Here is a 72,089-nt window from a genome sequence, read left to right on the forward strand (position 1 = left end):
AAATAAATGAACTAATGATGGGATTTCAGGCATTAGTGTGGCAATATTGGGGGTTGAGTAGAATCCTTTATTTGGCCAGTTAGTCAACTTTATGCTTATTATTAAAGGTTGTTTCTGCCTTCTGTTAAAGCTAGTGTGTGTTTCTTTCATAAAATGGAGTAAGTGATAGAAATCAAGAAAATAAGCTTTGAATTTAAATACTAATAGATTTAAATCTTTACTATGATGACACTAACTTGTTGATTACCACTTTTAAAATTTTGGGCTCAAAACATGTGAAACAAGATTTTATAATATGACTATAGTGAAATTCAGGATAATATGACTTGACTTGCACAGTGTACTACTCCAAGGCTTTTGCAATTTAAGTAATTATTTTTGTATTAGAGGATCATAAATTCATGTATTGCTTTTAATGTGTGGTTTTAAAAATATTGGTATAAAACCAAGACATTTCAATGTTCTAATATTCTATGATTTTCTATGGCTGTCTTTATTGTATACCAATTAAGGTATAGTTTAAACAGTTTGTGTTCTTTTGTTTGTTTGTTTTTTCTTTCAGTTCTGGCATCTGGAAGTCTAAATTAGAATTGTTATAGGATTGGGTTTTAGTTTGAGCTCTGTTTGGTATGATACTTGCTGATCTTATATGTTGGAGAAAAAGAAAGCAATTACTCCCTGTTGGCTTATAGGACACTCTCTGATAAAGAGAACTCTGTTGAATCATAAAGTACCATCATGAAACTCCACCTTAATTTAGACTCTTCTAAAACTAATACCCCCCAAAATCCACTTCTAAATACCATTGCATTAACCTATAAATTAATATGAATGGTGTTTGTGTGTACAAGTGTGTATGTGTAGCCACAATTCAGGTCTAACACCAAGTAAGAAGTTGTATCATAGTGTTGATTAATATAATTTTTTTCTTTCTAGTAATGGGTGATTCTGTCTAGGATTTAGATTTGACTGACAGTTCCAAATGCATCTGTGGGCTTGTCATTTGAAATTTAAATTTTCTTCATTAATATGAGGGAAAAGCAAGAGCAGCTGATGGCATACTACTCATGTCTCATCAAGGGTTGAAAGATTCATCAAAGTCAATATATTATTCTCTTTTATGATATTTGACCAGGGCATAGAGAACAGAGGGTTGCAAATTAAATGATAGCATTTATAAGGAATATGACTATACTTAATGTTAGGATAGGGGATACATGATTAGAGAGAAATTGTAAGAAGTTAGAAAATGAAAACATGCCCCCCATCTCTAGTATTTCTGAGAATTGTGAAAGTTGTTTAAATATTATTCTTTATAAAAATCTAAAAAGTTATCTTTGGGTAACCTAGCTTTTAAGTCTATAATTATATTTTATCTTCAGTGGACCTACAGCAAGACACAGAATCTCATCAGGCCTTAGTTTTCTCATTTATAGCAGCATAATTTAAGAACCAAAATTCCCTCTACCTAGTAGGAATTTGATTAAGGTTCCTTGATTATAAGAAAAAAATTATTTACTTTTTCATCACTGAAGAGCAAGTGCTTCACAATGTTGAACACAAGAAAGATTATATGATTAACTTTGATTCTGAAAAGTTACATTACTTTATAAAAGTAAAATTAAAAAATATTCCAATATCTAAGAGCTTCAATTTTTCCTGAAACTCTTGATGATAAATATGTTTGGGAATTTTGAAATTTTCAGATGTTGTAAACGTAATGCCATATGTGTACAAATGTATATAATTTATTTAGGTAGTTAATAAATATGTAAATAATTCATTAATATTTCTTTAATGTAATGTGTGAATAGCTATACTAATTGGAATATGTAGTAACTATTAATAGCTTATATTTATTCATATTATATTTCTCTTTCCTTCCTCATTTAAATTTGATAGGTCAAATTTTGCTGTCTAATAACTTATAAAAAAGGTAAAAGTTGAAGAATTTTGCTCAAAGGACTTATTATCTATTAGTTTAATATAATTTATATTTCCTTTATGATGTATTATTGACTTTTAAGCGTTAAAGTTATAATTTGGACATAGGCTTTAGATGATGAAAATAAATTTAGGACCCTGGCATCTCACTGAAAAGTACAAGTCCCAGGACAGTTAGACACTAGGAAATCATAGTTTTCTGGATTTTTGACTCTCAGTTGAATAGTATTCAGTTAAAAACTTAATTGAATCTACAAATTATGCCCTGCCTGAAATGTGTAATTTGTTGCTATGTGGGTGAGAGAAGATTTCACAGCAGAGCTTTTGCCAGATAGTGCTAACATTAAGGAAAAACAGTTTGAAAATGAATAATTTAATTTTTGTTTATTCTTTGCAAAATCATACCCAGATTATCAAAGAAGTTCATTTGACCCTATGCAACCCTCTCCACATGGGAAACATTCTGTTCACCTACAATGTTCATGCTTAGAAATTTGATAAGGTGACTTCTTCTAAAAGCAGGCCAAGCATTGACTATCTGTGATAACTACAATAAAGATGTGAAAATCTTTGGTTTATTTTTCCTCTGAGAACCTTCCTACTTCAGTGATGCTTGAGTTGACCAGCCTTCATCTGGAGCTATTAAATTTAACTGCTCATTAGAAACTCAGGAAAGAAAGTCAAATTTTTAGTATATCATCCTCGCAGTTTTAGTAATGGTAAAGCTCCATAAATCCCATTTTTTTTAACTGAAGTTTAGAGAAGTTTTTCAACTACCCTGCCTTTGAGGTTAAGTATCATAGTATTCTGTTTGGAAAGAGTCTTCAGTTACAAGGCATTTAGCAGAATTTTCTTGAGAAGTCATGTATTTTAAAAATTTTTGTGGAATTTTAATTATTGGTCACTATGGACTTATTGTGTCTCAAAGTACCCTCTTATTCTTATATATTTCTCTTCAAATTATAAATTGAAATCCTAGTGGAAAGTTTTCTAAAAAGTGCCTATTGAATTTTATTTTTCTGTTTCAACATGGCCTCATTGTGTTAAGTTCATCTAAGAGATATATAAGCTATCATGTCAGGGAGGCTAAAATATAGACACACTCTACACTCTCCCCAAGGTGGTTCAAACAAGAGCCACTAGATCAAGGGCCTACAGGAACTGAGTATTTAGGGGGCCAGTTGGGGAATATGTCAAATTGTTTCCAAACTGAAAAAACCCACTGAATTTCTTGTCAGTTTTTTTTGGTTGGACTGTGACTCTAATAATACAAATCTTTTAACTTTAAAGAGAAAATCTTAATCATATAGAAAATTAACAAATATTTCAATGGAGGCAACTCAGTAATTATATAAATTTGGTATTAAATATATTCCATTTTGAAGGTAATAAGAGCTATTTATGGAGCACAAATTATACAATGAAACTTAGTTCTCACCCTTCAGTTAGACAGTACACATTTGCCAAACTCTTACGTGGTCATAGTAAACTTGATTTGTTTTGGCTCAAAGAATTTGAACTGGGCCTGGAGAGATAGCACAGTGGCGTTTGTCTTGCAAGCAGCCGATTCAGGACCAAAGGTAGTTGGTTCGAATCCCGGTATCCCATATGGTCCCCTGTGCCTGCCAGGAGCTATTTCTGAGCAGACAGCCAGGAGTAACCCCTGAGCACCTCTGGGTGTGGCTCCAAAACCAAAAAAAAAAAATTTGAACCAAAATGACAGTGTGCCAGTCTGAGCCAAGACCCAAAGAAGGATGATGGCCTGGCACTTGTGCCATTTCCTTATCCTATTGCCTACTGGTTCTCACTCCTGATTTTTCTCTGTTTGAGAAAGTTTGAGGACCTAGACTTAAGGCTTAAAAGACACATGGGGACAATATGATTCCCATTTGCAATTTGCAACTGAGCCCCAAATTAACCTGATTTAGATTAGGCTACACTTGGGTAACCTTCAAATGCCTGAGTAAGAGTAAATGACAGTTGCTTGCACATTATTATTTTTTCTCTATGTCACTGCTACAGAGAGTTTAAAACTTGCTTAAGATTGCACACCAGTTATCAACTTAGTATTAGAGCCTCATCTACTAAATATAAAGTCCATAATAACTACTGTATTTTTATTTACTGGTACTTTATCTCACTGACAATATATTGCTTGATAATCATTGTTTAGATTCATGGTCCCAAGAATTTGACTTTAAGTAAATATAAATTGTCTTGAGTTTTATTCAACTGAGTTCTATGAAATTGGCAAATACCTTGTGGTTATTTTAAGACAATTTTTATTGGTAGGAACAAACTTTGAACTTGCTCTGTTGTTTTGGGGGCCACCTTAAAGTTTTACACATACATAGACATATCGTATACACATATATTATAGACACATGTAATATAATTTTTATTCTTCTCTATCTAATATAAACATTCCTCTAACTGGGCATTCACTTCACCTGGCCAAGAACATTTAGGATAACCTAGCCTTATTTCACCCCAGAACAAATAGGTGACTAGAAGCAACAGACTTTATCATCTCAGAATTCTGGAGGTTGGGAGTTGAAATTAAGTTATTGGCCTGACTACGCTCCCTCTTAAATCTTAGGGACTTTTTATTCTTCATCTCCTTCAGTTTCTGGACTTCACTGTCAATCTTTGGCTCTCCTGGACTGGCATATACATGACACCAGTCTCTTCTGAACTTTTGTATTTGTTTGTTTGCTAGGCCAAGGGTAACTCTTGGCCCTGAAGTTTAGAATCATTTAGTGCTCAGGCTATCATATGTGATGCCAGAGATAGAACCTGGTCAGCTGTGTGCAAGGCAAACAACTTACACACTGTATTATCTCTCTTGTCTTTCTGTCTTTTATTTATTTTTACTAATATGTTCCTCTCTGAGTAGTCTGCAGTCTTTTTTATAAGGAGACCAGTCAGGACACAATGGAGGCTTTTCTTGCCCCAGTATCATCAATCACATCTTTATTAATTAGATCATCCTTTTTTTAAATAAAGTTACATTATGAATTCTTAAGGGTTAGAGTTTCAATATCTTATCACTTTTTCTTTTATTTTATTTTTGTGGAGAGTGCATTGCAGCCTGCAACATTTTACCCTGGAGCAAAGACCCCCATCCTAGTAGACCATACACACTTGGGGATTGCATTTCCATAATTCTCATACAAGCATGTGTTCTTCTTCAAGAAATTCCTTATATATGGCTCCCTGGGGTGTCCTTTCTGGTCTCTGTGTAGATCCAGGAATGAATGTGTCTTTAGGAGGACGCCCTTGCTCAGGGAACTTTCGATTCTCTTTTTTCTAAGCAATATTGCCTTTTTTCCTGCTCACTGAGTAAAAAGCTTTGCCCCAGGAGGCCAGGCTTTTTCATTACCTGGAAAATCCCTCAAACTGCAAAAACTATCACAAGTTAACCATATTTCTATTTCCCTTATAGAAGTGAGAGAGTATGTGTGCACGCGCGCGCGTGTGTGTGTGTTTGTGTGTGTGTGTGTGTGTGTGTGTGTCTGTCTGTCTGTGGCACACACACACGCACTAGGGAATTAAGCAGAGATGTTATGCTATGCAAAGCAGACAGTTTTCAATACTGATTGACTTTCTGATAGAGGATATAGGGAAAGTGATGTTCCTGGGATGCTGTTTTTCTTCTTTTTGCTTCTTTTGTATATTGCTCTTCACCTTACCTCTTTGCTCTGTACTTGGCTAACTTGGCTAACTTGAGCCTTATTGTAAGTCTAAAACAAAGACTCTGAGGCCTTGAGGCTCTTTGTTAAGACAGTGGTACCTTTTTGCTTTTGACACAGAGCCAGCAATTCTGGAATCAGCAATAGCTTTTAAGAAAATGGACTCAGGGGCTAGGCATGAATCTAATTTGTTTCTAATTTGTGTTATTCAAAATTTGAGAGTACGTTTTACCCTTTACAAGCACCTTTCTGGGTGTTAACTTTTATTTGTCTTGTATACTAGGTCTTCTCTACTTATATTTCTTCCTAGTTTGCTTCTTATTTGCTCTCCTCTCTGAGAAAATAGCTTCTACTTAACCCACTGAACTCCCCATTGACTCTCACTGAATAACATGGTGGCTCCTATTTGATATTTTGCCTTAGTTTTTAAACTATTCTGTCATTCTGATCCCCAGTTCAGTATAACATGAAAAAGTCTGCTAGATTTTAATTAGAAATTAATTGTCTTAGATTGTTCCATATATAAGGAATGGGAAAGGGTCTTTTTATTTTTATATATTCACCAAATTCTTTATAGTTTATGGGTCATTCTTGGCATTATTTAGGGACAGCAAGGCCATACTAGACTGTAGTGATATCAGAGTGATTCCTGGAGATACACAAAGCTATCAATGTCACTTTGACAATGCCTGGGAATTATATGATGCTGAGGATCAAACACAAAGTCTTGAACATGAGAAGTATATACTCTGCCATACTCCTGGCCTCTGATCTAATTTTTTTTTCAGTTATTTGTTTATTTTTAGGCCTATTTTATTTTTGTTTATTTTTAGGTCTATTTTTAATCAGGTTAACTTTTGACTCTATACTCTTAGGGAGCTTAGGGGAACACATGAAGTCCAGGAATTGAATTTAGGTCAGCTGCATGCCTTACCGGCTGTACTATAGATTTCTTGTCTCTAATCAAACTCTTTTTTGTTTTGTTTTGTTTTTATTTTTTGGCCACACCTGGTGACGCTCAAGGGTTACTTGCTGCAGATGGCCTGCGTCGCTAAGCAAAACCTTTGTAGGGTTCGAGAACCTTTACGGGGAGAAAGTGGGAACATAAAGCGGACAAATATGAAATATGAAAATGAAATAAATGAGACCACACATGGGACGAGAGACAAATTTTACTGTTCAGCTGATGACATTTTTAAGCACAAACTCTGGTATGAAAGATGTTTTTAGGAAAAACAAAGAACAGAAGATCTTCCCAATGAGACCAGGCTCTAGAATCTACATATCAAATAACTATGTAGGTGAGAAAGAGCCCTTCTAGAGGTAATGTGAAACTTGAGCTGAAGATGTTTTTGGTTTAGCAAAAAGCAGGTTTTTCAAGAAACCAGGAGGAGAGGTTTTGCAATAGATGTTTATGTAGTTGCCAGAAAATAGATTTTTGAGGGGATGGAAATAATTGTTTACTATCATAGAGACAGACCGAGAAAAACAAGCTGCTGGCGCCAGATTATACTTGAAGTAAGAGTCACAAATAAACTAGCCAGCGGGGAGCTTTTGGCGAGCTTTGGTACCAAAATTTCTTTGTGCATGTAGAAAGGCTAAGGCTGAGGGATCGGACCCTCCAGCGTGCCGGCTGGAGGAGTGAGTGAGGAGGGGCTGAGGGAATTCCTGTCTCTGCGCGTGCGTTTGGGTCGGATCCTCTGGCGTGCAGGCTGGAGGAGGGGCTGAGGGAATTTCTGTCCCTTTGCGCGCGGCGTTTGGATCGGACCCTCCAGCGTGCCGGCTGGAGGAGTGAGTGAGGAGGGGCTGAGGGAATTCCTGTCTCTTTGCGCGCGCGTTTGGGTCGGATCCTCCGGCGTGCCGGCTGGAGGAGGGGCTGAGGGAATTTCTGTCTCTTTGCGCACGGCGTTTGGATCGGACCCTCCGGCGTGCCGGCTGGAGGAGGGAGTGAGGAGGGGCGGAGGAAATTTCTGTCCCTTTGCGCGCGGCGTTTGGGTCGGACCCTCTGGCATGCCGGCTGGAGGAATGAGTGAGGAGAGGCTGAGGGAATTTCTGTCCCTTTGCGCGGCTTGGGTCGGCACCTCCCCCCAGGGACCCCTGCGTGCCAGCCGGAGAGGGTTGAGTGACTCCCTTCCCCCAGGTGGGTGCCTAGAAAGGCAAGTTGAGCTTCCCGAATAGACGGGAGAGATAGGGCCAACCATCTGGACTCGCAGGTGATCTAGAGCAGTCCACCCCCCTGGACCCTGGAGTGGACCAGGGACTCCCCAAGGGTGAGGACAGAGCCTGAAGGGTTGGACTGAGGGAACCCTTCAAGGGAGGCGTGGAGGGGGCGGAGCTCCATTGACTCCCAGAGAAAGGAAGGGGGATTGAGTGCTAGGCTCAGCAGCGCCAGTAACCATTGTGGCCAGGAGTGGAACTGCACCGCTGACAGAAATAAGGAGCAGAAAAGGGAAAAGACCCACAGCAGGAAGGCTGAACTCTAGGTAGCAAAGGGGAGGAGAAAGGGCTAGGCTCAACAAACCCACCCAACAGGCCCCTCTAGAAACACCGTCAGGAAGGGGACCAAAGCAGGCCAAAATTAGAAGCCACAGCACTCCAAAATACACCATTAAATACAAAGAACAATGCGTAAATCAAGGAGATCTCTAATAACTGGAGACACCATGACAAACCCTATCAAATTTCCAAGTCCACCAAAACGCACAGATCCACGGGAAGAAGACCTAAAAGCTGTCATGAGGAAGGAAATGCAAGAATTAATAAAAGAATTGAAAGAAACCCTAGCAACCGAGTATAAGAAATCTATGGACGAACGAATCAGCCAAATTAAAGAAGAAATGTCAAAGAACATGAGAGATTCCATACAAAAAGAAGTGAAGGAATTAAAAGACAAGGTAACAAGCCTTATGAGCAGAAACACAGAGTAGGAGAAGCACATCGAAGAACTCGAAGGAAAACTGCAATCAAAAAATGATAAAGAAACCAACAAAGAAATAAAAGGCAAAGCACTGGAAGGAAAAATCCAATATCTAATGAACAAGGACAAAAGAAACAATCTAAGGATTGTGGGTATACCAGAAGGGGAGGAAATAGGGAAGGGGGAAGAACAGGTAGTCAGGGAGATAATAACAGAGAACTTTCCCACCCTCTGGAAAGACAATTCAGGACAAATCCAAGAAGTCAAGAGAGTCCCTAATAAAATAGACCCTAATAAACCCACACCAAGACACATAATAATCCAAATGGCAAAAAACAAAGAGAAAGAGGAACTCCTGAAAGCAATAAGGGAGAAAAAAACCCTCAAGTACAAAGGAAAGGACATAAGAATCAAACCGGATCTTCCATTTGAAATAATTCAAGCAAGAAGACAGTGGAATGACATATTTACACGACTGAATGAAAGAAATTTCCAACCCAGGGTCCAATACCCAGCAAAACTATCATTCATATGGGAGGGCAGACTAAAAACATTCTCAAACATGAACGAACTTGAACTATTTGTGCAAACTAAGCCGATCCTAAGCGACTTACTCAGAGATGAATTACACAATCCAAACCCCCGATTGTAACAACAACCACTCCACACAATACAACTGCACAACAGTCCTCTCTATCAATAATTTCCCTAAATGTGAACGGACTAAACTCTCCATTTAAAAGACACATAGTAGAGAACTGGGTTAGGAAAAATAAACCGGACTTCTGCTGTCTGCAAGAAACACACCTACAGTTACAGGATAAGCACAGGCTTAGAATAAAAGGATGGAAAGTAATTATTCAGGCCAATGGAAAACAAAAAAGAGCAGGGACAGCCATCCTTATATCGGACCAAATTGTATTCAACCTCAAGAAAGTGATCAGAGACAAAGAGGGACACTACTTACTAATCAGGGGAACATTAGATCAAGAAACACTAACCCTGGTCAATATCTATGCACCTAATGTAGAGTCAGCAAAATATGTGAGGCAACTACTGGCAAACCTGGAGAAACACATGAAGGGAAATGTGATAATAGTAGGGGACCTCAATACTCCACTATCACCACTGGACAGATCCACCAAACAGAAAAATAGCAAAGAAATAAGAGCTCTAAATGAAAAATTAGATGATTTAGGGCTAATAGATTTATATAGAGCCCTCCATCCCCAGAAAGCAGAATACACATTCTTCTCAAACCCACATGGAACCTTCTTCAGAATAGACCATGTATTAGGATACAAAGCCAACCTATATAAGACCACAAAGGTAAGGATCATAAGAAGTACCCTTTCAGATCACTATGCAACAGAGGTTAAAATTGATGTCAAGAAGAAGCAATGGAGAAAAACTAGTACCTGGAGATTAAACAACATGCTGCTCAACAACAGCTGGATCAAAGAACAACTCAAGGAAGAAATAAAAAGATTCCTTGAGACAAATGACAATGAAGAGACAACATGTCAAAATTTATGGGACACAGCAAAAGCAGTAATTAGGGGGAAACTCATAGCAATACAGGCCTACGTCAAGAAACAGGAAAATAACAAAACCAACAGTTTAAAAGATCACCTCAAAAAATTGGAACAACAGCAACAGAGAAATCCAACCACAACCAGAAGGCAAGAAATAATAAAAACCAGAGCAGAAATAAACAACATCGAAACCAAGAAAACAATACAAAAAAATCAATGAGACCAGGAGTTGGTTTTTCGAAAAAATAAACAAGATAGACAAACCATTGGCAAAACTCACCAAAAAAAAGAGGGAAAACACCCAAATCAGCAGGATCACAAATGAAAGGGGAGAGATTACAATAGAACCCCAAGAAATACAACATATCATGAGATCATACTATGAACAACTATACTCAACTAGGCTAGAGAACCCAGTAGAAATCGACAGATTCTTAGACAAACACCCTCTTCCAAGACTGGAAAAGGAAGATCTAGAAAGCCTAAACAGACCAATCACCTCAGAGGAAATTGAAGATGTAATTAAAAAACTCCCTAAGAACAAAAGCCGAGGCCCAGATGGATTTACAGGTGAATTCTATCAAACATTTCAAGAAGACTTACTACCACTTTTCCATAGGCTTTTCCAAACCATAGAAAAAACAGGAATCCTCCCCAACTCCTTTTATGAGGCTAATATTACACTCATTCCCAAAGAAGGCAAAGACACCACCAAAAAAGAAAACTACAGACCAATCTCACTAATGAACATAGATGCAAAGATACTTAACAAAATCTTAGCAAACCAAATCCAACACTTCATCAAAAAGATCATACATCACGACCAAGTGGGATTCATACCAGGAATGCAAGGTTGGTTCAACATACGCAAATCAATCAATTTGATTCATCACATCAACAACACGAAAGACAAAAACCACATGATCATATCAATCGATGCAGAGAAGGCGTTTGACAAAATCCAACATCCTTTCATGTTAAAGACACTCAGCAAAATACGGTTAGAAGGAACTTTCCTCAAGATAGTTACAGCTATATATGAAAAGCCAACAGCCAACATTATACTTAATGGCGAAAAACTAGAAGCATTCCCACTAAGGTCAGGAACTAGGCAAGGCTGTCCACTCTCTCCACTCTTATTCAATATAACCTTAGAAGTTCTAGCAATAGCAATCCGACAAGAGAAGGGAATCAAAGGAATTCAAATAGGGAAAGAAGAACACAAGCTATCTCTATTTGCCGACGATATGATGATATACATTAAAAACCCTAAAGAGTCCACAGTAAAACTCCTAGAAACAATCAGCCAATACAGCAAAGTGGCTGGATACAAAGTCAATACACAAAAGACAGTAGCATTTCTATATACAAAAAATGAAGTTGAGGAGAGAGAGATTAAAAATACAATTCCATTTAAGATAGTATCAAAAAATATCAGGTATCTAGGAATCAACCTTACAAGAGAAGTGAAAGACCTATACCAGGAAAACTTCAAAACACTCCAGAAAGAAATTGAAGACGATCTAAAGAAATGGAAGAACATCCCATACTCATGGATAGGTAGAATTAACATAATCAAAATGACTATCCTACCCAAACTCCTATATAGATTTAATGCAATCCCTATCCAAATCCAGACACAATTCTTTAAAGAATTAGAACAATCATTTATGAAATTCATCTGGAACCACAAAAGACCCAGGATAGCCAAACACATACTGAAAAACAAGAAGCTGGGTGGAATCTCCTTACCTAACTTGAAACTATACTATAAAGCCATAGTAATCAAAACAGCATGGTACTGGAACAGAGACAGGACCTCAGACCAGTGGGTCAGGACAGAATTCCCAGACATAAACCCCCAGATATACAGCCAACTAATATTTGATAAAAGAGGCAAGAATCTGAAATGGAACAAAGAAAGCCTATTCAACAAATGGTGTTGGCACAACTGGAAAACCACATGTACGAAAGTGAAAATCAACCCATACCTCATTCCTTATACAAAAGTCAACTCAAAATGGATCAAAGACCTTGAAATCAGACCCGAATCTATAAAGTTTATTGAGAATAAAATAGGGAGAACACTCGAAGACCTATGTATCAAAAAGGTCTTCGAGAATGGAGCACCAATGGCAAGAACCTTAGCAGCAAACATAAACAAATGGGACTACATCAAACTAAAAAGCTTCTGCATGGCGAAGGAAACATTACTTAATGCAAGAAGACAGTTAACAGAATGGGAAAAAATCTTTTCACTAGACATATCAGATAAAGGGCTGATATCTAGAACTTACAAAGCACTCAGAAAACTGAGCCCCTCAAAACCAAATAAAGCCATAAAAAATGGGGAGAAGAAATGAATAGACACTTCTCTGAGGATGACAGAAGGATGGCTAACAAACACATGAAAACATGCTCACCTTCACTCATCATCAGAGAGATCCAAATCAAGACAACAATGAGATACCACCTTACACTAGTGAGGATGGCTCACATCAAAAATACTGAGAACAATCTTTGTTGGCGTGGATGCGGTATGAAGGGAACTCTCATCCACTGCTGGTGGGAATGCCCCCTAGTCCAACATCTATGGAGAACAGTCTGGAGAGTACTCAAAGAACTCAGAATTGAGCTCCCTTTTGACCCAGCAATTGCACTCCTAGGTATATACCCCCAAATTGGAAGAACATTCATTCCAAAAATACGTGTGCACCCCACTATTTATCGCAGCACTCAGTATAATAGCCAAATCTTGGAACCAACCGCGATGTCCAACAACAGATGAATGGATCATTAAGATGTGGTACCTATACACAATGGAATATTACATGGCAGTCAGAAATGATACAATCACAGATTTTGCAGCAATGTGGATGGACTTAGATCATGTTATGTTAAACGAAGTAAGTCAGAAGACAAAAGATAAACACAGAATGGTAGCACTATTCTGAAGCACATAGAACATACATCTCAATCACAACTAATACTTAACAATCAAATAACAGGGTCTAACAGGGTAGAAACTCCAATCACTGTAATAGTCAACATATACCTGGGAACAGTGCCCAAAACACATGAAAAAGGAACAACACAAACTCTCGACTACACATTATACCACAAAGAAAACAGCAACACCAGAATAGCAGCATAGAGAGAACAGGTACGTAATCAACCTTCTACAATAATAGCCCATAATAATCCTGTAGAGATCGTATACAGGAACACAGGTAAAGAATACCGAGGCAAACCACTGACTCCAATGGAAACATCCCATAAAACTACGTATTAATGCCTCTATCTTACTATATTTAAAATAACCTCTCAGCTTTTCTGTCCACAGGCGTTCTTGGATACAAAGGGCGGACAAGCTAAGATGACAACTCGGGATACCACACGAGATACCATACCCAGTTTGCACTACGAGATGGCCCTGAGAAAACTCTTTAACATACACTTTATCTCTAGGTTTACCTTCTTTTAGGGTTTCAAGCACGTGACCAGTCAGACCACCGAAGCAGTAACAGTGATGTACAGACCCAAACTACATGCTCTATTCACTGAACACATTCAAGCAAACCAGCATTCCCTTGCTATTTTCTCCTCTCTTCTCACCACTTTCTTGGTTATTTTTTTCTTTTCTATTCTTTTCTTTACTTTCTATCCTTTCCCTTATCCCTTTCTTTCTAATGTATTTTTCTCTTTTCTCCCTCCCTACCCCTTCCATACACCTTACCCTTTCCCCCCTCTGGAAACCCAACTATCCCTCCACCCCTCAATCCCATCCAGACCTCCCTCTATATTAAAACACTTCACCCTCAGTCCTTAATCTAGTAGGCAACAAGATCGACCTCCAACCCCAACGAACCAGTACCCAGCACCCAAGAGAAGGGACACCAATCAAACCCACACCTCGTCTCGGGCAAGAAAAGACAGCCAACTCCCCTGCGGACTCATGCTGCGAGGCCCTCCCTACCAACTCCCCCTAACGTGGACTGTTTCTTGAAACCGGACCTAGGTCCAAAAGTATCCCCAATGCAAGAACTCTTCCAAGACCTCCCTGCTGCAAATTTTTACCAACCTGAAGAAGGTCAGGGGGTGTGATAGGAAGATGCCTGGGAACCCACACATCACAAGAAAAACCCAAAAGACAATGGGAAAAACTGTACTTCCAACATAGGCATAAGACCTGTAATACACCACCTCGTTACCTGCTCTCCCCCATATGTAAGGTAGTCTTTTGCACCACTTTGGTCCTTTAAAAACTTCGCTAACTCATTTTAGTTCTTTATTTTTTTCTTTTTCTCTCTTAAATGTATTTTTTTATTTTTCTTAAATGTTGGTCCTATATATACATTTGCGAGCACATACATTTTTATTTATTTTATTTTATTTTATTATTTTTTTTTATCATTTTTGGATATGTGACCTGTGTCTGTTATCCCCTCTGGCCACCCCTAATCACACCGACAATACAACATAGCTCCACCTCCCCCTGCAAAGACACACTAAATAATGGGGAAATCTTACATATAAAAAAAAAGAGCTCTTATCTACTAGAGATAGGAACTCATAGTTGTTTACAATACAGGGGTATCTCCTACCTTGAAAATATGTCATGTGGAATCACTTAGATCTCAGATGATTAGATGCCATTCATCCAGCCTTGAACCCTGGATCGCAGACATAGAATTGGCACAGCTCTTCACAACAGCTGCAGGAAACAAACTCCATCCGGGACAGCCTTAATACTGCGGGGTCAACAACAAGGGCCAGCTCTAACATGATATCCTGACAAAGAGGAAAATGTGAACAACTTGACCTTAGAGCAGATTAGCCTACCTTACCAGCTAACGTCAAGACAAAACCAGAAGACTCAGCACCCTTTGGTAGGTCCAAAAGCCAAGATCGTGACTTACAGATGACTGGCTACTACAACCATGACCACACAGTATACATCTTGGGACCAATAAAAAAGCCCTAGTTTAGGGATTGAACTATGACTTGCACAATAAGCATGATCCCCAGTCCCAAAGGTCTGACAGAGACAACTGCAACAGAATGGGCCTTCTGGAAGCACAAAGAAAGACGCTAACCTAGGTGCCATCCTAGGTTCAGTGCAAAGACCAAGGTCACCAACCACAGAAGATGGACTAAAACGACACTGAGGTAACGGAACCTCTAGAACCACAAAGGCTGACTTCACCATAAGTCCTACCTCAGGATCTGTGCAGATACTGAGACCTCTAAACACAGAGCTCTGAGTGTATCACCCTGGACAGAACAGAAGTCTTCCACACACCAAAAAACACCACCGGGAGAATAAATGATCCTGAGCAAAGTCTAGAGCTGATCCCATGACAGTATACTCCAAGGACGGAGAAACCCCATATTTCTTAGGCCATGTGAATTCCTTTTCGAATGACCCCAATATTTACTGTGCCAGGGCAGGAGGGGAAAAAACAAAAATGCAAAAAGCACAAAACCTTGGTATTTTATATATATATATATATATATATATCTTTTACCTTCATTTATTATTGTTATTATTATTTTTATTTACCTATCTATTTTGGTCGATTTCTCTGTTTGGGTGTGATTATTGAAATCGTTGTCCCCAATTATACTTATTTTTTTCTATTCTTTTCTTGTCCTTCGTTATGTGCTATGCCATGTTTCTTATTTCAAGACCATGGCGTGCTTTTGGTTTGTTTGTTTGTTTTTGTTTTGTCTTTTGTTTTTTTGTTTTGCTTTGTTTTTTGTCTGTTTTTTGTGGTGCTTATCGATATAGCTGGAGTCCTCACTGGATATTTGACACTTTTTTTGGTACTAGTGGAGTATTTCACCTTCTTTCTCTCCTTCATCTCCCAAATCGATGATGAGAGCCTCTAGAAGGATTCCACCCATTTTGGGAGTATTAGACTCCTACCCCAGTTTATTTACCTTCTCCTTTTCAGGCAAAACCACGCAACTTGAACTAGCTAGTCCTGCCTACAGTTAGAGGGGGAGATAAGGGAGGCATCAAGACCAAACAGGTGCAAGACTACTAAGTAGTGGGTTGGATACAGAGGGGACCACATATTCTAGCCGCCCTGGGGGTGAGGGAAGAGGAAATGGGAGGTAGGACAAAAACGGAGGGGTAGGGAGGGCAATTTGGGGATGGGAATCCCCCCTGATTTTATGTAAATATGTACCTAAAATGTTATTGTCAACAATATGTAAGACACTATGATCAAAATAAAAATTATATTAAAAAAAAGAAAGGCTAAGGCTGAATTTCTATAGTAGAAAAGGAGACAAAAATTAAATAAAAGGAAAAGAGAAAATGTAATGTCACAGCCATGTCAGAATTATAGCCAGTAATCCATGCAAAGGGTCAATGATTGACTTCTCTAAACAGGCCTTCTGGCAGATAATTCTTGGGAGGAAAATTAGGCACTGCACCAGGAAACCAAAAGCCATGTCTGGTGTGTGCTTCCTAAATAAATGGAGACAATACCTTTGCGGGTAGTGACAGTTACTCCTGGCTATGCACTCAAAAATCACCCTGGCTTAGGAGACCATATGGGATGCCAGGGATGGAACCGTGGTTCACTCTAGGCTAGTGTGTGCAAGGCAAATGCCTTATGGCTTGTGCCAGTGCTCCAGCCCCTCTAATCAAGCTTTGAATAAATGTTTTCCTGCACATTATGTAGATAGTTACTAGAGACAGAAATAAAAACTCTTTATACTCCCTTGTCACCACAAAAACACACATGCACTAATATACATAGTTGGTGCATCAATTTGCTCCAGCTGTTATTCTGAACCTTCTAGGGTGCCAGGGAGAAAACCTACTATGCCCTCCCCCCCCAAAAAAAAAAAGAAAGAAAAAAGAAAAGAACAGTTTCCAGGGGAAAAATCAGTCCTGTTGACTGACTCACTAGAACTTTGTCCCACATTTTCCAAACTCACACATTTGACTCTGATCCCAGCCTGTTTTACATGGCATAGTATTTGTCAATCTAAGATACTGAGATGTTATCATTATTAGTTCTGCTCTGAGGGAGGTTATCAATATTCTCTTAGACATAGAGAGAAACATCCCTAGTGGCTATTGTCAAAAGGATAGTATGGGAACTTCTGTTGCTGTAATTTCCAATTTCCAGCAATCACTGCCAATGAGGGCAGACTTGCTTGTAAATATTCTATGGGTTAAACTGCTGCATTCACCATTCTCAAATCAGTCAGCTTTTTCCATGTCCTTGTCTTTTTATATAAAACAAAAACTAAGCAGTCCCAGGTATTGGAAAAGTTTCTTATCTAAACAGATTCTTTTATAAGTTTTTTCAATGCAGGAGATTTTTGTTGCTGTTGTTGTTGTTGTTGTTGTTGTTGTTATTCAGGAGCCACCGTCTCTCCCAGAGGGCAGAAGTTGATTTCCATACTAAGTGTGTGGGTTTAGGATGCATAGTAGCAGTGGCCCCAGTTAAAGATTTCAGAAGTTAGGGTCTTGCCTTAAGGGGTATTTGTTTTCTTCAACAGGCTTTGACAGAGATGTCCCTGAAATATTTAAAGATACTCTTCACTGTTGTAACAGATTTTGCCCCTATAAACGAAGAGCTATTGCAGTCAAATAGAGTTGTAAGTGTTGCTAATCATCCCCTGGTGAGGTTCACTGATGGAGGGATGAAGGATGAGGCCTTTCTCCTCCAGCTCGGACCACGCGTCTGTTACCCTGTTCAGCCGGCAGTTATGAGGTGAATGCGGTGGGAAGAAAGCCAACAGGTAGTCAGGCTTCCGAAAAAAAACCAAAAACAAACAAAAAAAACCCCACAGCTCTTTATTCCATGAAGAGGTCGAAGCCAAAAGGCCTAAGAATAGGCCCCAGGAAAAAAGCCCCTCACCTTCCACAGACCCTTGCTTTTATGCCCCAGAATCAGATACCACCCAATGGTGGGAGCAGAATCAGGTACCACCCTAGGTTGGGAGCAGAATGCCAGGTCACACCCTAGGGTAGGGCACAATCACTGATCAGGGTAGGGTCAGTAACATAATAATCCCATAAAAATGTTTACATACACAACAGTAAGGTGCTAATTTTTTTATTTTATTTTTTTTATTTTATTTTTTTTTTGGTTTTTGGGACACACCCGGTACTGCTCAGGGGTTACTCCTGGCTACGCGCTCAGAAGTCGCTCCTGGCTTGGGGGACCATATGGGACACTGGGGGATCGAACCGCGGTCCGTCCAAGGCTAGCGCAGGCAAGGCAGACACCTTACCTCTAGCTCCACTGCTCGGCCCTATTTTTTATTTTTTAAAAATATCTTTAAGCACCATGATTACAAACATGTTTGTGGTTGGGTTTTAGTTATAAAAAAGAACATCCTCCCTTCACCAGTGTAACATTCCCATCACCAATGCCTCCCTTTTCCCAACTCCTTCCTCCTCCACCACTTGCCTGTATTCCAGACAGGCATTCTATTTCTCTCACTCACTAACTCTAGCTTTTTACCTTCAAGGATTTGTTGGCTATATCTCAACTTGTTCATTGCTCCTAGGTCAAATAAAATTACAGAGAGAATTTGGTTTGACCAAGTTTGAGGCCAATGTTGGAAACACTGGTGCTGACATCTACAAGATTTCCAGGGGCCTAGAGTAGCTAATGCAAAAGTTTTTGCATTGTCTTCTGAGAGAAGGGACAGATGAAAAGAGTGAGTACAGGATCCTCATTAATAGGGCCTTTCCTAAGATTGTGTTCAGGTAATTAGTAATTAAGGGTCCCTAATTACCTTTTCAGCCCCTCTACTCAAACTATTATCTCTCTAGCAAAGTCCTGGAGGTTTGTATATCCATCATCTGACCATTCAGTGTCTTAGTTTTCTAATATGTAGATCATGACTAGTTCAGAATCTAAGCAGTTTTGGAAATTATAGCTCAGAAAAATCCTACAAAATTTTGACTATAAAGTTAGGTGAAAAATGAATATTTATAAGATAAAAGAAATAACTTATACATTTACATTTTTTAAAGCTGACAAATGCCATCAGCATCCTGAAATCTAAAAATATTCAGCTTTTGTAACATTAATGCATGCTACGCATCTGCAAATATATTGCTATAGAAGACTTTATTTTCATATATTTTTGCTGCATACTTTTTATAATTTTTTTTGAGCTACACCTTTTGATGCTCTGGGCTTACTCCTGTCTCTGTGCTCAGGGATCACTCCTGGTAGGTAAGTGTGCAGTAAATGATCCCAGAGATGTGATTGAATTTAGGTCCACCACCAAGGCAAGTGAACATGATTTACAAAGTTGTTCATAATACTGTTTTTTGAGGGGAGTATTCTATCTTCCAACACTTGTCCCATCAACAGTATGACATTTCTTCCATTATTGTCACAGTCTCAATAACTTCTATATTAACTCCTTAAAATATAGTGACAGTTCAGAAATTTTTTTTAAAATACTCAATTCATTCCATCCATCAGATAACTTCACTTTTTTAGATAGTACTTTTTGCCTTATAGAAACTCTGGCAGTAAATATTTCATACTTCTAAGGAAATAGGATAATCTGGAAAGCTATATCCAGAAATTTGGAATTTCTTAATTTTAATATCAGAATATCATCTGTGTCTGGCTATCTAAGATAAGGGCATTGGCATTATAATGAGAGCTCTCTTGTCTGCAGACTTCTCACTGTATTTTCATATACTAGAAAGGGAACTAGTTCTTTGGTCTGTACCGATGGGACAATAAGGAAATTATTGTACTCTCATAGTGAAGGCTGGGATTAGGAACTCTGTGTGAATCTATGCAGAAAACTTTCCATTTATTGCACACCCCAACTTGCTGCTTATGATATACAATGCAACTTGGCCATAGACTCTAAGTCCTAGTGGCTCCCATCAGAAATAGAGAAATAATTTAACTTTAAAGACTAAAATGTCTATGTCTCTGTAATGAGAAGCTTTGTCTCTATAACCAGAAATCAAAGGAATTTATATATTTTTTCAGAAGGAAAGTATACATTTTCTAAGTAAAAATTTTTTAAAAATAAAGTTACCTCTAATTTGGAAAAAATTTGGTCATAATGAGTAACTGACAGGGATTTTGACTGGGGGAATTAAGAAATACATTAATATAAATTACATTTAACATAAAGCTTATTGAAAGGTAGTGAGAAAGAGTTCAATGGAAACAAAATTAGAGAAGGCAGAGATGCAATTTGGGATTGAAGATCAACTGAGACTGTGGCAGACTCATGGGCCTGTTTGACTCAAACCTGATTTCAGGTCAGGGTTTTATATCCTACATATCAGCACCTTCCTTTCCTTGCTCCTTTTTCACCACAGAGCTATTGTAGATAAAGGTTGTAGTTTTGAATTTCTGTGGCACATATTAACCTAGATTCTCCCTAACTGCCCAGAATCATGAGTTCCTTAATATGTATTTTCTGGAGGAAAAAAAAAAAAGATCTGATTGGTCTCACCTACCTCCTGGATACTGACACTTCCAAACAAGTGTCAGGGCTCTGTCTGACACTCAACTATGGCTAGAGAAAGCAAGACATATGCTGATAAATACAATTCATCTTGCTGCTGCTTCAGCAGAGACTGGACATGAACTGAAATTTTCAAAAGAGAGAATTTGAACGGGCATCTATTCTGTCTGCACTAAACACCAAATCAGAGAAAAATGGGTTAAATTCAATCTAAAAGAAGTATGAGCCTATATAATTTATATTTGTTTGTGCTTCTCTGGTTGTGGTGTTCTGCAATGTGTAGGAGGAAACTCTAAGCAACAATACATCTTTTTTTTTCCCCTGGGGCATTGGTTTAAAGAACAAATAATAGAAAATATCCTTGGGAGGAACAATATCTATCTTTCAGGTGTCTATAATATCTATACTTATCTCTCCCTGGATACGTTAGTGGCACAATTTAAACTGCATTGATTGTATATTTAGACTTATGAGATTTGAGATGGAAACAAACTATTTTCAATAATTGCATTAATAGGGCAAAAAGGTAGTCTGGGGTTATTGAGTTTGCCTTGTAAAAGGCTGACACTCTGAGACTAAGAACAAACATGTGAACACAGAAGTAAAAGACTACTGATTTAATAAAATAAGTTCTGTGAAGGTATTCAAGTACTGTGACAGGAAATGACAGTGTAGGTAGTATAGCACAAGAAGGATGTGTAAATTTGACTTGAGTGTTGGAGAGGAGAATGCAGGATTGAAAAAGCCCAGAAAGAAGCTCTCCAGACAAAAGTAATAACATGTGCTTAGTACTGATGCAGAGAAGATGGAAAGGAACTAAAATCTGAATTGTATAAAGGAATTGACGACGTGAAAGAGTGTGGAGCAAGGGAAAATGACACATTAAAACAGTGAGGTTAGATTTTATTCCAAGTCCAATGGGAAACTACCAAAAGGTTTTACATGATGTGGAAATGATTCCATTTGGTATATAACTCTTTCTTCTTTTGGAAGCTGAACCCAAAAATATTGATAGATTATTCTTAGCTCTGCACTCAGGGATCATTTCTCGTGGTACTCAGGGGCTTACATGGAGTGGTAGTTATAAAAGATAACCGGTGAAATGTGATAAATGATTCGATGTGGAAAAGAAGGAAAACTGGGAACACCATTTGGGAGGCTTTTATGCCTAATAGTGACGTGAAAAGAAAGTGTGCCTGAAAAGAAATTGTGCCATTTCATAGTGTGAGAAGGCATATTCAAGAAATAGAACCCACTGTAGAAATACATAAGTATTTTAATTTGTAAAGAGTATGCTAATCTGCTCAGATACAGGCAGAAAGGTTGTGGTAGGAGGTTTCATCATGCAAGTCAAGAATTTTCTACTTGACACAGCAGATAGGGTGTTTACCTTGATGCAGCTAACCTCGTTTCATTATCCAGCATCCCTTATTGTCCTGAAACATGCCAGGAGGAATTTCTGAGCTTTGCTGGGTGTGGTCCAACCCCACTACCCCCAAAAGAATTTTGTTTTCTAGTAGGACTGGGCAAGGGGAGCAAAAGAAGGATATCCACTGAGTTTATAAAGAGAAAATGTGAATAATAAACAAATTTTAAGCAAGAAATGACTGGTTATATTCTATCATACCAGAATCAGCAAGACAGAGGAATTTTGAAATGTTGGTATTTTGAGCAAATGCAACGGACAGGATAACATGATCAATAAAAGGCATGTTTGTATTAAAACCTGAACAATAATGCATTTTTTTGTTTTGGTTTGGTTTGGTTTGATTTTTGGGTCACAACCAGCATTTTTCAGGGGTAACTCATGGATCTGGGATCAGAAATCAATCCTGACAGGCTTGGGGGACCATATGAGATCCTGGGAATCAGTTCTGGGTCAGTCGTGTGTAAGGCAAATGCCCTACCATTGTGCTATCTCTTAGATCCTGTGGTGATGAAAGATTTGATGGATAGCTGAAAGCCCCTTTGTAACAAGAGGTGAAATAATTCAGGGAGCAGTCTTGAAGTCATTGAACTTGCTCATAGAAGGAAACACATAGTTCCAATGTTAGAGCAGTTATAGCTACTTTAGGTGGGAAACATGAGAAGAGGACAGACAATTCCAATAGTCATACCTGTCATGTCCTAACTGTTAGGACATGCCTCTAAGTAGGTTAATTCTTCTCCTTTTATAGAACTTGAAGTTATAGATCAGGCAAGTTTAAACATGTCCTTTTTAAGATGAAATTAGGTTTTTATATTTTTGTTATTATTGGACACACCTAACAGTACTCACCCAAGGCTAACTCCTGTTTCTGCACTTGAGGTTCACTTCAGGGGGAGTCTGGGGACCAAAAGTGGTGCTAGAGATTCAACCTGGGTGGACTGTGTGCAAGACGAGCATTCTACCTGCTTATTATAACTCCAGCCTTAAAATAGAAAGGGGCTTATAAACCCAGCTCTTTTTAAATCCTCAGCATGAGTTCTTTTGGACCCAAAGAAGTCCTCTTAATCTTGCTGGATGTTAAATTAGAACTCAGGGAAATATAGGAGCTTCCCAGGAGTCTGGTAAGCAAAGACCTTTCTTTGCCTGACTGTCCTCGCGATATTTTGAACTTCCTGAAGGCAGTGAAGGTTACCTCTGTGTCCCTCGCTAGTAGCATAATACTGAACATACGTAAATATCACTAGTGATATTTAAAGATTTAACAAATTAATCATATAATTTTTTATTTCCACCATTTCCCATTGATTTCTATTTTATTCATTTACTGTTTTTCTCCTTTTTTTAAATCTTCAATTGTCTGACAGTTTTCCTCACAATATGCTGCAAAATGATCACATGACCTGTCATGTCCTGTTCCCTCCCAATATTCTAATTTCCTTTATTCCACATCTCTATCAAATTTACCCAAAATTTTGCCTATTTTTATCTAGGAGCTTGGTTATCAGTTTGCTTTTATTGAGCTATTTTCAGCTACTGTCTGGTGTAACACAAAGGCCCACATCAGAAGAATTGATCAGTTATCTCATAAACAGCTTTCTGGGCCCATGTCTAGACTATGCCTCAGAGTTTTTATTGAATCATTCAATGTGGTTGAGGCATCCTTTAACAATGAAAGTACAACTCAATCTACTCTACTTTCACTCTCTGAAAAGTGATGTAATATATTCAGAATTAACAGCATATTAATTCCTAAGCCTAAAGCAGAGTGCAGTTTGTATATAGTTGTGTATGTATATACGTGGAAGAACGTATAGCATGAAGAATGTATAGCATGTTTATTGAATATAACTATCAATCTAAGTGTAGTTTGTTCATCTAAGTCAGTTTCTCTAACACACATGTTCTCTGGGGGAAGTCCTGCATACTTCTACCATTTTCTTCACACTCTGATATCCTTAAGGTGGCAGCAACTATCAGAGCAATAGTTTAAAAAAATTAACTGAAAGGATAGAGAAGTAGGGGAAAGAGAAAACTTATTTTTTTCTGCAGTTTTCTATAATCCTCCATTTTCTGCATAGCAGAATTATATTCATAGAAAGATTATTCATTATTAAGAGCTTATTTCAGTCCAGACTCTGTGCATCAGTAGATTAGGACCTGGAGGAAGATTAGTTTCTCACAGTGGGTGGCTAGAAATAAATTCCTTATCTGATCATTAAAATCAGTTGTTCATGGTTTTTTGATCATAATTATTAATTCTACCAGGCATTTTGCATGCTGATTAAATTTTGGTGCCTGATATATAATATTGGGATTTGACTGCATGTTACCTATATCAAATTAATAAGGCAGAAACGAATATTTGTGAGTATGTTGGCCTTCAAAATTTGCAATTTTTTGCAGTACCTGGTACTTATTTTAGAAAATATTTAATAACAGATGTTAGTTAAATAGCAACATTATTAATATTAGTAATATTAAAATAAAATAATGAATAAATTACTATCTACTATGTTGACTCAGGGTTCAGGCTATTTTACCTCTATTGCCTATTTAAAAATTAATAAACTTGGGGCAGGAGAGATAGCATGGAGGTAAGGCATTTGCATTGCATACAGAAGGATGGTGGTTCGAATCCCAACATCCCATATGGTCCCCCGAGCCTGCCAGGAGCGATTTCTGAGCATAGAGCCAGGAGGAACCCCTGAGCGCTGCCGGGTGTGACCCAAAAACCAAAAAATAAAAAAATAATAATAAATTAATACACTCAATTTATTTTTAGTTTTTATTTACATTTATTTAGAAAGATGTGAGGAAAAGAAAAAGAGAAGTACATATTTAAGAGAGAATACAGGCTTCTCCAGAGTGGAAATAAGCAAGCAAAGAAGTAGAGAGACAAGCAAGGAAGAAGATGGGCTTGAAGAGTAAGCTAATATAATCAAAATTTAAAAGAGCTTTACAGAGAGGCCAGAGTAATAAATAGCATAGCTGTAGAGCATTTACCTTCCTGTGGCCAACCTGGGACAACTCTCATTCAATATCCAGCATTTTATATGGTCCTGCGAGCCTGCCAGGAGCAATTTTTGAGCACAGAGCCAGGAGTAACCCCTGAGCACTACCAGGTATGGACCCCAAACAAACAAACAAACAAACAAACCAAAAAAATGAGCTTCACATAAATATTAAACAGAAAATAGTGTTCTCAACCTTGGTCTTTAGCAGTAAAATCACAGACTTTGAAGGGGTTTGATTGCTCTCACCACAACTAGAATCATATATTCCTAGAATAACTCTCCATGGTAGTTATAGCAGCTAGAAATAATAGAACCCTAAATTACAGTTGGAGGAGTGATAGGGCCAATGAAACCAAAGCCTTCTTATTAAACTAAAAGCAAGACACATTCCTTAGATATGTCCTTGGCAGGGAGACATGGTTCAAAATCAGAAAGTCTCATGCCAAGAGTAAAACAGAAGCAATGGTTAAACATCATATAACCCCACCAATTCCTTGAGTGAAGATAATAGCTTTAAAGACTTAAACAGTGTTAATAAGCTCTGTAATCACTCAGATAAGGTCATCAAAGATAACCTGCTGAGGATGTTTAGTGAGTTCAAAGAAATAATACTAAAGGTAGTCAATAAAGCTCAAGAAAATCTGAGAGCAGAAATCAGAAAACTATAGTCAAAAAGTAATAGAACTGAAGAGTTTGGCTGGTGAAATAAAAAAAAAAAACTTAATGGACCAAACTCTTCAGTTCTGTCACTTTTGAACTGAAGAATTTGGTTAGTGAAATAAAAAACTTAATGGAGGGGTCGGAGAAGTGGTGCAAGTGGTAGGGCGTCTGCCTTGCACACGCTAACCTAGGACGAATCACGGTTTGATTCCTTGGTGTCCATTTTTGTTCCCCAAGCCAGGGGCGATTTCTGAGCGCATAGCCAGGAGTAACCCCTGAGCGTCACCGGTGTGGCCCCCAAACCAATAAACAAACAAATAAATAAAATAATGGAAGTATTTGGCAACATAGTAACTCAGATGAGAATAAAATCATTGGGCTCTAAACTGGGATTCAGGAAATTGCTAAAAAACAGATGGAAATGAATCTCAAAATAAATGAATGGCATGCAAGATAATTATGGGATGAATTCAAGAGGAGTATCATACTTCCCCGAGGAAGAGGATGAGGAAGGAGACATTGATGAAGAATCATTGGTCAAAAAATAATAGCTAAGGAATTCCCAGAGATGAGGAGTACAGGCATTCATATCCAAGTAGCCTAAAAGGTTCCAGCCAAAAGAGTTCTAAGTAAAAATAAAAGTTAGAGAAAGAATATTGAAAGCAGAAAGATTAAAGTAAGAAATTACATACAAAGAGCTTCGTTAAGACTTATAGTCAAGTGAGACTATAAAGAGTCTAGAAAATAGTGGAATATTTTACTATTTAGTTTTTATTGATATAAACACCTAACCAAGATTACTCTTTCCAGATAGACTATCATTCGTATTTGAAGAATTGATATAGAGCTTCACGTATGAAAAACAGCTCAAGAACTTTATAGACTTTATAGCCTTGAAGCCAACTTGGCAAGAAGCATTGAAGGTCCGTTATAAGATAAAAAGAGAAACTACACAAACATGTGTATTTTTTACAGAATGATGACAAAAAGAACTCCTTTAAAGATCCACTCTCTCACTCAGTGTCAGTGGCCTTAATGATTTGATTCGATAGTGTTGCAAATCATGGTGATTATAAAGAAAAAAGAAAAATGAAAAAGAATAAAAGAATCAGCTATTGATGTAATCTGGGACTGGAGTGAGGTAAGGGAGCATAAATGGGGAAATTGGTGGCAGGAAATGAACACTGTGAAGAAATGGGTTTTGCAAATGTGAAAAATGTCCAATAAAGATCTTAAAAGAAATTGACTCAGAGAAAGCACAGTTTATCACTGTCCTACTGGCTTAGAGTGGAAGGTCAGCAGGAGCCCATGCCTTTACTTCTATTTTTTCTATTTTTAGATCATGCATTTAAGTAATAAACCCTGTGTCTGTCTCCCTCAATTCACTACAAATATATGTCAAGACCCAGAGTGACAGCTGAATGAATTGTTTGTGTTGTCCCTTCTTCTGTCTCTGGGTAGAGATGGTTTAAAATTATACTGCCATTAAGGGCATTTCAGGTACATGTTGGAGTGGTTGGGATAATTGTTAACGTCTTAAGCCTCTGGGGGCTTCCTGGATCTTTGGCTGGTTAATTTTTGCTCTGCAACATTCATGGTCTGCAAAAAATTTAGTGGTATTTTGTGTTTAAGTTGTTGATCACTTTCCAGCTCCTAAGGTTAATAAAAATGATTGTATATTTGCATTGAAGACTTTGTAGTAACACAAAATATCCTGTCACTAAGAGAAGAGTTTTCCCAGATGACATGACTTATTTCATTATTTTTTGGAATGAAGGATGAATGAAAAACTGGAAAAAGTGAGACATAAGGGTTTTTAATATATCATGGCACATTTTTTTTGCGCTGGTCAACTATAATTTTTGATTTTCTATAAATTGATAGATTTTCATATACAGTGAAGTTATGTGCATTTTCTTTTGTAAGTGTTCAAAACATTTATTTTTGAGACAAAAGTAGGTGAGAAAGTATCTATTTTGGTTAGATACAAAGTGTACCAAAATGTGTACTGTTTATATGAAAAACTCAATATGTTTCTTTTTTTGTCTTTCTTCTGGTCCTATTCTTGTGGTAGATAGAGATTTTTAGCTAGATTTTTAGAAGATATTTTTAGCTAAGATTTTTGCTAGAGTGTCCAGTGCTACAAGTTACCATCCAGAATGAGAGTTAGATTTCAGTACAATAACTTTCATGGTAGGAACTAAATCAACTTCCGTATTCAGATGACCCATTAAAGACCCACTATCTTCCACCACTTTAGGTAAAACATCAAATGTTGGGCGTTATGAGCTGATTTTCCATAGTATTTCCTAGAGAAGTCCCTTTACCCAATCTGAAATCATGGGGTAAACTTTGACAAGAAAAAAATCAATTGGCAGATAGATACTGTACCTTTCACATCTCTCTAGGTTGTTCCCATGTGCACTGGTTTTATATAGTGTATTTAGAGATGTCCTATAAGACTGAAAAGTAGGCACCTTACTCCTTTGCAGTAGGGTAACTGCTTTACTGCCTGAGTTCCATTTTTTAATTTATTTAATGCTCTCCCAGTAAAGCAGAAGATAACCTATAAAGATAAAGTGATAAGACAGACTCTTATTCTATCTATCAATTAAAATAGTGATAAAACTAAATGTAGAGGAAAGTGAAGAAGTAATTTATAGTAGATAAGAAGTATACCAAAAATTTAGGTTAGAGGTTGTTGTTTTGGGGAAAAATGGGTAAAATGGATTATTTTTTAAAATTTATTTATTTAAAGAAAATGCATCACATATTTGCCTCAGTTGATCATAATACATTTGTTTCTAGATAAAGAAAGAAGAGTTATTGAATAAATGTAAATAAAAATCTAAAATTGAAGAGAAGATAAAAAAGAAAAAGTACAATAGCAAGCTCATAGCTCATTTGTGAATATTATATCACCAATGAAGTCATTATACAATGGCAGAAGATTTAGTAAGCTCTTGTTATGTGTCCAGTCTATTAAATTGGGTTGTTCCTTTAGAGATGACAGCATCAAACAAATGATGTTGTCTGTCTATGTCTAGAAATTCAAAGCTATGATATTATGAACTTTAGGGGCAAATACTCAGCTGCTGGGACTTCTGGAAGATCTGGTTTGAACATGGCAATTGCATTTGTGAGAATAATTTAGCTCCTGGCATTCTAGAAGAGTGTATGGTGGCCACACTCATTCAAAAAAAAAAAAAAAAGGCCTGATGGTATCAGCTCAACAATGGGAGTAGGTGGATTGTGGTTCAATTGGTGTCTTCAAAAGGAATCATAAGAGGGCAGTGGTGAGGCAGGACCATTAGGGACACAGTGATTCTGGATAATGGAAGCAGCAAGCATGGATTCAATAGGGTGGTGGATTGGCCCATCCTCTCCTTTCAAGATGGCTGAATTTGTACTGCATGGGCCAGTGCAGCCATAATCTTTTACAGCTTGTTTTACATCTCGTTTGAGAAAATAGTGAGCCTATGGAGATGGCCTGGTTTACACATAGTGACCGCTGGTAAGATGAATTCTAACAAACAAAGATTTGTCTCATTTTTATAAGGCTATAATAAGTAGAATGTTCATTCTAGAGAGTATAATTACTGAAACAACGAAGTTATATCAAAGTAGTTTTTTAAATTCAAATTGAGGTGATTATTAATCTTATCTGTATACAGTCTGAAATTATTAGTCTCCATGGTTTCAGGGGTAAGAACTTAATTTAGTGTTGCAGGTATTAGATATAGTCATAAAGGTAGATAAAGATGGAGATGGTGGGAGAGATGAAGATGGGGATGAGATAGACAAAGATAGAGAAACATAAGAGAAATACCCTATATAAAATATTACACAAGGGCCTTGAGGAAAAGGAACTCATCTATATTGCTGCTGGGAACAGAAATTGATATAGCCTTTGAGAAAAAATCTATGGAGATTTCTGAAAATGTAAAAATGGAAAAGAAACACTACTCCTATGACATATCTAGAATACTAAAAATGAATTAATATATATAGCACTCCTATTATTGTATCCTCATTTTTTCATAATAATACAGTAAAATATGAATTCAATTTGTGTCTTTCAATGAATGACTGGGTAAATAAGTTATGATATAAAAATTCAATTTAAAGCACTCAGCTAATAAAAAGTATTATTTAAATAGTGCTTTTTTCAGTAAGATATATGGAATATGATATCTATGCTGATTAAAATGCAATCAGAGAGAAAGGCAATTATTGGGTGGTTTCATTCATAACTGGAATATAAATTATCAAAGCAAACAAATCAATAAAACACAGAGAAACAACTCTTAGACTGAAGAATGTTGTGGTTATCAGAAAGGGGATGGGGAATGGGAGGTACAGGAACTTTTTTGTTTTGTTTTTGGATTACACCCAGCAGTACTCAGGGGTTACTCCGAGCTCTATGCTCAGAAATCGCTCCTGGAAGGCTTGGGGGACCATCTGGGATACCGGGATTTGAACCACCATCCTTCAGCATGCAGGGCAAACATCCTACCTCCATGCTATCCCTCCGGCCCATAGGAACTTTTTTATTTTTTAATTTTTTTTGTTTTTTTGGGCCACACCCATTTGATGCTCAGGGGTCACTCCTGGCTAAGCGCTCAAAAATTGCCCCTGGCTTGGGGAGAACATATGGGATGCCGGGGGATCAAACCACGGTCCTTCCTTGGCTAGCGCTTGTAAGGCAGACACCTTATCTCTAGCGCCACCTCACCGGCCTCCATATGAACTTTTTTTGACAGTGTGCTGGTAATAGAAACTTAGTGTTCTGATGAGGTAAATATACTTGCAGACTTCTAAAACTTTACTTTAGAAATTTTATAATATTCTTAACCTGTGGTAAATAAATACAATTTATTGAGAGCAAAAAAGCAAGAGTAAAGAGAGAATGGGGTGTAGAGACAGAGAGAAAAGAAGAGAAAATGAATCAGCTCTTAACTGCCTTAGCTCACAAGTAACACAACTCCCTTCACATAGTTCATTGCCTTGGTCAGAACTAATTATGTTGCCAGAGCTGTTAGGGAGGTTTGGAAATCTGGAGGAACACATATATTTTTGTTAAGCATGGACTGCTTCTTGACAAGTTTCATCAAGAGAAACTAATGGAGGGGTTCAAATGGGGAAAAGCAGAAGAGATGCTTGCCTAAAAAATGCAAAGAGGATCTTTAAAAAAATGTACATGTGGATAAGAAAAGAAGGAAATACAGAACCTCAGCCAAATATTTCCTTATCAAATTTATCCTTAAGAAACTGCTTGAGAGAACATAAAGTTTTTGGGAAAGTACATTTGATAGCTAAAGAGAGAAGCCTCAGAGGACACAATTCTTCCATTTCCCTGTGAGACAGGAAAGGAAGGACACTGGATATGATGTTAGGAGAACTCACCACAAAACAAAGTGGGAGACATTATTATATAAATATTCAATAATAAAGGAAAACTGATTAATCATCTTACATATTACATCATTTTTTTCAGTATAACATAGAGAAAATTTATCAGTCTATTTTTAATATCTCTAAACACCTTGATTACAAATATGATTGTAGTAGGGTTTCAGTCATAAAAAGAACACCCATCTTCACTAGTGCAACATTCCTATCACCAGTGTCCCAAATGTCCCTCCTCCCCACAACCGTGCCTGCATTACAGACAAGTTTTCTACTTCCCTCATTAATTCACATTGTTATGATAGTTGTCAGTGTAGTTATTTTTCTAACTGCACTCACCACTCTTTTTGGTGAGCTTCATATTGTGAGCTGAACCTTCCAGTTCTCCTCTCCTTTGAATCTGAGAATTATTGCATAAATGTTTTTATATGAGTAAGACTATTCTGTTTAAATCTCTCCCTCTGACTTATTTCACTCAGCATAATAGATTCCATATACATCCATGTATAGGAAAATTTCATGACTTCATCTATCCTGAAGGCTGCATATATTTCATTGTGTATATGTACCACAGTTTCTTTAGCCATTTACCTGTTCAAGGCCATCTTGGTTGTTTCCAGAGTAAATAGCGCTGCAATGAATATAGGTGTGAGGAAGGGTTTTTTGAATTGCATTTTTGTGTTTCTAGGGTATATCCCTAAGAGTGGTACAGCTAGATCATATGGGAGCTCAATTTCCAGTTTTTGGAGGAATCTCTATATTGTTTTAAATATAGGTTGGGCAAAAAGCATTCCCACCAGCAGTAATTAAGAGTTCCTTTCTCTCCACATCCCCACCAGCACTACTTGTTCTCAGTCTATGTCATGTGAGCCAATCTCTATGGCATGAGATGGTAACACATAACTGTTTTGATTTGCATCTCCCTGATGATTAGTGATGTAGAGCATTTTCTCATGTGTCTTTTGGTCATTTGTATTTCTTCTTTGACAAATTGTTCATTTCTTCTCTCCATTTTTTGATGGAATTAGATTTTTTTTCTTGTAAAGTTCTGTCAGTGCCTTGTATATTTTGGATATTAGCCCCTTATCTGATGAGTATTGGGTGAATAATTTCTCCCATTCAGTGAGTGTCTCTTGTATCCTGGGCACTATTTTTTTTTTGAGGTGCAGAATCTTCTCAGCTGAATATATTCCCATCTATTTATCTCTGCTTTCACTTGTTTGGAGAGTGCTGTTTCGTCCTCGAAGACAACTTTAATCTTAATGTCATGGAGAATTTTATCTACATGTTGTTCTATATACCTATGGTTTCAGGTCTGATATCAAGGTCCTTAATTCATTTGGATTTTACCTTCGTACATGGTGTTAGTTGGGGGTCTGAGTTCGCCTTTTTTTTTATTTTTTTTTTACAAGTGGCTAACCAGTTGTTCTAATATAACTTGTTGAAGGCTTTTCTTGCTCCATTTAGGATTTCTTGCCCTCTTATCAAAAATTAAGTGATTTTAAGACTATACTTTCAGGGATTTCTATAGTATGTGACTAGAAAAGTTTCTCTGATCGTGTAAAGCACTTGAAGCCATGAGGAGGAGCCAGAGCGTTCTCTCCTGAGCATGAAACTGGCTTTAGGTGTCGCTTCTGTGACTGCCTTTGGTCACTGATGATCATTCTCCCTTTCCTCTGCAAAATACAGTAGAAGGAGAGGATGCAGTCTGAGTGCTAAAAAAATTAAGTGATTGTATGTCTGGAGAGCACTCTCTAAGTACTCAACCCTATTCCTCTAATCTGAGGATCTGTCTTTATTCCAATACCATGCAGTTTTAATAACTTGCTTTGTAATACAGTTGAAAATTGGGGGAAAGTAATGTCTCTCATATTCCTTTTACCAAGGATTGCTTTAGCTATTAAAGAATGTTTATTGTTCCAAATGAATTTTAAAAGTGTTTTATCCACTTGTTTTGCAGAATGTCATGTTTATCTTTAGAGGGATAACATTAAATCTATACAATGCTTTGGGGAGTAATGCCATTTTTACTGATGTTAATCCTGCCAATCCATGAGCAGGGTATGTGTTTCTAGTTTCGTGTGTCCTCTCTTATTTATTGAAGCAGGGTTTTATAGTTTTCTTTGTATAGGTTCTTCATGTCTTTCATCAAGTTGACTACAAGATATTTGAGTTTGTGTGGCACTAATATGAATGGGGTTGTTTTCTTAATTTCCATTTCTTTTCAATCATTATTGGTGTATAAAAAGGCCATTGATTTTGTGTGTTAATTTCGTAGCCTGCCATATTGACATATGAATTTATTTTTTCCAGAAGTTTTTTGATAGACTCTTTAGTTTTTTCTAAGTATAATATCATGTTATCTCCAAACAGTAAGAGCTTGACTTCTTCCTTTCCTATCCCTTGATATCTTATTGCATAATTGCTATAGCAAGTACTTCCAGTACTATGTTGAATAGGAGTGGTGAAAGAGGATAGCCTTGTCTTGTACCAGAATTTAGAGGAAAGGCTTTTAGTTTTTCTCCATTGAGAATAATATTTGCCATTGGCTTATGGTAGATAGCCTTAACTATATTGAGAAAGATTTCCTTTTATTCCCATCTTGCTGAGAGATTTTAATCAAGAGTGGGTGTTGGACCTATTCAAATGCTTTCTCTGGTCTATTGATATGATCATGTGGTTTTTATTTTTCTTGTTGGTCATGTTGTTTATTATGTTGATAAATTTACTAATGTTAAACCATCCTTGCATTCCTGGAAAAAAACCTACTTGATAGTAGTGACTGATCTTCTTGATGAGGCATTGGATCCTATTTGCCAGGATTTTGTTGAGGATCTTTACATCTGTGTTCATTAGGGATATTGGTCTGTAATTTTCTTTTTTGGCTGCATCTCTGTCTGGTTTTGAGATCAAGGTCATTTTGGCTTCATAAAAGTTATTTGGAAGTGTTCCCACTTTTTTCAATTTCATGAAAAAGCTTGACCAGGATTGGTAATAGTTCCTCTTGAAAGTTTTGAAAGAATTCATTAGTGAATCCATCTGGGCCTGGGCTTTTGTTTTGGGGCAGACATTTGATTACCATTTTAATTTCTTCAATAGTGATGGGGTTGTTACATCCTCCTTATTCAACCGTGGAATGTTATGAGTCCAAGAATTAATCCATTTCTTTCAGTTTCTCATGTTTCGTGGCACAGAGTTTCTCAAAGTAGTCTTTTATTACCCTTTGAATCTCTGCAATATCTGTAGTGATCTCCCCTTTTCATTTCTAATGTGGGCTATCAAGTGTCTCTCTTTCTTGTGATTTTTACCAATGGTTTATCAATCTTGTTTATTTTTTCACAGAATCAACTTCTGCTTTCATTAAACTTTCAGATTGTTTTTTGGGTTTCCACTTCATTGGTTTCTTCTCTATGCTTTGTTATTTTCGCTTTCTACCTATTTTTGGTGTCTTTTGTTGAGCATTTTCTAATTTCATAACCTGTGTCTTTAAGCTATTCAGGTAGGCCCCTTCTTCCTTCCTGATGTGTGCTTGTAAAGCTATAAATTTTCCTCTCACCACTGTTTTTTCTGTGTCCCATATATTCTAATAGTTTCTGTCTTCATTGTCATTTGTTTCCAGGAACGTTTTGATGTCCTCTTTGATTTTATCTCGGACCAACTGGTTGTTCAGTAGTAGGCTGTTTAATTTCCAGGTGTTAATGTTTTTCTTCTGTGTCCCTTTGTAGTTCACATATAATTTCAGAGCCTTGTGGTCAGCGAAGGTAGCCTATAGAATATTTATCCCCTTGATTATATGGAGGTATTTTTATGTGCTAGCATGTGGTCTACTCTGGAGAATGACCCATGTACAGTGAAGAAGAATGGATATTCAGGTTTCTGGGGGTGGAATGTCCTATACATATCTAACAGTCCTATTTCTTCCATTTATCTTTTCAGGGCTAGTATATTTTTGATGTGTTTCAGTCTGGTTGATCTATCAAGTGTTGACAGGGCCGTGTTTAAGTCTTCCACAATTATTGTGTTATTATTGATATCCTTTTTCAAATTTGTCAATAATTTTATTAGATATATTGCTGGTCTCTCATTGGGTACATAAACATTTATTAGTATAATTTCATCCTGCTGCACATATCCCTTGATTAGTATGAAGTGTCCATCTTTGTCCCTTAAACTTTTCTGAGTTTGTGTTATCTGATATTAATATGGCCACTCCAGCTTTTTAATGGTGGTTTTTGCTTGGATGATTTTTCTCCAGCCTTTGATTTTGAGTCTGTGTTTGTTCTGAGTATTCAGATGTGTTTCTTGTACGTAGCACAAGGTTGGATTCATCTTTTTGACCCATTTAGCCACTCTGTGTCTCTTAACTGGTGCATTTAGTCCATTCATGTTGAGAGAGATGATTGTCATGGGATTTAATGTCATCGTTGTGTATAAGTTTGGTGTGTCTGTTGATCTGTCTTGTCTTTTTTTTTAACTTTATTTTTTGGCTTGGCTTATGGGTCACACCCTGCAGTGCTCAGGGGTTACTCCTGGCTCTATGCTCAGAAATTGCTCCTGGCAGGCTTGGGGGACCATATGGGATGCTGGGATTTGATCCACTGCCCTTCTGCAGGCAAGGAAAATGCCTTACCTCCATGCTATCTCTCTGACTCCCAATCTGCTTTTTCTTAAAGTAGACCTTTCAGCTTTTCTTTTAAGGCTGGTTTTGCATCTCTAAAGTTTCTGAACTATGTATCCTTCCTTCAAACCTGAACATGATTCAGGCTGGATGCAGTATTCTATTTCAAGCATCCATTTCATTCAGTCTTGTCACAATATCCCACCATGGTCTTCTGGCTTGGAGTGTTTCTTGTGACATATCTGCTGTAAATCTTAAGGATGTAATTCCATTTTTGATCTTTGCTTTCAGTATTTTATCTCTATCTGTGGGATTAGTCATTATGACCAGGATTTGTCTTGGCATGCTTTTCTTTGGGTCTCTTTTAGCTGGTACTCTTTGGGCATGCAGGATTTAGTTGCACAATCTCTCTGGGAGTTTTTCTGTGTTCCTGGGCCTCTGGGATGCTAATGATTCTTATGTTGTTTTTGTTGAGTTTATCAACGACTTCTATTTTCATTTGTTCACAATCTTTCAGTACTTTTTCCATTGTCTGATCATTTTCCTTAAGGTTCTTTTCCAATCTCTTGCTGCATTTTATCTTCAAGTTCACTGATTCTGTCCTCAGCTGCTGTTACCCTCTTGGAGAGGCTTTCCATTGAAGTTTTCAGTTCAGCTACCATGTTTTTTTAGACCTGTTATTTCAGTTTGGAGTTTTCTGATTTCTATCTTTGTGTTTTGATCAGCTTGATCTATGCTTTCTTTGATTTCTATGAATACCCTCCATATTTCTATTCAAAATTCCTTATCTGAGAGATTAATCAAATAATTGGTATTTTTTGGGTCATCAGAACTATCATCTTCATTCTCTGTGCATGGTGTTTGCCTATGAGGCTTCCCCATTGTCATGCTTGTATTGTTGATTTTTCTACATGTTATAGATGATTCCTGACACTCAGCAGGAAGAAGCTAGTTCCACATTCTGTGGGCAGGGCGACTCACCTCTGAAGAAGGCAAGGCCTCAAGGAAGAATCCTGAAGAGAACAAATTCTCAGGCTGCAGGAAAGTAGAAAATGCCCAAGATGTCTGCTGGGCTCCTGACACTTACCAGGAATTAGCTAGTTCCAAAGTCTGTGGGTGGGGCGTCACAGCTCCAAAAAAGGCAAGGCCTCAGGGAAAAATGCTGAAGAGATCAAATTCTCAGGTGGCAGGAAAGTAGAAAGAATTTATTAGTCTTAAGCTGCTCAAAGTAGAACTAAATAACATTTAAATGAGGCCTCTCAAGTGTAGATATGAAGCATATATTCATTCATAGATTCAGGTGCCAATGTCTAAGTTTATGTGAATGTAGTGAGGCTTACTTCAGTGTATTAAACATTAGTAAGCAGCACTTGAGCCACACATATTTTTCATGGACTGTGCTAGCACTGTGTGAGGTTTACATTAAAGCTCAGTACATTTTGTGTGTGTGTGTGTGTGTGTGTGTGTGTGTGTGGTTTTGGGTCACACCCGGCAGTGCTCAGGGGTTACTCCTGGCTCCATGCTCAGAAATTGCTCCTGGCAGGCACAGGGGACCATATGGGACACCAGGATTTGAACTGATGACCTTCTGCATGAAAGGCAAATGCCTTACCTCCATGTTATCTCTCTGGCTTCAAGCTCAGTACATTCTAAGTTATCAGTACATTTACCAGTTGGTAAGAAATAGTACTTTTTATCTGATATTTGAATAAATTTTGAGGTTTCTGTTTTTAAGATTAAAAACAGGATCTGAATAAGTTCCAAAAATTTTCAATAAAATAATATATTTTAAATACGTATTTTTGTAGAGGGCTATCAGTCACGGTCAGCAGGATGATATATGTCATGAAAATTTTCATATTTAGGAGACATGAATTAAAGGAATTAGACTAGAAAAGTAAAGTATACAAGTGATAAATATGATAGGAGAATTCAAGTATAAAAATGAATATGAAATATTATTATTTCATACATACTATACATATAAGAATGAAATACATAACTAAAAGGCTTGCAATCAGGAAGATTTGTCTTGTAGGTAGGGCCAACATGTGGAATAAGGAACACTTGTCCTTACCTTCTCCTATGATCATAGAATGTCCACAACTTTTTATTCTACATTAAAAAGTTACCTGAAAATCTAAATCACAAACATTTTTATAGCAGAAAACAGAAAGAGCATACCAAAATTGAATAGTGACCAAGAGATATCTTTCCCCAGAAAGAAATTCCACAGTTATAATCCAGTTTTCTAAGGCAAAGACTTTTATTTACTCGGTTGTACAAAGGTGTTTCATGAAACATCTGCTTCCAAAATCTTTGCAAAGCTAGAATAGTAGGAAAAAATGAGGTGGCACAAACTAGTTAAGTGGCTAAAATGTTCTCTTGGAATAGTTTGATGCCATATTGAATTTATTTCAGAATATTGAGGGCATGTTGCTAGTGGATGCCATATTGAATCTCACTCTTCACATTTATAGACCTTGAGGAAAATATTGGAAGAAATGTCTATCCACCTGCAAAAATAGCTGAAATATATGAGAACCACCATCAAAATTTCATTTTATTCAAGGTCAGTAAGGAATTTCAGCATAACTTATATAATAACCTAGCTATAGTCAATCTTTCCCCCTTTTTTCTAGTTTACTAATTTGTGAAATAAAAGGTAATTTTTAGTACAATTTGGAATTATTCTTTCAGAACTATAATGTATCATAAATGGATTTAATTATAGAATTGTCATTCCCTTATACCTTATAATAATTGCCCTCATACCTTATAATAATGTATAAGAACTATCATAATACTGAAGCCATAATTATAGTACAGTGGGCTGTACAAATGCCTTTCATGCTGATTGACCCATGTTTCATCCCTATGACTCTATCTGCACCCAACACTGCCCAAAGTGATTTTTTCGGTGTGTAGGTAGAGCCAGAAGTAAATCTTGAGCACCACAGATTGTAAACCCCAACAAGGAACAATCAAGAATTATTGGAACGTAATATCTACTTATATCCCATATCTCATCTTGTCCTATTTTTTCATTTTTGCTCAAAACTCACTAAAAATAGTGATATTTTATGAACATGCTAAACAAAATCCTCTCTAGAAAACTTTTGGCTCTTAGCTTAGGAGTCAATCCTAATGTTATTCAGGGTTCCATATGTAGTATAGGAATTGAACCCAGGTAAGCTGTGTGCAAAGCAAATACGCTACCTGCTGTACTTTTCCTCCTGTGTCTAACATTTCTTATACTAACACTTCTTTCACATGGTTGTTAATTTTCACAAAATTAGTATTTTATATATTAAAGAAATAAAATTGAAGCAGGGGAAATCAACTTAAAATCTCAAATACCCCAATTCCAAAAAAATTAGGAATTAATTTTTGAAAACTTATTGGAAGTAGATTATGCATATGGACTTTCTCAAGGACAGGAAGAGTGACACAAGGAATTTTGGAAGAACAAATGTAATCAGGGTTTTTGAAACAGTTTTAGAAATTAGTCTGAAATCTTAGGAGGATATTAGAGGGAATATTTTCTTCTCTATTTTTTCTTTTATCATCTTCTACACATCTATTACACATGGATTCTTGATCCTTTAAAGTCTCCTTCTGTATGTGACAGAAACTATGACTAGTAAAGTTAGGCTAGGCTATGGGTACTAAATCTGGGATCTTGGTTTCAGATTTCTGTTTTACAGCTTCAAATACTTGTGGCTTTAGGGAACTTTCTTCATTCCTCTGTGTCCCAGTTTCTTCTATAAAACGTATTTTAGACTTCACAGGCTTTTTGAAAGAAATGAGTTATATATGCAAAGTATATTCAATTATGTCTTGTTATAAAGCTCTTGATAAATATGAGTTGTTACTATATACCTAGATATCTGATGGCTAAGATCAGGTCATTTCTGTGAAGTTATAAATTACCTAAATGCTTAATATATATAAAATAAATAAGAATAATAATCTTTCAAGGATATATTTGGGTTAAAATAGTTTATGGAAAAATGATAAATAATTTTGGCATACTAGAAAACGTTGGTAGAAAATAGGTCCCACATATTTCCCAGAATAAATTTTGATACTGATCACATGTGGTACATTAAGTACAGGTTTCCATTTCATAGTTAGATTTCAAAATTTGTTTCAAATATTTTGTACTGGCAGATCAATAACTGAAAAAAGAAGAAATTTAAATCTGAAAGGACAGGACACAAAACACATATTTAATTGACAAAGACAGAAACACAGGGGTGTTTAAAGAAAAAAAATAAATGTTAAGAGTATGGGGTCTTGGCCACACAAAGTCACAAAGTCTTAATGGACTCCCTGACAAGAGAGTAAACTAAGTTCAGCTCCCCAAATCTGGGCATTTAGCCAGAAAGGATTTAGAATTGGAGGACATGATTCAGTGTTTTATTCTTGGATAGAAAGAACTCTAAGGGCTGTGTGTATCTTGAAAGGGACAAAATTGGAGAACCATTTGTCTCACTGGCAAAGAAGGAAGATGGGAATTCTGGAGAAAAAGTGGTTCTAAAAGAATAATTTCATTTGTTTATTAAGCCATTTTTTTTATCAAGGTACTAAGATTCACAATACTATTTATATTTGACTTATATTTGATATACATTCCATTGCTGAAATTGGCAGTCTAGTTTCAATGTTTGTCTAAGACCATAGTAAATATTATTAAACTTTTAAAGTTTTAGTTTCCTTATCAATGGTATATAACTATTTATTTCAGTCATAAAGATGTGATATGTAAATATGGGTAAATTATCCAAGATATATTAAACATAGTGTCTTGGAGCCTGAGCAATGGCGCAGCAGTAGGGAGTTTGCTTTGCATGTGGCTGACCCAGGACAGACCTCAGTTAGATCCCCAGTGTCCTTTATGGTCCCCAAAGCCAGGGATGATTCTGAGTGCTTAGCCAAGAGTCACCTCTGAGGGTCACCTGGTGTGCTCCTCCCAAACCCCCCCCAAAACCCAAACCCATAAACATAGCATGTCTTCAATACTTCAAGTCTTGAGAGGTATTTGAGAACATTATACAAAATTTAAGATATAAAATTTATTTTTCTTTTGAGTTATAACTGAAAAAGTACTATCTTGAAAGTCATTGATTTTTTTTTTTTTTAAGACTACAATAGCCTAGGTTTGGGCCTAGGATTTGTACAATAACTAAGATCTCTAATTCCAGAGGTCTGACTTTGACAACTGCAACAGAGCAGATCTTTCGGAAACATAATGAAAAACTACCCTAGGCTTTGTCCTAGGATCTGTTCAAAAACCAAGACCACCAGTCACAGAAGATCGATTACAACAGTGATGGAACAGAACTGCAAGAACCTTAAAGAAAGACGCTAAGTCAACCTAAGACTTGTGTGCAGAGACCAAGATCCCAAGATAGAGGCCTGAGTCTATCATCCACAACTGAGCAGAAAGCTACTTGGCACCATAAAAAGTCCTTGGGGTATGAAAGGGAGCATGTATGGAGCCTGTAATTTTTCCCATGAAAGTATGTTTCAAGGGCAGAGTAACCCTGTATCTTTTAGGCCAAGGGAATTCCCTTTCTAATTTCCCCAACCTACTGTGCCTATGCAAAAACCAAACCAAACCAACAAAAATGATAAAACCTTGCCACACCAGCCCTCCTTCCTTTTTCTTTTCTTTTCTTTTTCTTCTTTCGTTCTAGTGGTTATTGTTTGGTTATTGTATTTGTTGCTGTGATGCCTTTTTTGGGGGAGGGGTTTCGGCCACACCCATTTGATGCTCAGGGGTTACTCCCTGCTAAGCGCTCAGAAATTGACCCTAGCTTGGGGGGACCATATGGGACACCGGGGGATCGAACCGTGGTCCTTCCTTGGCTAGCGCTTGCAAGGCAGACACCTTACCTCTAGCGCCACCTCACCGGCCCCACGCTGTGGTGCCTTTTTGTAGTTGCTAGTTTTGGTCTTTTGTGGGATTTTTTGTTGTTGTTGTTGTTTTGTCTGTTTTGTTTTCGTTTTTTATATTTTTGTTTCTTTTTGTATTTTTGTTTATCTTGTTATGCTTTTCTTCCTTTTTTTCCCTTTCTTTTTTTAAAATCTATATTTAAAAACCTGTAGAAGGACTCACCCCCCTCTTTTTTTTTTTTTGGTATGTTATTTCTTTCAATCAGAACCACATAACTTGAATTATCTTGTTCTGCCTCATAAATTGAGGGGAAAGAAAAATGGTGGTACCAGAACCAAGCAGCTATAAGAACAATGAGGATCAGAAAAAAATATATATATCAGAAAAAAATGGATCAGAATTTAACACCAAACTCAAAGTCAGCGACAACAGAATCAATAGCCAATCTTCAACAAGCTATACACAGTGGGGACCAGTTACCCTATCAGTCTGGTGTGCAAAGGAGGGGAATGCTGGGAACTTGGGTGGAGGGAGGACAACACTGGTGATAGGATACCTCTGATTCAATGCCACTATCTACCACAAATATTACTGTGAAAGATTTGGAATTCACATTGGTCACAATAAAAATTATTTATAAAACAATAAGTTTTTTCAACATTTTAAGTGGAAAATTTATAAAATTGAGAATATGAGTCATTTTATTAGTATAATATGATACTGCATAATTCAACAAAAATTAATAGTCATACAAAGAACCCTGTATGGTGCTTGAAACATGTTAGGCACTGGGAATTAATTTTTATGTCCTCATTTCTTTCCCTGAAAGATTTTGAAATATAAAAAGAAACAGTGAGCCATAAAATTTAAACCAGATGTCCAAGTAGTCAATATGATATTAAATTGTATTTTTATATGGCATTTTTATATAAATCATATTCTAGAAATTCTTTTTTATGTTATAAATTTGTATTTAATTCTTAAAATAATCAGTGTTGCTCTCTTAAAATAATCAAATATGGTTAGTCTCCAAGTATTATAGACTAGTTTTAAAAGATAATCAGGCCAGACAACTTGACAAAGCCACAAAATGGTAGATGCCTAATTTGAACAAAACATTGATGTGTTGAAGTCTAACTTCTAACATCTAGTTGGGACGTAGATCACAAGAATAAGCTAAAATAATGCTCTTTATTTTTGTGTGTGTTAGGGTCATCTTTGTCCATTTCTAGTTGCCATAGAGCTTACTCCTGGCTCTGGACTTAGGGCTGTTCCTGAAGGCTTAGGCAAATCATGTGTATTAAACTATACTATTTCTCTGGCTCCTTGCTTTGGGTTTTAAATTCAAAGATAGAAAATATATTCTAATAAATAATTTAAAGATTTTCCCCTTATTGCTATAATTAGTATACCAGATGTTGGACCAGGTATCCTTTAAATTTTGCAAACACCAGAACAAAGGTCAGTAGTCAGAAGAGTAATAACATTTAACATTTGATACTCCTTACTTAACCTTAATAATTCACCTCAGAAAATTCATGAAAATATGATACCAGATAACATCTGTGCATAATTTTTTCCAAACTCATGGTGAATTCTGAAAGCACATGGAACTTTTTGATCCTTACAATCATTTTGTGCCCCCTTAGAACAAATATATTAAAAATAATGAATCATAACATTATGATACTTTCACTTATTAGGTAGGAAAATATTTAGGACTTTTTTGAACAGCTCGGAAAGAAAAAAAATCTGGTTGCTGTTGCTTTTGAAAGTATTCTAAAGGGATTTTGAGCTATAAATGAAGCATGTACGTAAGCAAAAACAACTCAGTGATTAAAACAACACAGTTCCTAATGGAAGAAGAAAATGTTCTCATACAAATGAGATACGGTTATCTAGAAAATGAAGAAACTCACTGAACATCTTGAATACATTGTAGTAATGTCATTACCTTTTTCTTAATGATGTGGGAGATGGTGACTAATCTCTGACTTCATAACATATGATTTGTAAATCGTCAGAAAGTTCCCATTTCAAATTGTGTATTCATAATTCCAAATAATCTTTTGCTGGCTCATACAATTTGAGTTGAATTGTTTCAATGGGATTTGTGAAAATGTCTTATTTGTATCTTTTTTTTAATTGAAGTTAATTCACTCTTAAAAATTTTCATATGAAGTATACAGTGCAATATGCTTTATTATATTCACATTCATCAGTTCTATGCATTTTCAAAACATTTTCATTACTTCAGAAAGAAATGCCATACCAAGAAAGCAGCTACTTTAGGTTTCTGGAAAGTAATGCTTTATTTTTATATGAATGTACCTACTGTGGACATTTTATACAGCTGGGAATTCTAAACTACGAGGAATTTTATAATGTGGTTTATTTCATATAGAATGTTTTCAAGTGAATATGTCAATAGTGGATTCATGTATATGACAGAATCACATTACATGGTATGGAAATATGAAAGATTGATGGAATCACTTGAAACTGTTCTCATTTACTTGTCTTCCTTCCATTTGTGAACTTTTTCTGCTGAAGAAGATAGAACTCTGTCTCTATTTCTGTTTATTAATTAGAGAAAAAGTTATAGTACATAATAATGTAAGTAATCCAGGCATTTGACTCTGGAAATCAAATTTTATCCCTGAAAAAGTTTTTTTCAGACTAATCAACAGTGGGTAGACATAAAATCAAATACTTGAGTGCTTGAGGGGTAAATATGACAATTTGTATCCAAATATAACATTCCAATTCTGTTCAGACTTTATCTAGTTCTTAATACCCCCTTACCTCCCTCTGCCTAATACCCCCTGGTTCTAGTAATATTTAGAAAACATCAGCATGAGATATTCTACATTTAGTGGCCTAAAACCATATTTTAAAAAGATTGCGCCAATTTGTGCCCCATGGGTTGAGGATTAATATTAGTAAGCATATACTGCTTACTTAATAATAATTTTTGTTAAAAGAAGCTTATAATTCTGCTACTGATTCAATTTTAGGAATTGATATGTAATTTATGTAGCTTTTTCATCTTGCTAGGAGCATTGCTGAATAAAGAATGCATATATATTAGATACACACCAAAATCAATGAAAGGGTAAAAATATAAAAATTTCAGCTTTTGTCCAAACCTAGTCATTAATACTTGAATATAAAAGTAAGGTCAGTTTGTTTGCAAATAGAATGAAAAATAAATGTTTAAATGATAAAATCAACATAAATCTCAGTTTATAGATGAACTGAACTGGAATGTGAGTCACATACAGGTCAAATAAACTTCTATTTGAGATGCTAATATTTTCCAGTGAACAAATAGCTAGGTATTCGGCATTGACTGAGGGCATTGCTGTTTTAATACAATAATGAATCATTTAGGCTAAGGGGAATTCAGTATGTGAGTCACATCTGCTCATGCATGGTCTTCATCAGTCAAGATCATAGATTTCCTGTTTCCTTGGAAATTTCATAAAATGGCTCTTTGACCAGAAGTATTCAATTCTCTTCCTTGTTACTGGGCCCAGAAGCCATAACAAGAATTTGGAGAAAATATCTATCCCAAAGTTTTATTTCCGAAGGGAAGCAAAGATAGAAACTTATTTCCTATTTGTTGCTGAAGCTAAAGTTTCAGCACTTAGCTTCTTGCCATAATTTAAAGGGAGATCTTCAAGGAAAAGATCTCAGTCTTTTCAACATTATCAAGGAAGTACTTTTTGAAATATATGCCTAAATAAAAGGTTAATAAAATATTAAAAGCAGGAAGGATATGGTTAAATTTAACTGGGCAAGAGACTTTGGTACACTGGAGTAAAATAATATAGTAAAAATTATTGATCTTTTTGCCAAATATCATTCCAATTGATTTATATTTAACCATTATAAAATAAATTCTTATATTAATTTGCATTATAGATGAGGCAATATGGTTTTATGTAAGTCAATTAATATGTTAGATTCATTCAACAAAAAATGAGGGATTTAAAATTTGAATAAGTTTTATCATTAAATATAAACATTGAACCAGCATACTTTCTGAAAACTTTGATGAAATTTATTGGAATCTGCCATACTACTTTTGATTATATAGATTTCTGCTTAAGTCATAAGTGATCAAGAATAAAAACATATTTAATTGCGCTCATAAGTCTCTATAGGAATGTGACCTTAAGTTAATCACTTCAATATTTTGTCCACTTTTAAATTATATTATTGTAAGGGTAACAGTTTTTTCACTTCATAGACCCACATGTATTTGTAACTTTCAGGGGAAAATTTGCCTCAATTTTTACATTTTTTTGGACTTTATCTAATTCAGGTCAGACTAATTTCTGTATTAGGTAGGTTTTTCTAGTATATTCTTTGATAAGACCTATTGTTTTGGATATTTATCTTCTCTGGGCTTTGTAGGAATTAGTGGTATTAGTTGTCATGGGTATGACAAAATTCCAAGAAATAAAAATATGGTGAATCTGATGCAATTAAATGAAAGCAAAATGCCTAGATTCTGTGTGGTAATATTTTATAAACTGAAAAATCAATCATAATAATTTTTTACCACTATAGTACATATAAATGGTTACTTTTCATTATTTTCTGATACCATTTTTATACAATATGCTTATTTTTGTAATAATGGTAATAATAATTAATGAAAATAGTAAAAACTATAATGTATTGAATACTTGATATTTAGGCAGTGTCCTAAAGACTTTGTATGTTTTATCTTATTATAGTTTTTCAAAAATTCTATCAGATTCCAACATTACTTTAAAGATAATAAGAAAAGCTCAGAGTAGTTGGAAATATGTGTGCATTTAAAATATGCCTGCCTGAAAATAGATGAGTGGATAAAGAATTTGTGGTACATTTACACAATGGAATACAATTCAGCTGTTAGGAAAAATGAAGTCATGTTATTTGCTTATACATGGATGGATATGAAGAGTATTATGGTAAGTGAAATGAATCAGAAGGAGAGAGAAACATAGAATAATATCTTTGTGGGCTATAAGAGCAAAAATATAATATGGTAAAAATATCCAGAGACAATTGGCATTAGGGCCAGGAGAACCACCAGTCCATGGTAAAAAACTTGCCACAAAAAGTGGAGCAGTGCAGTTAGGGAAGAGAAAAGAACACTATGAATGACAATGAGAGTTGGTACTGAACACTAGACAATTGGGTGATGAACGGAGATAATGAGATGAACATGGTACCCCTTCACTAACAATAGTGCAAACCGCAGTGTATAGCAGGAAAAAAGTGAGAGAGATAGAATGGAAGATAGAGTGAGAGAGTGTGTGATAGAGAATGTATGTGAGAGAGAATGTGTGTAAGAGAGAATGTGTGAGAGAGAGAATGTGTGAATGGGAGAGAGGAAAAAAAGAAGAAAAAGAGAGAGAGGGAGAAAGAGGAGAGAGAAAAATAGAGAAAGAGGACATTGGTGCCCAGAAATGCTTATATTGATGGATGCTAGACATTGTAAAACTAAAATTCAATCATAAAAAACGTTGTAATCATGGTGTTTAAATAAAAGGAAAATGTCTATTGCTTCTATGTAGTGTGACCTGTTGATGATTATAAACACTTCAACAGACTAGAATTTTCATTCTGACATGATAATCTGTCTATTGAGTCTATATTTAAGTTTTGATTCTAGTCAACTTAGAAATACAGGAAATAAAAAAAAGAAATACAGAAATTAAGTCTACTGATTAAATATACCCCTTTAAACTTTATACTGCTTCCCCACAAAAATAAAACAATATAGGGGCCGGAGCAGTGGCACAATGGTAGGGCGTCTGCCTTGCACTATAATTTAGGAATGATGGTGGTTCGATCCCTGGTGTCCCATCTGGTCCCAAAAGCTAGGAGTGATTTCTGAGTGTATAGCCAGGAGTAACCCTTGAGTATCACAGTGTGGCCCCAAAACAAAATAAATAAATAAATAAAACAATAAAAACATGCAAATAATTTCTTTTTTAAAGGGAGAAATAGTATGACAACTCAGATAAGGCGTTTCCTCTATATTAAAGATTTTTATTTAAAAACATTTGTCCTAGCTAAATTATTTTAAATATTTTTGGTGACCTTTTGTAAAGTGATTTTGTGTGGCAATGCATTTATCTGGTTTATTTTATGTTTGCATGACCTTATTTGGAAAATTTGCAATGTTTTGTTCCCTTCTCTGTTTATGACTAACACAATTGTGAGTACTTATAATTTGGAATTTATGATATAGAATTAATTTGCTTTTGAATGGGTATATCTATGCTAAGAAGCTGTATGAGCTTTCTAATTAAAATGATGGGTATTAATATGAGAGCATTTTATAATACTATTAACTTATTCATTTTTCTTATAAAAATCCTAATAATTGGCTGGATATTTGTTACATTATGAGAGAGTAAATTTGAAGAAAAGTTTAATTGCGCTTGCATTTTGACAAGTTATAAACTTAGAAACCATTTAATCTATTGGTTCAATGAATTGGGAAGCAGTCAAATTTTGCCCATACATGAGTATTCTATGAGTTTCAACTGAATACAAAAAATCAGCCACTTACTATTACCTGTGTTGCTATCAACAAGAAGTCTGTGATATCATAGAATAAAAGCTATAATCTGGGGACTTTCGCAGCTCACATATAAACTTTATTCTAGGGGCTGGAGAGATAGCATGGAGGTAGGGCGTTTGCCTTTCATGCAGAGGATGGTGGTTCGAATCCCAGCATCCCATATGGTCCCCTGAGCCTGCCAGGAGCAATTTCTGAGCATAGAGCCAGGAGTAACCCCTGAGCACTGCCGGATGTGACCCAAAAACCAAAAAAACAAAAACAAAAACAAAAACAAAAATACAAAAAAAAACCCAAAACAAAAAACAAAACCAAACCAAAACAAAACCAAAACCAAAACCAAAAAAAAAAACTTTATTCTAGAATGTATCTAAATATATATACTATACTTCAGTGTAGCTGTAAACAATCCATGTCAGTTGCTATAAAAATAAACCACATCAAAAGGAGAATAATTACTAACCCACAGATATTTTCCAGTATCTTAAAACAGAACATTTGACTTAATATCACAGTACCAAGTATCCCAATAAAAATGTGGACTAGGTTCCATATATCCCTGAATATTCAAGTGTTAAAATTGTAAAAGCTTATAGGTGGATGCTTACTTGCACTTGATAAATAGAGAATGTCTTAGCCAGTAAATATTATAAGTTGTAGACATTTGGAAAACTATTTCCATGAGTGCATATCCCAGTCATTGATGACAAAAAATTGCTTAATAAATCCCCCAATTTTTCTCTCCCCGTGAATTCTCAGATTTATTTTCTCTACCACCTCTCAGAGTGTTGCAGAAATGTTGATTTCCCAGTTACACTGTTGTTACCTCTTCATTTTAATATCAACCTCAGTTTGACTCTTTTTACCATCTTACTTTGTCATTGACATTTTCAGAAATTGTTTCTGAGTAGTTACCAGAGACACTTTATTTAGGGTGTGAGTTCATAATTTTTTAAAATCCAATCATATGATCAATTCAATAAAAACAATGCAGAAAAACAGAGCTGCTCTTTGAATGGGGTGAGTGCCTTTTTTGGCACTACATAAAAAACAAAACACATACTACTCAGCCACTCTCTCCTGATTCCTCCATCCCCCAAAAGTTTATCAAACATAATTGGAAAAACTTTGAATAATATTTTCTTTTAAATTAAAATAGGATCTATTTCTTTCACTGATATTTCCTGCAAACCATTGTATGCTAACTACCATATATTTAGCAAATAATATATAGCAGTACATTTAAAATATTTTTATGGATGTAATATTTCCAGGAATCTCTCTTTAAGATGACCAGCTCCATTTCTTAAATGCAGTTGTAATGTATTACTATTTTACAGGTTATCCATTCTATAATTAGTTCAATTGCACATTAATGAGATCTAGCTCAAGTTAGCCTTGGTTTTTTGATTAAGAGATTGTATAAATTCTCACTGAAGTCAATGCTGACTGAACTTTTTTTTTTCTAGAGTGTGACTTTTCATACAATAAACTTATTTAATGGACACACATAATAGTAACTTATCTTGGAGTGTGACAGGCAAATTTTCTTGGAAAAAAATCAATTTCCCTTTTTCAATATTTCTTTTAACAAGGTTGAAAATCATATATCTTAACACAGAATGTTCCCAGGATCTGTGATTAACATGCAAAGCTGTTTCTTAACAGCTCTCTCTCACTTTTCAAATGACATTGAGAGCTTAGAGGTACTTGTTCTTAATTTTTAAACCTACTGATTTCATTGTGCCTGACACAAAGCAGAACATCTTTGCCACAATTACTGTATAATACTTATTTTTCACAAAGTTGTAATTTTCCTAAAATTGGCTGGACTGCCTCAATTATGTAAATTGATTCCTGAGACTTTAATGAGTGCCTTTATAGAAGCACAATAGACTTTTATAGGGAAATATAAGAAAAAAAAAAAACACTTCAAATCATTTTGGCCTCACTAAATGAGACCAGAAAGTGTAATCTACAGTTGTTGATCATAGTCTTTTGTGGACAGTTGGTGGTAGATCTTCTCTCTCCCTCTCCTTCTCTCTCTCTCTCTCTCTCTCTCTCTCTCTCTCTCTCTCTCTCTCTCTCTCTCTCTCTCTCCCTCCCCTTCTTTCTCTCCCTTATCTCTCCCTCTCTCTTTCTCTCTCTTTCCCTCTCTCTCTTTCCCTCCCTCTCTCTCTCTTTCTCATTTTTTTGGGGGGGGGCGCATCCGGTGGCACTCAGGGGTTATTCCTGGCTATGCGCTCAGAAATAGATCCTGGCTCGGGCAACCATATGGAATGCTGGGGACCAAACTCATATCTGTCCTGGGTCAGCTGCGTGCAAGGCAAATGCCCTACTGCTGGGCTACCACTTTGGCCTCGGTAGATCTCTCTTTATGGCTTTTTGCAATGAGAAAAAAAAATCTGCTCAAAGGATCTCCGACTGGAATTCATGCCCTTAGAAGGAAGGAGGGAAATTTGGGACACTGGTGATGGGAGTGTCGCACTGGTGAAAGGGGGTGTTCTTTACATGACTGAAACCCAACCACAATCATGTTTGTAATCAAGGTGTTTAAATAAAAATATTAAATAAAGAGTTAAAGGCTCATTGACCCTGGTGCTATGTTTAACAAGTTTAGCTTATATTGACATGTATTATTTTCTTGATGCCATGTTTAGTGTGTTTAGCCTACATTGACATGTATTGGTTTATTTCCATACATTGTAATCTGCATTTCCATAATGTATCTTGTTCTTTTTATTTATTATTATTTAACCAATTATCTTAAAATTATTGATTCAATAGCAATTTGTTATATAACATCATTGTTCTTTTGATAAAATTGGTCAAGTTAATATATATTTTTGTGAGTATAGTATTTCCAGGAATCTCTCTTTAAGATGACCAGCTCCATTTCTTAAATGCAGTTGTGATGTATTACTATTTTATAGATTATCCATTCTATAATTAGTTTAATTACATATTAATGAGATATAACCCAAGTTAGTTATTTTTGATTAAGGGATTGTATCAATTCTCATGAAGTCAAAACTGACAACCTTTTTTTCTAGAGTATGACTTTTCATAAATAAACTTATTTAATAGACACACATAATGGTAATTTATCTTGGAATATTGTCAAATCTCTTGCTAAGACAAAGAATAACTGGGATCAGAGACACCTGCAGTATAGCAGGTCTGAGAATCTAAAATGGCTACTTCCTATTTATTTCTGGTGTCTCTTTACTTCTAAGAGAGCCCCTGTATTCAGCTTCTATCTTTAAGAGAGCCTCAATGTCCACAAGGAAGAAAAAGAAAGCTAGTGGTTCTTTCAAAGATTATGGCCAGACCTGGAAAAACATAACTTCCAACATACTCAGTTGTTCAAGGTATTTATAAACTGGTCTAGGTTCAGGCACTGATAAGTAGATGTCATGTCTTGAGTGGAGAAAAAAGTCAAAGAATTTGAAGTGAAAGAACTTAATATTCTTTGAAGTCAAAGAATTTAATATTTTATACTTCTTACTAAGTTGTTTTGGTCTCTGACAAGTTTTACTTTTTTCTTTTCATTCTACTTATTCTCCCTCCCCTTTTCTTTCCATAAACTTTGAAGGAATTTTATTTAAAATTAAAGTCATCATTTTACATTACACTGGTCAATCCTCACTGGAATACAATTTAGACACTCCTCAAAACCTAAGAATTGAACATTCATATGACCCAGCAATTATATTACTTGGCATTTTCCTCAAAGATCTAAAAGCTTTCAAAAAGCATTTATTCCCCTATGTTCATGGTAGCACAGGTAGTTATGATCTGGAATAACTGAAGAATACATATCTACATATATAAATTGTGATATCCATACATAATAAATATGTGAAAGAAAATATGACAAGCTATAATAGAAGATGTAACCAAACAAAGTACTTCTATGTAAATGAGACTGTAGGGGCCAGAGTGGTGGCAGAGACTGTGGGGGATTCTATCATGCTAAAGGTGAGAGATAGATATAAAATGATTTCTCTCATGTGTGGGTTAAAAAAATCGCATAAAAGAACAACAGATGGCCTAACCATGAGAAATGGAGTATAGAGTGGGGACAGAGAGATAGCACAGCAGTAGGATATTTGCCTTGCACGTGGCTGACCAGGAACTGGGTCCTGGTTCGATTCCTGGCATCCCATATAATCCCCCAAGCCTCCAGGAATGATTTCTGAGCACAGAACCAGGAATAACAACTGAGCGCTGGTAGGTGTGACTCCAAAGCAAAAACAAAAACAAAGAAAAAAAGAAATGTAATACAAAACTAAACTTATTGGGGATAGGGTAGATATGGTATAGGAGGGGTCCTTGTGACTCTGATGGAGGCAAGTCGGCATTCCGGTGATGGGTGTGGTGTTGGAATGTTGTATGCATCAGAATATTGTAAACCCATTAAATTGTATAACCCAATAAAAATGGAAGCAAAGTGGAAAGAAATGGAAATAAAACATTAAGAATAAATTGAAAGGAACCAAAGAGCAATACAATGAACAGGATAGATATAATTCAGAACTGGGTTCAATTCTGATACCCCCAAACCTTGCTGGGAGTGATTCTTTAAGAACAGACCCAGAAATAAGTATTGGGCTCTACTACGCATGGTCTGAAAGTTAATGACTAAAAGAAATAAAATAAATGATCCTTTGATATTTGGTAAATCTATAAAATCTCTTGTCCTAGGCTTCTTTTGTAAGGGTTACATTTATTATTTGCTATATATATTTAATGTCTTTATACTCTTCAAATACTTGTTTCCTGGTTTCTTATTAATATATATTTTTGCAGAAGTTCTCCCTTTCAAAGTTTTGCATGACATAATTTTTATAGTATCTCCACATTTCTGATGCATTTGTAATTAGGTCATAGTCAATTTTCATATCTTAGTTTTATTCTCTCTTTTAATCTGGATTAATTTTTTCAGTTTGTTCTTCTTTGCTATTTCCCTAGTAAAATTTTTTTTATTTTGCTATTTTTCTCTATTTCTTGTTTTCTTCTTTCTTTTTAGTTTTTTGATTTGAAGATTTTTCTTGTGACTATTTAGCTTTTAATTTTCTCTAAAACAATCATTTAAGATTATTCATTTTCCTTAAAGTGTCTAGTTTGATTTCATCTGAGAAATTTTAATAACATTATTTATTTTATCACTGTTTTTTATATGCATTACATATAACACTTTGAGGGATCCATTGCTGGCTAACAGTATTCTTGATCATCTGTTCCACTTCCAGAAGTTTCTTCTTTTTTTCTTTGGCTGGGAATCCTTATTCTTTTTTATTATTTTATTTTATTTTATGTTATTTTATTTTTTGGTTTTGGGCCCCACCCGGCGGTGCTCAGGGGTTACTCTTGGCTCCTGCTCAGAAATAGCTCCTGGCAGGCGCAAGGGAGCATATGGGATGCTGGGATTGGAACCATCCACTTTAGGTCCTGTATCGGCTGCTTGCAAGGCAAAGGCCTCTGTGCTATCTCTTCAGCCCCCTTTTTTATTTTTTAAATATCTTTATTTATACAATTTGATTACAAATATGATTGTACTTGGGTTTCAGTCATATAAAGAATAACCCCTCTTCACCAGTGCAACATTTCCATCACCAATGCCCCAAATCTCCCACCAACCTATCCTCTCCCTCTGTATTTGAGGCAGGCTTTCTACTTAACTCATTCATTCATATGGTTAGGTTAGCTGTCAGCATACCGTATTTATTCGAGTATAATGCGCACCGTTCCTTCCTTCCTTCCTTCCTTCCTTCCTTCCTTCCTTCCTTCCTTCCTTCCTTCCTTCCTTCCTTCCTTCCTTCCTTCCTTCCTTCCTTCCTTCCTTCCTTTCTTTCTTTCTTTCTTTCTTTCTTTCTTTCTTTCTTTCTTTCTTTCTTTCTTTCTTTCTTTCTTTCTTTCTTTCTTTCTTTTCCTTCCTCCCTCCCTCCCTCCCTCCCTTCCTTCCTTCCTTCCTTCCTCCCTCCCTCCCTCCCTCCCTCCCTCCCTCCCTCCCTCCCTCCCTCTCTCCTTCCTTCCTTCCTTCCTTCCTTCCTTCCTTCCTTCCTTCCTTCCTTCCTTCCTTCTTCCTTCTTTCTTTCTTTCTTTCTTTCTTTCTTTCTTTCTTTCTCTTTCTTTCTTTCTTCTTTCTTTCTTTCTTTCTTTCTTTCTTTCTTTCTTTCTTTCTTTCTTTCTTTCTTTCTTTCTTTCTTTCTTTCTTTCTCTTTCTTTCTTTCTTTCTTTCTCTTTCTTTCCTTCCTTCCTTTCTTCACTTCCTTCCTCCCTTCCTCTCTCTCCCTCCCTCCCTCCATCCCTTCCTTCCTTCCTTCCTTCCTTCCTTCCTTCCTTCCTTCCTTCCTTCCTTCCTTCCTTCCTTCCTTCCTTCCTTCCTTCCTTCCTTTCTTCCTTCCCTCTTCTTTCTCTTTCCATACTCGTTTCTTTGTTTTACTTTCTTTCTTTTATTCTTTTTTGTTCTGGGACCACACAATCTATGCTCAAGACTTACTCCCAGTTTTCTGTTCAGTATCACTTTTAGCTGACTTAAGGCCCATATGCAGTACCAAGGATCTACCAGGGGTCCTCAAACTTTTTAAAAAGAGGGCCAGTTCACTGTCTCTCAGCATTGGAGGGTTTAACTATAGTAAAAACAAAACGTATGAACAAATTCTTATGCACACTGCATATATCTCATTTTGCAATGAAGAAACAAAACAGAAACAAATACAATATGTGGCCCGCGGGCCATAGTTTGAGGACCACTGAATCATTCACATGCAAGAAAAGCACCTTACCTTGCTGTAATATTTCTCTTTACCAACCTTGAAAAATGTTCTTTGGTTAGCATTGTTAGCATTGATGGATTTGATGTACCATTTCTGTACATTCACCATAGACAACGTGCCTGACTCTCCACTATTGTACTTACATCATTTCTAGTCTTCCTTTTATCAGAACCTCTCCTTCCACTGTTTGATTATCTCAAAACTTTTGCAATCAAAGTCAAGAACTTGTTATCATTTGATACTGTTTATTTCCTTATAGTACTCATTGCTTAAAATCTATTTTTTTAAATTATTTTTGGTTATTTTATTTTATTTTATTGGTTTTTGAGCCACACCCGGTGATGTTCAGGGGTTATTCCTGGCTATGCACTCAGAAATTGCTCTTGGCTTGGGGAACCATATGGGACATTGGGGATCAAACCATGGTTCGTCCTAGGTTAGCTCATGCAAGGCAGATGCTCAACCACTTGCGCCACTGTTCTAATCCCTCCAAATCTTCTTATATATGCCATTTTCAATTTTGCAAATTGACATATAATTGTCCTTTTGACTTATTCTAGAGTTACTTTCCAGAAAAACTAGCAAGCTAGTGTATGATTTATATTTCTTATATGTTTGTATTTTAACTTTTATATAATTTTGCCTTTTAGAACCCTAGGCCTCTTAGAAAGGAGCTTAATTAATACCATCTATGATACATCAGCAATGACAGCAATACATGTTTTGCTTCTAGTGAAAGATGAGATTTTTCTTTTGAATGGGAATTTGCCTAGAATTTGTTTAATCATGGAGTGTTACAGAAGAGATATTTGGGACTTCTAAAGTTGCTTCATCAGTACTCTTGTAGTTTCGCTCTGCGTCTCTTGGAAAATGTGATTTTGAACCTAATTCATCATGTTTTGAGAAAGTCGAACTAGCTACAGGGAATGGCCTCTAGCCAACCACCCCAGATGAACTCCCAGCTGACAGACAGACCTTATGAATTTACAGGCATGTGAGTGAACCATCTTGGAAATATATTCTACAGACCAGTTGGGCTACTGATGCTTTAAGGGGTTCTGATGATCTTACCTTGCCAAACTCTGTCAAAACTAAAATTTTCTTAGCCAAAACATGATTGTTTTTATTCTGAGCCACCAAATTTTGAAGTGATTTGTCACATAGCAATAGATTACAAAATAGTGTATATATTCTGAACTGATTTTTGAACCCATAATAAAAATAATAAAGAGAATCAAGGAAATGGAAAACTCAAATATTTTTCATTTTCATTTATTTAAAAATTAAAAACAAAACAGGTATTTAATAGTTTACAATTATATAAGTTGAATAGCTTACAAAGTTGTTCATATTACAGTTGCTGTGAACAATCAACAATCCAACATCTCACCACTAATGAGACTTTTCCTACCCAGTCTCCAATCTTGTCCCCTTGGCAGGCATAAAATAATTTATTTTACATTGCTTGTTACAACAAAATGGTGGATGGAATTACTGATAAATAGTTCGGTAAAAAATATTAGTGATATTTCTGTATCACAGAATGAGGTTATTGAATTCATTGAAGATTTCCTAAGCTGTTACTTGTTGAACCTTCTGTGTTATTGTTTTTGTTTATTGTATTTAGTTGACATCTATGATACTTTGCCATCTAATCTGGTGTGCTCCTACTGTGTTGTCAGTATGGTGGAATTTGAAGGTAAGTATCACACACATGCTCCAGGAACTAAAGGATTTGTAGAACTGGAGTGATAAATTTCAGCTGCCTGTCTTGGCTTGCATCTCCTCTGAGATTAGTCATGAAGCTGTGGAGCTGAACAGTTTACATGCTGTGGCTGTGAGATGTGGGGTGGCTGCTGTGGCTTTTGGTAGTACAGGGCTGAGGATAGGGAGGAGAGAGAAGCTACCCTTCCTTCCTCCAATAATACCTCAGAGATTTTAACCTGAAAACTAGCGTATCTAGAATTTTCATTGGCTTGGTGTCTCCAGATTAGTTGTAAAGCAGTGAAGTTGGGCTATTTGTCTGACTATGGTTGTGTGGAGTGTGTGTGTATGTGTTTGTATATGTATGTGTGTTGGCATGGTGGGGATTTTGCTGAGGACCTCCCAGTGTTATCATTCTGAAGATCTATGTATCTGCAAGTTTTAGTGGCTTGGCTAGCATCTCTTTAGAAATTAGACATGAAGCTGGGAATTGGCTGTTGTCTGCAACTGCTGTGGTATCTATTCCCTGATTTTAAATAGTGATTAGATTGATGCATCTATCTTAGTTTGAAAACCAAAGTTAGTTTTCTTGGTTTCTCAATTTTCCCTTTAGAATTAAAATTGAATCCTATGAAAATATGCTGCTACCTTCTACTGCTCAGATAAAGAAGGGAAAATAAAATTTAAATACTCCATACTTGAGATATTTAATAGATATTTAATAAAATTGAAATCAACAACTGGTAATTTATAATTATAATTAAATTATAATAATTTAGAGAAAAAGAGTGTCTCAAGTGTCTAGTAATATTTACTGCTAGTTTCTTCTCTTGAAAACTAGAGAAGTGTCATAAATCCATCACCCTTCTCTCATTGAATATAAATTTGAGCCAATATTTCAGACAAAATTTAGAGAAAAAGAAATCTGGAGCAAGAGCTTTGCATGTGAAAACCCAGGGTTAAATTCCTGGCACTGTCCTTTGAATACTGACAGTAGCATCCTTTAGACAACCAAAACCAGAATTAAAGAAAATATTGTTCCAAATCCTGTAAACTTATGAGAATATATTTGGGAAATATGTCTTTACCTTTCTAGATCTCAATTTCCACAACAATAAAAATGAGAAGGTTACCTAGTAAGTCAGTACCTCACATTTTAGATCAAAAAAGATGTGAAGACCAAGGGGAGTGTTTGTTTATATAGTTTGCTAGTTTAAGACTGTCATATGGATATTTGTGATTAAAATATTAAACTTGTTGAATAATAAAATGAAAATAAAAACACGTTATTTGCCAAGAGCTTGTTTTTTATTTGCATTCCTGATAGAATGATGTTCAATAAGAAAATATTTGATCATAGTATAGTCAATTTTGCCAGACAAATATGATAAGTGTGATACAGAAATGGTATCTGTATAGGTGTCATAGCTATAGCTGAAGATACCATGTTTACACTGTCATAACTCCACACCTATTGATGTAACAGGAACTATTCTACCTTTGCATTCTATTATTCTAAGGATATTTTATTACTTGGTTCCATGTTACCCACATTTATTCTTTTATAATGTTAAACAAGAATAAAAAATGTCATATATTTGCAAGACTATTTCCCCAGGATATCCTTTGTTTCAGAATTTCCCTTTCCTTTTCCTCCAGGACTAACATTACCTGAGACAAACGTTCCTTTCCCTGAATGAAGATATTCATCAGCCAAAGCAGATTTTTCACAAACTAGAAAAAGCAAACTAAGATGTAAATTTATAAATTTACTCTTTTCACTGATATTTGGATCTTTATCACTGGTTTCTGCCTTTATGTTTTTGATTTCAAAATATCACTTTTCCTATCATCTGACCTTTATGTAGGGCAATTTTATATGAAACCAAAATAATCAACCTTACTTCTTTATCCTTCTACTACACAACCAAAAGGAAAATACCTATCAAAAAAGGTTACTGATTGCTTTGCTTCTTGTTCTTGTTCCTTCCCCATTTTCTGGGCTTCTTCCAGTGGAGTGGTGCTCAAGCTGGTTTTGTGTTTAGGGATTTTTCCTGTTGCTGCTCAGAGGCCATTTTCCCCCCAAGAATAGAAATGAAATTGTCTTGTGTACAAGGCAAAAGCCTTATGTCCTGCACTATTTCTCTAGCTTTTTACTTTTATTGTGTAAAATAGTTGTAGGTGATACTGAAGTAGTAGTTTGCTGAATTTGGGGTATTCAAATCAATAGGGTGATTGAATGATTTAATTGAATTGAATTCCACCTATCAGTTAGAATTCCACCTTCTAGTTAGAAGCTTTTGCATTAGTTCTTAGCTACAAGAGGGTCAGACACATGAAAACACAATGATATTTTTTTCTACCCTATGCACTACCAAGAGTGATCACTAATAGAGTCAGATGGAATCCCTGAGCACAACTAAGTGTGACCACCAAACAAACAAAAATTACATGGTGGTAAAGAAAATGGAAGGCTGAAAGTCCCCATGCTTTGTGGGTTTTAATTCTTAAAACTCTGACTGGATTTGACAGTGAATATTGGAGAGAAAATTCTCAGGAGTTTCATGTAAAGGAATTGAAAAAGAATAATTTCTAAATATGACATAATATTCTTATTTCTTTAACAAGGCTTGCTTTTAAGTGAAGTTGCTTTACCAGAAAACTAATCTAGATGAATGGAAATACTTAACAAAGAGTACCCTATTGTATCAGTAGAGGAAGTGGAATTTGAAAGTACTATGAAGTTCACAGTGAAATAGCAGACTCATCAATGACTAATTATAGTACCATAAATACTATATAATTGTCTATGCTTTACAATTATATCACTACTTTTCTATTACTGGGTTATATCTTAACCCACCCATTATGACTTGATTTTAAGAAAATTGCTACAACACATTCTAAGATAAAAAATCAGTTTGGGGGCCGGACGGTGGCGCTAAAGGTAAGGTGCCTGCCTTGCCTGCGCTAGCCTTGGACGGACTGCGGTTCGATCCCCCGGTGTCCCATATGGTCCCCCAAGCCAGGAGCAACTTCTGAGCACATAGCCAGGAGTAACCCCTGAGCGTTACCGGGTGTGGCCCAAAAACCAAAAAAAAAAAAAAAATCAGTTTGTAGGGAGAGTAATCATAACAACCTAGATCTAGATAAAATAGATATTAGGATTATGAGAACATGAATTAAAACAAAACCTATTATTGATGTACTATAAGGTATAATAAAATTAAAAAACAATATGCATGAAAAGAATAGTTGATATAAGCAGATAATTTAAAATTATGAGAAAAATAAAAAGGGAATTTTAATGTTAGAACACTAATAGAAATGAAAATGCTTATGCTTCATTTATTATATCATGCATGGCTAAAGATAAAATCTCTGAGATTTTCAGTCTTCTAAAGTAGAAAAGAGAATGATTACTGAGGAGAAAAATTGAACAAAATTCCCAGGAATGGTGGGAGGCTACAAAATATATAACATGTATGATGTACATGTTACGTGATGTACAGGGGAAGATAAAGTGAAAGAAAGACAAATATTTGAAGCAATGATTGTAAATTCCAGACATTATTTTTTGACATTAATTTTAAATTAATGTAAGACCCCAAACTATAGTTTAGGAAGGTCTTAGCATGCCAGACAGATAAATGACTAAAGAAAAACTGAACAAAATAAGTTGAAAAATCATATTCAAATTGATTAAAAGAAAAAATATAACATCTTAAAAGAAGCTGAAGAATGGTATAAAATGAGATATAAATCTCCTCCAAAAAATTTCAACTTTGCTTGTAAGTGATTTTATTTAGAAAATTATTACTATACATTGTATCTTCAGCACTCACTCATCTTCTAATGTCAAGTTGTTAGTGTTTGAGATCTCCCCAAATTACTTAACCCTTTAAAACTAGTAAGATAAATTTGTTTGCTATACAAATTAAGTTCATACTTGAGAAGGTCCACATATAAACAATATAAAACATTTTTATTATTGAACATAAAATGCTAAAAATTTATTACGTTACAAATGGCAGACTTCAAATTTATAACATATATACATTTGAATAAATATCCATTTTACATATTGGCATACACATGTTTAACTAATATGGATAGTATGTGCATATCTATTTCTAGGTAAATGTATTTTTCAACTTTTTATTCAGAAACATGTAGACTTTGATTTTGTATTGAAGACATTTTCCATAGTGATAAGAGCTCTAGAGTTAGAACTGAGTTTAAATCTTCCTTTCTAGTTGATGGTTTACAAACTAGCAATAGTTCTTCCCTTGTAGATATATGTTCTTTGCAATATGATTCCGCAGCCCTTCTTACATATTCTTCAATCCTTGAGTCAGACCTGACATTCTGACTTGACGTAACTAACAGAAAGTACGGTATGTCAGTTCTAAAGCTCTCCAAATTCCTGTGTATGTCTATTTGCTTCCCAAGAACTTCATTTCTGTCATGTAACAGAGCAGAATATGATCTAGGATTCTGGCTGCATTCCAGAAACTAGTAAAGCTGCTTACTTAATCCATAGCTTACTTAGGTATATGAGAAATCCTGGCAAGATCAGAACTGAGCTGCTAGACCAAGCCAATGTTTATCTGAATAAAGTGGTCTAAATAAGAAATAGCTGTTTTAAGCAAGTAAATTTTGGTATGGAAAGTAACACAGGGTTACTATAATATCAGTTACTATCTGTCTCTCTCTCTCTTTTTTTTTTTTACTCATTGTGTCCTTAATATAGTTATCTTAAAATTCGAGGTATTTTTCTTTTTAATAAATGTTTAAAATAATTTTTATTGAGACCATTGTGAATTACAAGTATTTCACAGTTGGATTTCAGGCATGCAATGACAGTAAATTAGGGCCATTCCCACCACCACTGTTGACCTTCTTCTACCAAAGTTCTCAGCGTGCAACTCATACCTCCACCACCCTTGCTCCCTGGTCTACTAGTGTAATAGGTCCATTTAAGTTTCTATTGTTATAGTTTGAACCTCTTGATTCTATTTTCGTTGATTTTGGCTTGGGTATTTAATTCTGACTATAAAATCCCCAATGCATGAGGTTTTTCTTTCAATAAGTAAACACATAATTATATGAACACTTATTTATAAAATCAACTGATAGGTGTTTGTAAGTCATAACAGAGGAGCTCAATATAAGCTAGTTCTTCTAATTATTTTCTTTCCCACTATGAATGAATTATTATCACAGAACGTTTGTGGTAATTTGCTTTTCCAGATTGATACTTTGTCTTAATTTTCTTTTGTGGAAAAATTATGGAACAACAAATAAAACCCAGACATTAGCAGAGACTACCCCATGCAGGAAATAAGTTAGGTACTCTGAAATCACTTGTCAGGAAGGTCCAAAACATTGCTTTGCTTTTCTGTGTTTGCAAAGTTGGTCAACTTAGTTTCTTTTGATTTCGGTTTCTTCCCTACAAAATGTTTAATTATAAGACCACCTATTTCTTTTAGTGAGGAAGATTTCATATGACCCATGTCTAAATTGTTGGGAGTTGTACTTGATGCAGAGCAAGCTCTCAGACATATTTTGTACATATTCATTGTCCTTATAACAATTATCATTGTCATTATTATGGAGATTTTAGCATCCCCTATCTATTATTTGAATTTCAAATTTGTACCATGTGCAAGTCGGTAAAAGTTTCTGGATTAAGTAGAGAAGTAGTCAGCTACTGCTCAGTAGTCCATAGTTCAGTAGCCATTCACTAGAGTTCAGCCATCTGGCAAGCAACTGGCAGATGCTCTGAGTCTTTACAGACTGCCATACTGAACAACTGGTCCAGAAATAACACACTATAAAGATTCTGAAGGGAGCCAGGAAATTGGAAAAGAGAATGACCCATTGCAGTGATAAAATGGCATTAGCTACAGTGGATACTGAATTGGGTTTAGCCTCTCAATAAAGAATTAAAATCCAAGAAACAGTTGCTAATGGAATGAGGCTGGTTTGTCCAAATGATTTAAACCTCTAAAATAGACAGTAATATTGTTTTATGTATATTTAACATATATTGTAAAGCAATACACTACCCAGTGGTAAGAAGTGCTAGGAGGGTTTTATGAGAATAATGAGTTTTAATTTCAGAATTGGGTTTAAATACTCTGTCATTTAATTTCTGTGTAAACTTGGACAAGTTTCTCCATCTCTCTGAGTTTCAGTTCCCTCATTTGTAAAAGTAGTATAATAATTGCTCTCTCATTGAGTTAATAAAGTATTAAATCACCTAACTATGTGAAATGCTTAATAATGCCAGGCACTAAATGAGTGCTTAATAAATTATGTGTTACTGTTATTGTTATTAAACACCATCTGCTAGTTTTTGTATTAAAAGACTCTTCTCCTTAGTTTGCCATTTTTATTTTCTCTCAGATGCTTCTCTGGTTTGGCTTTTCAGTTATTCTATATATTCCAAAGAATGTTTGGCAATTTCCCTTCTGAAACCCAACTGAAAACTTTGCTATCATATGAAAAGTTACTTTACCTCTTGATCTGACTTTGCCAAACAGCACCTTCATAATCTTTGCTTAATTTTTTAAGCTTTTAATTTGGTTATATTTTATCTCTCTGAATGAACAAGTGATCAAAGAAAACAGGGGTATCCCAGGGACTCGTCAGAGGTGAGAGAACATTGTCAAGAAGATCAAAGCAATGTCTAGTCATGTCAGAGTAGTCGAAAGAAATGTTTTAATTTATGTAGTTAGGCAATAACTAAAGGAAGTATGGAATATTACTATAAAGTTTATACTGTGAAGTAAGTTAAGACATGGGAATCTCAAGGAAAAATTGGTTATTCATATTTAGTAATTTCTTAGAATATTTCTTTTTTGGCACATTTTTGTATATTATTGATTTTGGACATTTAAAACATTGGGGCCAGCTAAGGTAAGAGCTCCTTAGGGGATGATAATACAAATGATCATTTATGAAATACAGATTATTTGATTTCTGTTATTCTTTCTAGTGCACCACATGCATGTCTTTTGAAAATGGGTAAGTATATCTTTAATAACTCTAGTCATGGTTTTAGATACAATTCCTTTAGATCCAGTTTTTTCTCTTAGTTATTGGTACTGGACACCTATATCTAAGAGAACTCTGAGTGACCAGAGTTCTCTATTGTGTCAAGGAAGAGTATTTTTCATAGTCATGGATCAGTGTACCACTGACATTTATTGTAGTCAATATTGTTACATTTTTATTAGATAGGCTTTCTACACCAATCAATCTGACTTTCTCCTCACAGTAACAAGAAACTACCCACTAATCTCAAAGAAGATTACTTTAAAATTTGGATGGTTTAATGTAAAAACTCAGAAATACTGATGTTCATGCAATGTAAAATAGAAGGACTATGTAAAAAGTATACTTCCTTTCCCAATTTCAAGTACTGATATTCTGGGTTATTTCTTCCTTCCTTCTGGATTGTGGCTGTGATCACAGGTTCAACTCAAAGAATTTCTTTCTGCTGTTTCTCTTGCAGACTTCTTTTAAACTTGAATTATCTTTCTTAGGTTATTCATAGACAGTTTAATGATTACCAATTACATGCCATTGGTTTATCTTAAAATGTGGGTTTATTTCTGCTACTAATTAAGGGTTATTTATTGAAGTATGACTATTTCTTGTCAGATATGCAAATTTCAAGTTATATAAAAACAGAAAAAATAATGCTATCTGACTCAACTGTGAGGATTCTGACAAGGTAAAGAAATTGGTCACTACCAAACTGTTATACAAAATGTTCTCTAAGTTTTTCCTCTCTGCCTCAATTATGGTGGATGATTTCGATTGTCAACTACAATTCCAATAGGTGACACCTTCTTTGTATTTCCATTTACCCATCAGAGGATCTATCAGCAAGTGTTATAAAGAGAAATTTTGAAGATAAATAAATTCCTATCAATTAATAAATGAATAAACATTCATTGTTATTGACCTAATAACAATTATTTTTACTACTATGAATTTATCTATTCATTGATATACAATTGCATGATTATTGGTTTTATTTGGGGTTCAAATTTATGAATAGTTTCAACTATGCAAAAAGACTAAATTGTTACCAGTGTTTTTAGTGAGAAAATCTTAGAATATTACATTAGAAGATGCTAAGTTGTTCAAATGCTTTTGCATAATTCACAGCTATTGATTCACTGTAAACACCATAGAAGTCTGCTCATAAAAATTCAGTTAATATCTTCTTGCAAAAACAATTTTAATTTTCTGAGCTTAACTTGATAGTAACGATCAAGTTGCTAACATTTTTACTCTAAAATAATGTAGAAAGTGCTTTTCCTAAGATAATTTAGATACTTGCCTTGATAACTTTAGATACAATATATCCAACTTAAGGATCTTTTGAACATTGCAGGGCATCAGCTTAAAACATCCACTGCTTAAGAGAAGGCACATTGTATGACTATTTTGTCTTAGCAAGTTTAAAAACCATTTTACTGCCCTGAAGGAATTTAGTCATATGAATGGATAGAGACACACATAAAGATCACCATGTAACAGAGCACATACCTATCCTAAATTGCCGCATTAATAAAACCCCCAATCTTGGGACAGTATTCCAGATAAAACAAATTTAGTTTAATTTAGAGTCAAGACTTTAACATGTGTGCTCAGGCAGATCTCAAGGAGATTGCCTTGATTGTAGTGTTATATTAAAAGTACTTGCAGATTGTGACTCTATGACTACAACTATATAAATATCCTATCATTTAATTGGAATGTTCTGTTACCTTTTAATGGCTCACATGCCTGTATCCAGAGGGACGAGGTGGGATGAAGGACTAGTATGACATAAAGGACTAACTTATTCCCTTGTTCTGGGCTATTCGATAATTTTTCACCTGAACAAGCCACAATGGGCTGTTGGTCTCATTGTTTGTGACTGATTCTGCCGGACAAAGGTTAGGGTGCCAAATCTACTGGCTCTATTATGTTAAATCATTGTCCATACTTTAATTAGGTACAAGATAAAAAACAGGAGGAGGAAAAAAGGCCTGGGATATAGACACAATTAAAAAGTTCTGCATAGCATAATTACTTATTTTGTCCTAAAATATTTTGGAAAATATAAAAAAAAATCATTTAGAACAGACACAGTTTGAAGCCCTGGCTCAGAAACTTAGCAGGACAACTTTTGAAACTAGAGATATCCTTACTGTGCTTCTTTTCATAATTTCTGCATAACAAGACTCCTATGTTTGTGTAAGACTAAGCATTTACGTTTCAGATTGGTCAAAATATATTAATAAGATCTCATCTTTGGGGTTTTTTGTTTGCTAATTTGTCTTTTTGACTACATCACATGCATATAATAGAAATCTGATATCCAGAAAACTGGCACAGAGGTCACTCCTGACTTTTTACTTAGGAATCTTTTTTGGTGGGCTCATAGGAACCAGGTCTGCCACATATGAAACAAACACCTTTCCCACTGCATTATATCTACTGGCCCCTTATTGGTAATATCTTTTGAGAGTGAGAGACAGAAAGAGAAATAGAGATTAGACATCATTGGTTCTGGAATACAGATTTCTTTAGAATTCCTTCCCACAAATGATGAATAAAATGTGCTTCTTTTCTTTATTTCCCTAAATTATTGTTGGTTTATTACTTTTTCATTGACTGATTTATGGTCTAGGCTTTACATGTCTGGTTTATCTTATACTTCAGGTTTATGTCTCCTCTTTATAATCTGATGATTCCAGGGGAACTATCAACATCACCTGAATAATCCAGATTCAACTTCTCCACATTTGAATTCTTAAACCCTTCAAACAGGATAGATTTTTATCATCAGTTTAAAATAAGCTAAAATTTCAATGGCTCACTCATAGTCCCTTAGATACAGAGATGATATTTGAATCTCAGTTTATCTGTCTTTTTTTTTTTTTTCATAGTAATGCTTCTACCTGAGAGACGCTTATGACACCTCTGCCTACTCCAGACTGCTGTGTCTGCCACCTAAGTAATTGCATGCTCTTGTTGATGACTCAGAGCACTTCTGTGCTCGACACTTTCAGGCAGGAATCTACCTTCTGCTCCAGAGTCAACACAAAGGGTTTCAGAAATATAAGTCCTAATTTCTGATGTTATGATTATGTTGATCTGTTACACAGAAATAAATTACTTGGCTTCACATAAGCTTCATTGGGCAGTGACTCTCTGAGTCAAATGTCAGGCAAGGGCATTTTTGCCTCATTGCCCAAAAGCTAAGGACATTTTCTTGTTTAAATCTCCCCTGCAGAGACACAATATTTGTGATCCTCGCTGATCACCTAATATACATAAAGAACTGGTCATATGATTAGCACGGTGTGCTGGAGGATGATAATGCAATTTTGCTGGGCTTGAATTAGCTTAGTTTATGTCTAGCCAGAACATGTAAGCTGTTGCCCTCTGTCAGATGTGTGTGATTATATTATGAGTTTAGCACTGAAATGTGTGTTCCATGCATCGTTAGTGAATAAATATATCCAAACAGTAATTGAATTTCTGCATTAATGATAAGCATTCCTTGTAAAGGAAAAAGAAACTCATTGATTAAGAACAAAGCCATTATAGAAAGATAGCATTGTAGCATAATTTGTAGTAATGGAAGGCAACTGAGGGGAAAAAAACTGGAGTATGTCACCAGGAAATATATTCTGGAGGAAGTCTGAGAGAGTAATACTCACAGGTAGTATTATTGTCCCACCTGACAATGTAACTTTCACCTAGTTGGAATTCGTTTTCCATGGATACCATAGAGGACAGATGTTATTAAAGTAGATTGTTTTTTTCCATTTAGTCTTTGTATACGTGACAATATTAAGCTGACACACGTCAGTGGTCCATTGTGGATGGGCTTATGTATTGGACTTCTAAAACTGATTAATTTTCAAGAGTGAAAGTAATTTTTCAGGTTTTTAAGCCACTTTCCTTTTATTGTATATAGTAAGATTAATAAAAGATATTTCAGTGTAACCTTTTCCCTTGATGTTTGCAAACAAGATTTAAAAATTCTTGTTTATATTCCTAAAGTCTCCTTATGATCAAAGTCATATAATTCAAATTTAACAAATACTGTTTTCTGATGCTCCTTAGTCTGACTTTTTCAAAGCTTTCCAAAACATCTCCTCTGTGGCATCATGGGTCATTTGGACATATCTGATGCTCCCTTTATTTCTCAAGGATTCAAGGATACTGCCATATGTCTCTAATTTGGCTAATTCAGCAAGTATTCCAAATAGTAAGGTCTTTAGGACTGTTTTTTTCTTCATGCATTTCACTCCTGAAAGTCAGTTGTATTCATACCTTTTGTGAACAGTTTCAGGGACGTTTCTGATCTACTCAAATTCTTATTCTTGTAAATTTCATGACAGAAATTGACTTCAAAGAACTCATTGAAAACTTTTTACGGATATACATACATCTTTATTGTACTTTTCCATTAGAAAATAAATACTGTTAACTAGAATTCAAGTTGCACATTGTTGGTAGTCAACATTCAGTATACAATAGTCATTAAGTGATATGGGTCCTTGAAGAAAAAATAAGAGGTTCTTGAAAGACCTTTATTATATGGGTCTTTGGTAGCACATCTTTTAAGAACATCTTTTAATCTTTATTTTATTATTACAGTTAAGGTATATTTATAGTAGTTTTATTGTTTATGGTTTTAATGATGGTTTTATACCTCTGCCACCAAAGTGCTCAAACTTTCCACCAATGTCCTTATGTTATTTCTAGTTTTCTTCTTTCTATTATTCTATTCTATTTGGTAATGAGTTATAAAATTCAGGCCCAGGGTTTGTCCAAAGTAATTACTATTTGTGGTTTAATACTGTATACCACAGATGAGTAAAATAATTTTATTTTGTCTTTTTCCCTCTAACATACTTTCACTTAACATGATGATCCCGTTTCATCCATGCTGCATTAAATGGAAACATTTTATTTTTTCTTAAAAATGATTTATTTTCCGTTGTGTGAATATACCACAAGATTTTTATCCTCTTATTTGTAAGTGGACATTTGGATGTTTTCACATCTTGGCTATATTAAATGCTACTATGAACGTAAGTCTGCATGGGTATTTTTTACTTAATTTGCATTTATTTTGTTTTATTTTATTTTATTTTATTTTATTTTTGGTTTTTGGGTCACATTCGGCAGCACTCAGGGGTTACTCTTGGCTCTATGCTCCTGGCAGGCTCAGGGACCATATCGGATGCTGGGATTCGAACCACCGTCCTTCCGCTTGCAAGGCAAACACCCTACCTCCATGTTATCTCTCCAGCCCCTTAATTTGCATTTTTGTTTGAGGGATCCATGCCAATAAGTGAATTAACTTTATCACAAAAAATCTCTTAATTACTTATTTGGAAAACTCACTAAACTGTTCCATAGAAGAGGCACACTTAAAATAAAACTGAGTTGCCATATATTTCTTTTATTATTTTCCTGATTGTTATACTTACTCACTCAGAGTGTGATTCATTCCTTGACTGAAATTCTTCCATGAAGATTATTGTAATACCTAGCTAACCCTTCACTGTTTTTCCTGCTTCCATACAAAACTTTTTTTCTCCACACACAATATAGCATTTATTTACAGAAAACACTATTTAGAAACCATCTTATCTATAATTCCATAGTGTAAATCCATGCCCACTGGCCTTTTTATATCTATAGCATCTACGAAAGAGGTTGGCACCTCAGAGATGATCATATATGCTTTATGTATCAAATTCTTTACCTTACATCTAGAACTTCTGGACATCTTCTTTCTTCTCAATTTCATAGTGTGTGCAAACAAGAGGTTCTGGCATATTTTGCTTGCTTCTCTAATGAGTTGCCAATAACTTATTCCTTGAGAGATATTTTTGAGATTGCAGTGAAATACATGTATCTAAAATCCTTAATGTTTCTTGTACATAATGGAAATAAAAAAGTGATGGCTATAGTAAGGTATATTTTCTATAGTTCATGTCTCAGTAAGCTTGTGTTTATGTTTCTGTGCTCAGTCAAATATTGTTCCTGCCTCTGATACGTGGTTACAGAGAAAAAAATAACACACCATATTCAGGAATGAGTGGGCAGGTAATGACTCCTGGCTAAGGCTGTGGGTTGCACAGATATGCTCACTGAAACGAAGCATATCATTGTCAGATGATGGGGCCCTCAGGCTGTCTGTTGTCCGGCACAAGCAATGGGGAGGAGGCAACAGCTGCTTCTGGTGCTTCCAGTAATTATGATGGAGGATGATTTAATTCCATGTAGGATCCCGGACCTGAAGGGAACAATCTGGGCTAAGTCAGCATGTGCTTAATGAAATTGTTTAGCTTGGGCTATGGCCTTACCTACCACAAGCTGTGTCCTACTGTGTTCTAACAAAGCAATCCTGGGAGACAGTGCTTCATGTGGTAAAGGGGAAATGATCAATAAAATTCACTTCTTACATCCAGCCTTACAAATTTGTACTATTACCCAAGTGACCTGCAGATTAGACTCAAAAAATAACTTGCTTTATATGGCCAGAGAAGTTTCTGTGTTTAAACAGAGGAATATCACTTTTCTCTAAATTCTTGGGTACTTTCTACATGCCTATTGAGGATACCTTTTTTTATTGATTGCCTACTGAATTTTATTTTCTTCTGGCAGTCACCTACAGAAATGGTTCCAGGATCTTTTCATGTAGGTGTCAATTTCTTGCTCAATTCACTAATATGTCACAGTGAAGTTGTCGATAATGAGAAGCTCAGACAGTATCTAAACAGCCAGATCCTGGTCTCTAAGTTTCTCTATCTCCTGCTACATCCTTCCCCTTCTCTACAGTTAATAAATGGGTTGGGTCAAGTGATCCCTTAATAATAAATGATGCAGAAAATTGTCTAAGTTCAGCTTTATTTACACTCTTCCTAAGCTTTACTAGTAAAGGGATGTGTGGGGTAGAGGGTGCTGAACAAGTTTGAAGCAGACATGATGAGAAAGAAAAAGACAAACATAAGAGAAAAGGTGTGAGGATTACGGAGCTAATAGCTTCATAGAACAAGAGCCCTGTCTGTCCTATACATCCAATATTTATTGCACAGAATCAGAAATAAAATGTCTAAATATATTATTTCTTCAGGCTAAATATTTGCACATCTAAGGACCTCAATATTTTGGGAAAAATATCCTTGTAATGCACGAATCTCAAAAGATATTTTCTCCGACAAAAAAGGAACAGTCACAGGAGCTTTACCTCAGTGGTTCTCCATATCAGTGCCAGTTTTCTGAATATTAGGTTTCTATTTTTTGCCCATTCTGGCTTTCTCCTGATTCTTTCTTATCCCTTTGTTTCCAACAGGAATGCTGGAGGTATGTTTTAGTCCTACAGGGGTACACAAATCAGAATAAACAGTCAGGGTCAATCCAATTTTTAGGGCCTACGCAGTCAAGTCAAGACATCATCTGCAACAGACACCATCAAGAGTGCATTTGTATATCTTTGGCTCTGGCTCTATGCCATACTATGAATGATTGCCTTGCAGATATCTCATCACAATGGAGAACCAATTCTGATTTTAAGGAAGACAAGTACCGAATCTATAGTTCTTGACTGACCACCTGGTTCTGTACATTTTTTTTGATCATTACTAAATTTTAATGGCTGGAATACAGTAGATGGGAGTGGGGTTGGCTGTATTTTCATATTGATATTTTTAAAAGTTATTATTAAAAAACAAGCATGTAAAGTGGACTAATTTCTCTTTCAAAGTAAATTGTCTGCTTGTTGAACTGTATTTGATTAAATCATCTTGGGTTTTTTTTTTCTGGCTTCATGTAGACAGCACACCATAATCTTAAGTGTCAAGCTAATGAACAATGAAATGAATCGATGAAACATCTGTTTCCAATGAAATGAACACTGAATTGTAATGTAAATGACAATTCCTACATGGGCACCAGGTGATTCCCCCCCCCCCCTTCTCAGCAGAGACTAGGGAGTGATATTAGAGAAAGTCATTTTTACCAGAATTTAATGAAATTCTGTCAAGTTTCTTCACTGGAGTCACAGAGTAAGCTTGATAAACACTATCAATGAAACCTATATACTGAAATCAGTTCAGCATGTCTGGAAGGGGGAAGTATGAGAAATAGACTGGTCCATGTCTTCCTTTGACATTTATGATATATAGAGTATGATTGCAAATGAACATAAGTTCTTAAAAGTTGTTATTCAAGTTCATAGTTGTTTATGTAAAGTCCATTTTGTTCTCTGCCCTGGACAAATACTCCATATAATCTTAAAAGGTCAGATTCATATTTTAAATCCTTGGATTTATCTATACTCTGTGGTGAAACCTAAAGATGCTATATACCT

At 35.7% G+C, this 72,089-nt stretch overlaps 1 non-coding gene across 1 annotated transcript; it reads left to right on the plus strand.

The window, feature by feature from the left end:
- The first annotated feature begins 32,591 nt into the window (after nucleotides 1-32,591).
- On the plus strand, nucleotides 32,592-32,805 carry LOC126019576 (small nucleolar RNA U3). The gene has a single exon (XR_007499221.1). It is a non-coding gene; the product is annotated as a small nucleolar RNA U3 (small nucleolar RNA).
- Nucleotides 32,806-72,089: the final 39,284 nt, after the last annotated feature.

Source organism: Suncus etruscus, chromosome 9, assembly GCF_024139225.1.
Source record: "Suncus etruscus isolate mSunEtr1 chromosome 9, mSunEtr1.pri.cur, whole genome shotgun sequence".
Lineage (NCBI taxonomy): Eukaryota > Metazoa > Chordata > Mammalia > Eulipotyphla > Soricidae > Suncus > Suncus etruscus.